The sequence below is a fragment of the Aquarana catesbeiana genome, linkage group LG04 (genome assembly GCF_042186555.1).
Source record: "Aquarana catesbeiana isolate 2022-GZ linkage group LG04, ASM4218655v1, whole genome shotgun sequence".
NCBI lineage: Eukaryota > Metazoa > Chordata > Amphibia > Anura > Ranidae > Aquarana > Aquarana catesbeiana.
The window spans coordinates 145,109,580-145,181,668 of record NC_133327.1 but is presented as its reverse complement, the minus strand read 5'-3'; the positions used below and the strand labels follow the sequence as shown (position 1 = coordinate 145,181,668).

The following is a 72,089-nucleotide window of genomic DNA, read 5'->3' as shown; positions in this document are numbered from 1 at the left end:
TCACACTAGTGCGAATTGAATGCGGGTTTCACCGCATCCAATTCGCATGAAGAGATTGTGGCCGGCTCTCTATGGAGCCGATTCACATATCTCTGTTGTGGCTGCGGAGTCCTGTGTGTATTTGGCCCCATTTCAGGGCTGAATTCATGCAAACATTCGGCCCTGATTCATTCCTAAAACGGAGAATAGGGACGCACCGGACCCCTGCTGTGAACCGCATCCAGCAGCAATGTGAACCCAGCCTGAAACACAGGAAAACACATAATACCAGCATCGAAAGCAATTACATAGTGGTTTTTAATTCTATTCCACTCAGAATGTGCATCAGATTTTTCATTATTATTCAGAGGAAAATTCAACCACATTCAATCAATTCTGCAAAAAGTAAAAGTCAGCATTAAAGGCTAAGTTCACCTTCTTTTTTTCTAAATTCCAGCTCTCCTATGTACCAATATAGCATTATTGTGCATCTTTTGCTCTTTTATGGCTGTTTTAAAACAGTGCTCGACTATTTCTGCCTTACTTCCTGGACAGACTTTAGGACACAGGGAGGAATTGACCAGCTGAGGGTAGATGATGCAGGGTGTGTGGTAATGAGATCAGTTGGTCAACTCCTTCCTGTGTCATGACAAAGTCTGTTCAGGAAGCAAGGCAGAAGTAATCGAGCAGGGCTTTGAAACATCCATAAAAACAGTGAGGTAAACGTGTGTAGAATAAATGGAAAGCTGTTTTATTTTTGCAAAAGAAGTACATTAATGCTATATTGATACACAGGGGGGCTGGAATTTAGAAAAGAAAAAAAAGTGAACTTATCCTTTTAAAAGTCTTTGTAGCTGCTGACTTTTAGTATACAGACACTCACCTGTCTAGGGATCCAGTGTCATCATCACCCAAGCTGGTTCTTCACCGGTCTCATAGTTGCCAACATTGTCAAAAAATGTATAGACGCTTTTTTGTCGGTAGGCGGAGTCTTATTATAATTAGGGGGCAGGGCATTAATTTTAGGTGTGCTGTAGCGGGGAAGAGAACACTGTGGCGCGTCGCAGTGAAAAGTGGGTGTGGTTTAAACTTAATGGTGGGTGTGGCTTGAAAGGGTGTGGCTCAAAGAGGGTGTGATTCAAGTCTGAGATGAATAAGGGATAGAAGAAGAAAGAAATGGGGAGGGAAGGAAAGAGGGATGGAGGTACAGCAGGCCCAGATCCTACACCGCAATAGAAATATGTACACCTCCTTACATCAGGTGTCCCCAGCAGAGTCCCTCCTTACACCAGGTGTCCCCAGTTATCAGTGGCATCACTAGAGTTGGTGTCACCCGGCGTGGAAAAACATGGTGTCACCCTCCCATCCACTATAGTCCTCCCTCAATACAGAGACCCATCCTGCACTATAGATCCCCCTCCCGCAGTGCAGACCCCCTCCCACAGTCTAGACCCCCAATCAGTATAGACCCCCCTCCATCAGTACAGATCCCCCTCAAAATAAACCACCCCCCCTCAGTACAGACCCTCCCTGGACAAACCACCCCGCCCTCACATCAGTACAGACCCCCCCCCAGGACAAACCACCCCCCCTCCTCGAACAGTACAGACTCCCCAGTACAAACCACACCCCCATCAGTACAGAACCCCCAGGACAGCCCACCCCCTCCATCTGTACCGACCCCCGCAGGACAACACCCCCCCTCCATCTGTACCGACCCACCAGGTCAAACCACCCCTCATCAGTACAGACCCCCCAGGAAAAACCACCCCACCATATGTACAGACCCCCTAGGACAACTCACCCCCCCATCAGTACAGACTCCCCCCCCCCCCCCCAGGACAACCCACTCCCCTCCATGTGTACAGATGCCCCTAGGACAACCCACCCCCCAAATGTACAGACCTCCCTGGGACAACCCACCCCCCCTCAGAACAGCTCCCCCCAGGACAACCCACCCCTCTCCAAATGTACAGACCCCCCCTAGGACAACCAACTCCCCATCAGTACAGACCCCCCTAGGACAACCCACCCCCTCTATATTTACAGGGAGGAGGAGGAGGAGGAGGAGGAGTTTAAACTCTTGCCTAATAAACACACACCAGCATGGTAACCCATACCTCCCAACATTTTGAGATGGGAATGAGGGACACCTACTAGCAAATGTATGTAGGCATAGGACACACCCCCTCAAAGGAGAATTAACCAAAAAAAGGTTAAATAAATCCACAAGGGCTTTTTTTTTACCACTACTATTCCTTTATATTGTCTTTTAAAATTTACAAATGTAGCAATTTAGAAATTGGAGGAAAGGTTTAGCACTGGGAAACACTTTTTGAAAGATAAAAAGTGCATATTATATGCAACTATATAGATCAGACCAAAATGAGGGACAAATGAGGGGGAAAGAGGGACAAATCAGGGACAATCCCTCAAAATCAGGGACAGTTGGGAGCTATGGTAGGATGGCAAGGAACTCCCCTGCTCTTCCACCCCTCCCTTCTCCAAGCTAATAACAGGATGCACGTGGCCTCCACTCCACTTTTTTTTTTTTTTTCTATTGAACTTTATTGTGAATCTCTGCAGCTGGAGCTCCACTACAGGAAGTGGAGGACACATGATTCCTGTACATGATTTCTGTATAGAGTGGAGCTCTAGTGACTGCAGTCTGCAGCACATACTGAGCCATTTTGTTGTTACTATTAATTAAACCTGAGATTTGCAGAAAGATATTTTTGGTAGGTTTAGCTTTCTGTTAAAGTACTCTCCTTGTAAAAGCAATTGTTTATTATTTACCAATTAATATTTTTGGTGATGATGGAAGTTCATGTTTATCATACCTCCCAACATTTTGAGATGGGATTGAGGGACACCTACTAACAAATGTATGTAGGCATAGGACGAACCCCTTTATCACACCCCCTTAAAGGAGAATTAACCAAAAAAAAAAGGTTAATTAAATCCACAAGTGCATTTTTTTAACCACTACTATTCCATTTTATTTGCTTTTAAAATGTACAAATGCAGCAATTTAGAAATTGGATGAAAGGTTTAGCACTGGGAAACAATTTTTGAAAGATAAAAAGTGCATTTTATATACAGCTATATAGATCAAACCAAAATGAGGGACAAATGAGGAGGAATGAGGGACAGAGGGACTTTGTTCCAAATCAGAGACAGTCCCTCGAAATCAGGGACAGTTGGGAGCTATGTGTTTATGTTGGAAGAAGAATGCAATCCACATCTCTAAGCACAATCGCATTGTCTTTTTTTGCCCACTTTCATGCCAACAGGGCCAAGATTGAGACACACATGGATCTCCACACAAAAAATGTTTTATGGTTCAATGGTATGTTGGCATTAAACCTCCATCTTCTTGAAAATCATATATGTTCTGGTGCAATTATTATCTACTTAACCCCTTCCCGCCGACGGTACACACATATGCGGCCTCAGCTTTAAGGGGTCATACCGGGATATCCCGGTACCATTCTTCAGAGCTAAAAGCCGCTCTGCTGTTATATCAATGGTGCGAGAGGGGACCTCCCCCGCCACCTTCCACCGCTCTCTCCAGGCCTCCCGTCCCACTGGGAGACTCGATCCATGATCCAGCACTTCCACCGGCTAGAGTAAGATGGGAAGGAAGCCGGAAATGGCTTCCCTCCAGTCTTCTTTCTGTAAACACGGAAGCAATGTCACGTTCCTTCCGGTTTACTCGGCTGCCAATGGCACTGTTTTTAAAAAAAATGACAGTATTCAGAATCACTGTTTTTGGCGATCTGAATACTTTGAAGTGCAAAGGAGGGATTTGGTGTCTTTTAGATCCCCAATCCCACCATAAGGAGTACCTGTCACCACCTATTACTGTCACAAGGGATGTTTACATCCCTTGTGACAGCAATAAAAGTGATATTTTTTTTTATTTTTAAAGTGACAATGTAAAAAAAGAAATGAAATAAATAAGAAAAAATTAAAAATTTTATAGCGCGCCAGTCCCCGTGAGCTCACGCAGCAAAGAAAACGCATACGAAAGTCTCGCCTGCATATGTAAACGATGTTCAAATCACACATGTGAGGTATCGCCGCAATCGTTAGAGTGAGAGCAATAATTCTAGCACTAGACCTCTCTAAATCTGACCTGGTAAATGTTAATTTTTTTCCTATGGAGATTTTTAAGTACCTTAGTTTGTTGCCATGTCACGAGTGTACACAATTTCACAGCATGACATGTTAGGTATCTATTTACTCTGCGGAACATCATCTTTCACAGTTTCCAAAAATTTGGGCTAACTTTACTGTTTAGTTTTATTTTTTAATTCATGAAAGTGTCTTTTTTTCCCAAAAAATTGCGTTTGAAAGATTGCTGCGCAAATACAGTGTGACATAAAATATTGTAACGATCACCATTTTATTCTCTAGGATCTATGCTAAAAAAATATATATGTTTGGGAGTTCTAAGTAATTTTCTAGCAAAAATTACGGATTTTAACTTGTAAGCAACAAAAATCAGAAATAGGCTTAGTCATGAAAGGTAAATAATACAAGGGGTAAGGGAAGGGATGGGGAACAAGAGACACCTGGAAAATGTAATCAATCAAGTGCAAGCTGTAACCATAATACACAGAAAAGAAAGGGGGGGGAAAGTGCCCGGTACTAGTGTCCGGGAAAGGGGTTACTTTAACAGCACTAATTGAATATCAATTATTCAATAATAACCAACTAAAATGCCGTAAATAGATTAAATATATCACTTTATTAAGTATTTTAAAGTCATGAAAGGGTTTACAAATGCCCAGCCGCATTGTACTGAGGACGGGGGGAGCTGTATGCAAAGCGATGTGCTGGTACATCACTGCCTACTTCCAGGATTAGGGCGTGTGCATGTTCACCCCCACCCGTCTCCCGCTGTGATTGTTGACAGAGCCTATCAGCAAGTCCCGACCAATGATTCACACCCAAGACCAGGTGATCAGCTGTGTCCAATCACAGCCTAGAGCTCTGTGTTGGCCGAGGGTGACGTCACAACGCTTCCTTCTTTCCGGAAAGAAGGAAGCATTGTGACGTCACCCACAGCCATCTCGCATCCTTTACACACACTTTAGCATCTGGCACTGGATGAGTGCCTTGTTTGTAAGTTCAATACCTGTTATTTTATTTCATTAAAGTTTACATTGCGGAGAGCACTATGTTGTACCCTTTTCTATCCACATGAATCATATGCTGGGGGAGTTGCCTATGCTGTTTAATGCTCATCCTTTTTCTGCTACCTGACTGATCTGGATCTGCTGTGAACCATCTTTATTTGACCCGTAAGGGAAAGTGCATTTGACCCTCTATAACGAAAGGGTCCCTGCGCTGAGGTGAGAGGCCATCTTTTTACATTGGTGAAGGGATCACACATATCCACTGAGATTCCAGCATGATGTCACATCACTTATGATCGTTTGGATTTATTGTCTTATAGACTTTACATTGTTTTAACTTAGCGATGCACCATGTACAGAGGAAGAACTGGGGGAAGACTCATGTAGTCCAATGTGAGTTAGAGGAATTTCTGCAATATCAGTTGTTGGCTAAGCGTAGTGGACTGAGCTACAGTTTATGTGAGCACCTCCGCTCACTAGATTACTGTACAGGAACTGTTGCAGAGGTATTCCTTCAAGAAGACATCTTGAGGGAAATGGGGCTCCTCAAATTGTAAAGAGGCAAGAACCGCTCAGGTGGCACATGTTCCACTTTGTGTGATTGTGAATTTTGGTGGCTCATCATCGCAGATATGTCTCTCCATTCATGAGCCTGAAATACACAGTTTTTGCCATCTTGGCAGAATAGTTGTGATCTACAATAGATAGAAGAATGCCTGGCATAGTGCCTGTGCAAAGCCAAGAACATCATGTCAAAAATATTTCAAAATGGCATATATTTCAAACAGTAGATGATGGGATCAGTACTGGAGAAGGTGCAGTAGATGAAGGATCTACACTGGACAGGGTGCAGTGGATGATGTGACCGGCACTGGATAGGGTGCAGTGAATGATGCGATCGGCACTGGAGAGGGTGCAGTGGATGATGTCATTGCCACTGGAGAGGGTGCAGTGGATGATGTCATTGCCACTGGAGAGGGTGCAGTGGATGATGGGATCGGCACTGGAGAGGGTGCAGTGGATGATGGGATCGGCACTGGAGAGGGTGCAGGGGGTAGCAATTTCGGCACTGCAGAAACTTCACACAACAATAAATGTCTTTCCATATCCACCGTGTGTATAATTGTTCTTCTACAAAGGTGGCAGTGATAATGTTCCACTGGCCAGCATGAAAGGCTGCACCGCCATAAGATTTTGTCTGTAATAGAAATAACATATTAATAAGCTGCAAATAAAATATAAGCAATTCATACAACTTTCTCAGTGTGCACATTTGTAGACTTAAAGGGTAAGTTCACCTTTACAGAAAAATCTGTAAGGTGAATTTACACAGGATGCCCAACCCCCCCCCGCCCCTAAGTCCCGCTGACCTGGAGTGCTGTGACCACCTGCACTGACACATCTGGTCGCCGCCTCACTTAGAAATCCCTGCGGATTAATCTCTAATCTCCTTGTCAGGAGGTACATTTAGGATCATTCTAATTGGTCAGAACCCGTGTAGCCCGTCCTGTCACTGCAGTTGAACGGGAAAGAAAGATGTGGGAATTTCAAATCCCCGGTATAGCGGCGATACGGGCTGTCAGTGCGGGTGATCGCCGGACTCCAGGTTAGCAGGACTGGGGGGGATGGGGAGGGGGTCCAGTGTAAGTTCACCTTACAGATTTTCTGTAAAGGTGAACTTACACTTTAAACTTTAAAATGTAACTATCCCCTGTAATAAAGAAAAAACTTTCTGCTTAAAAAACATAACAAAAAAAAATAAAAAATTTGATTTATAATTTATTTCCTAAGTGGATTCTTCTACATGTTTTTGATCCAAAAAAAATCACAATAAGTGTAAATTGATTGGTTTGCTTGAAAGTTATAGCGTCTACAAACTATGGGATATGTACTGGAATATTTTTTTTTTTTTTAATTTTTCTGCTACAAATGGCGGAGGTAAACGACTTATAGTGGGACTGTGATAGTGCGATCTGCCACTAACTGCCACTTGGGGGAACTGACTAATTGCCACTGACATCACCAGTGACACTAATGCAATGGTCAGTGCTAAAAATATGACACTGGCTGGGAAGGGGTTAACATCTAGGGCGATGAAGGGTTTAAATATGTTCCTTAACTAGGTGTAATGTGTGCACAGTGTGCTGTTTTATACTAATGATCACTGACCGATCACTCCCTCTGTACAGAGCTATGTGTTGAATTTCAACACAGCGCTCTGGGCTGTGATTGGACACAGCCGATTAGCTGTGTAGTGATTGTACACAGCATTCCAGGTGTGAATCATTGGCCAGGATGCTGTGTACAATCACAGCAGGAGCCGGGTGGGGCCAAACATGCACGCATCCTAAACCTGGGAGTAGGCAGCGACGTACCAGCACATCGCTTTGCCTACAGTGGCCACACGTCCTCAGTCCAATGCAGCTGGCCGGTCGTTAAGTGGATAATATTTGCACCAGAAAATATATGAGTTTCAAGAATGCGATGCATACTAGCCTATTATGCTTTTACTTTGCAGGGGAAGTACTTTCAAGAACTAATTAACAGTATTATGGGAAGGATTACTTCAGATTCAGGGGAAGTCACAAATGGAACATGTTTATCCTGTGGAAGCTCCAAGTCTTTTATACTGCCAACATGCTATGAATGCTTGGTGCCATCTTGCCAGAAGTGCTGCACCTATTATTCAGAATCTTCCCTGGCGTTTCCACTTCTGTTGGGTCCAATTATCATCTATTCTGGCACTGCAAACACAAAGCAGCACATAGAGTAAGTTTCTAGACTGTTGAATGTGTAGGGAGTCAGGATGTAGAGAAATTGGGTCTAGCTAGAGAGTAGCTACTGAACTGTGTCATAGTGACCAGGCAACAAATAGGGGATGACACAGAAGGCTCCAGCCACCTCTCCTGTAGTATACTGTTGGGAGCACTGGCAAGGACAGAGCTCATCCTAGCTCCAATGATACAAGAGATAAAAAAGACATGCTTCACTCCACCCGCATGATTAAGCTCCAGGGGGTAGTGAAACACATTGGGGTCATGGCTTGGCTGGAGCCCAGGCTGAGGCTGTCATTTTACATAGCCACAGGGTCTTGCAGTGATTTGCGGCACATAGGACCTTTTTTGTCTCTTGAACTGTGTCATACTCATCAGCTTCCTACATGCATGACATACATACTTGCCAATAGTCCCAATTTTCCTGGGACAATCCCGATTTTTGTACCCTCATCCGATTAAAATCCCAGGATTTTGCTTTTGTTCCGGGAAATCTGGACTGTTTTTGGGAAAAACGGCAGCGGGCTACAAAAAGATGGCCACCGCCGCGAGGACTGTATCCCCGTGTGTTCAGTGGAGAGGGGAGGGGCAGCCAATCGGCTGCTCTTTTCAGTGTACAAGTAGACAATTCTCTTCTCACACTGAAGCTGATTGGTTGCACGGATGAGAGGCCCCTCCCCTCTCCACTGAGCACACAGGGAAAGCCAGGAACTCATGTAGCTCCCGCCAATCCTCCGCCTGCCCTGTACCTGACGAGAGGAGACGCCAGATGTATCGTGGGGCTCCGCTTCTGGGGACACTGATGTAAGGAGGGGCTCCGCTGCTGGGGACACTGATGTAAGGAGGGGCTCTGCTGCTGGGGACACTGATGTAAGGAGGGGCTCTGCTGGGGACATTGATGTAAGGAGGGGCTCTGCTGATGGGGACACTGGTGTAAAGAGGGGCTCTGCTGGGGACATTGATGTAAGGTGGGGCTCCACTGATGGGGACACTGATGTAAGGAGGGGCTCTGCTGGAAGCACCTTATGTATGGAGGGGCTCTGCTGGGGGCACCAGATGTATGGAGGGGCTCCGCTGGGGGCACCTGATGTAAGGACAGACTCTGGTGGGGGCACCTGATGTAAGGATGGACTCTGCTGGGGGCACCTGATGTAAGGGCGGACTCTGCTGGGGGCACCTGAAGTAAGGACGGTGTCTGCTGGGGGAACCTGATGTAAGGACAGACTCTGCTGGGGGCACCTGATGTAAGGGGCGGACTCTGCTGGGGGCACCCGATGTAAGGAGGGGCACCGGATGGCATCTGGTGGCAGGCGACGTGGCAAGTGACACACTCAGGGCTCCCACTGATTCTGCATTATGGTGAGTTAAATGATTTCATTTTATATAAAAATGTAATAATAGAAATAATGCGCTTCAATCATCCTGCCATCATAACAACCATGGTGCCGTGATCATTGAAGCGCCAACACCAGGTGTTTGGAGTATCTTTGTCTGCTGATTGTTAAACTTTCTGGAATACACATTTCTATTGTGGTGTAGGATCTGGACCTGCTCTTCCTTCCTTCCTTCCTTCCTTCCTTCCTTCCTTCCTTCCTTCCTTCCTTCTTTCCTTCTTTCCTTCTTTCCTTCTTTCCTTCTTTCCTTCTTTCCTTCTTTCCTTCTTTCCTTCCTTCCTTCCTTCCTTCCTTCCTTCCTTCCTTCCTTCCTTCCTTCCTTCCTTCCTTCCTTCCTTTCCTCTCTGACTCTAACCACGCCCATTTAAGTCACATCCAATATTCGGTGTAAACCACGCCCATTTTTTCGTTGTGGCAAGCTTCGCGCAACGCATTTTTATTTCCCTGCTATGCCACACCTACAAATGAATGCCCCGCTCCCTAATTAAAATAAGACTCCACCTACAGGCAATAAAGTGCCCCTATAATTTTTTTTTTACAATGTTGCCAACTATGGACATATAAATATGTTTGTCATGCGATCTGTTCAGTATTTTATTAAGTCAAAGAAGGCTCAGGGAGCAGTATTTGTCTGTGCTATTACTGGGCAGGAATTCAGCAACGTCCCTGAATGTATATGCAAATATCATATTTTTCGGTAAAAGTTTTCTCAGTACATTAGGCCTTAGAGAGACTCAGAATTCAGATATGGAATAAGTTTGACTTTTGCATGAGAAGTCTCTGCATTTATGCTTAGTTACTTGTGTCTCTGGATCTACTGACTGATCTGCCATGCGGTTTTCACATAAGTTTAATTCTGCTTTTTTGATGAAATACACATTCAAAGTATCTGGGTTTGTTAACAGTTCACATTAAATATATTTTAGTCTTGTACATTGTCCTAAAACATGCATATATTTATGCATGAATGTTGCTAAGATCATAAACCATCTCGCAATTTATGTTTAGCAAACTGTAATTAAATTCACACACACCCCTCCAGACATATTAGCTGTGGATAATAACACAAATTATTAATATTTTACAGGATTACATTTATTCATATATCACCATCATGTAATAATTAGAAATACCTTTTTTTTAATCTATTTAAGTCAGGTCATGTGAACATTCGTGAACAGCTGTCAATCAGCTGGAGCCACCCTGCCAGGCATTCCTGCATACCACACTCGGATGAGGGAGTGTTTAATTATATTGAGATAAATGGGGATGTGGGAGAAGAAGCCGTCAGTCACGGCAGACAGGTGGCAACTAGTGATGGGCCCAACACCCCCCCGGTTCGGTTCGCACTAGAACTCACGCCAGTGTTGCCAACCGCCCATTAATTTACTGGCAGCCCATAAATTTAAGCCCATTTTCGAGCTGCCCGTAAAAGGCAGCACTGCCCATGAAAAAGATGGCCGCGAGCCGACCATGCAACTACACATGGGCCATTCCGAAGCCAGCCAAGCTCGGGAATGCTCGTACATGCTCGACCGGGCAGCGCATGCGCAGTAATGTAATGGCACCATTTTTAAATAGAAGCCAGTCCAGTCCACTTGTTTTTGGCAGTGCTGCGGCAGCATCTCATGCACTTGCCACAGCAGAGGAGGAGCCGAGGAGGGGTGAGGTGAGTGACACTGTGTGTGGGGGGGATAGCAAAAAGGGGGCAGAGGAGGACATTACTGGCGGGGTGAAGCCGTGCAGGGGACAGAGATTAACACTGATGAGCTGCCCTGTGTAGAGGTGAAAGGGGTAAAGGAGGAGGACACACTGATGTGGAGAGGTAATATAAAGGTGGACAGAGGAGGAAACTACTGTGAGGAGGACACTATCATGTCTGCAGCCTCTGTCCACCTCCTGTATTATGTTTGCAGGCTCTGTGCACCTCCTGTATCATGTCCGCAGCCTCTGTCCACCTCCTGTATCATATCCGCAGCCTCTGTCCACCTCCTGTATCATGTCCGCAGCCTCTGTCCACCTCCTGTATCATGTCCGCAGCCTCTGTTCACCTCCTGTATCATGTCCGCAGCCTCTGTCCAACTCCCGTATCATGTCCCCAGCCCCGGTCCACCTACTGTATCATGTCCTGAGCCTCTGACCATCTCTTGTCTTTTATCATGCCTGCAGTCTCTAAGGGGGTCCTAGAAAGGAGTCAAGAGTGAGAGCGCTGCCAGGATGGGGGTCATGGGAGGAGACAGACATGTGTGGACTGTGGAGAGGAGACTATAGAATTAAACCAGAGCTGCCAAGCTGGAGCCATCTGACTGATCCCTGCACAGTGCACCTGAGAGGAGGTCAGTGACAGTGCCACCAGGCCAATCTGGGGGGGGGGGGGGGGTAAGGGGGGAGTGAATACAATAATGTAAGGGGGCACTTATATAAAGGTTTCCCCCTATATTCGTAACCCCCCTTACCTTAGTGTATTCACTCTGTGGAAGGTGGTCTCTAGTCACCAGGGCCCCCCCCCCACATCAGAGTTCCCCCTTAGATCATGATCTGCAGCGTTCCCCTTTACATAAGAGTTCCCTTTCACTGTGGGGGGAATCCTGTGCTGGCTGAGTTATAGTAACCTGACCTTCATGTCAATGGAGAAATATGTTTTTTGACTTTTGTTTAATTTAAACACATTGCTAATAGCACTAGCTATGTGTTTATAGTTCAAATATTGATATTTGCACTGTTTAGCACTGAAAACTGTCATTTTAGGTACTTTTTTGCGGTGGCAGTAAAAAATTTAGCTCTGACAGTAAATGTCATGATTTTTGGCAGTAAAAAAAAAAAATTGGTGCTTTTTGTAAATTTTGGCATCCTGCCAGTAAATTTCACTTCAGGGGGTTGGCAACACTGACTCCTGAACAAGTAAAAAGTTCAAAACCGAGCCGCAAACTCTATTAAAGTCTATGGAACCCGAACTTGAAAAATCAAAAGTTACATTTTGAAGGCTTATTTGCAAGTTGTTGGCCATAAAAAGGGTATGGGGGCCCGGGTACTGCTCATGTATCAATGCAAAAAAAATTTTTTTTTCAAAAGATTGTTTTTACAGAAGCAGTGATTTTAACCACTTTACAACCGGCCCATAGTCGAATGACAGCAGCAGGGCGGTTACTCTGGGATCATGTACTATGACGTCCTCCCAAAATTCCCCTCTCGCGCGCACCTGAACACATCCGTGACCGCCGGGTCCTCTGCATCACGGATCCCGGTAAATGGCCGCTAATCGCGGCCGTTTACCATGTGATCGCTCCGTCAAATGACGGAGCGATCACATGTAAACAAACCGGCGTCATCTCATGACGCCGGTTCCTCTCCTCCCCTCCTGTGTACCGATCGGTACACTGTGAGTGGAGAGGGGGAAGGATCGGATGGCAGCAGCGCTGTGGGCTGGATCTGTAGTGCCCACAGCGCTGCTCAGTGACATCCAGCCATCCAGCCATCCATGCTCAGCCATCCCTAATGCTCTGCAATGCCCTGTACTAATCTGCAATGCCCCTCAATACTCTTCAATACCCCACAATACTGTGCAATACTCTGCAATACCCCACAACACTGTGCAATACTCTGCAATACCCCACAACACTGTGCAATACTCTGCAATACCCCACAACACTGTGCAATACTCTGCAATGCCCCACAATACTGTGCAATACTCTGCAATACCCCACAATACTGTGCAATACTGTGCAATACCCCACAATACTGTGCAATACCCCACAACACTGCAATACTCTGCAATGCCCCGCAATACTGTGCAATACTCTGCAATACCCCACAACACTGTGCAATACTCTGCAATACCCCACAACACTGTGCAATACTCTGAAATACTCTGCAATACCCTGCCATACTCTGTGATACCCAGCCATACTCTGCAATACTCGGTGATACCTAGCCATACTCTGCCATACCTAGCCATGCTCGGCCATACCCTGCCATGCTCGGCCATACCCTGCCATGCTCAGCCATACTCGGCTGTACTCGGCCTCTGTCTGTGGCCAGGCTGTGGAAGTCTCACACATGTGATATCGCCGTACTCAGGAGTAGGAGAATCTATTTTGGGATGTCATTTTTGGTATGTACATGCTATGTGTTAGAAATATTGTATAAATGGACAACTTTGTGTTTAAAAAAAAAAAAAAAATGCGTTTTAACCACTTCCTGCCCGCCGGCTGTCATACGACGTTCTTGACTTTGTGCGGGGATATCTGAATGATGGGTGCAGCTACAGGCATCATTCAGATATCAACTTTTTTAGCCGGCGATTCCCTACACCATAACAATGATCATAGCGGCTGTTCTACTGCTTGATCGTTCTTACGGGAGGCGAGAGGGGACGTCTCCCCCTCCCGCCACCCTCCGGTGCTTCTACCGACTCACCGCTACGATCGAACCCAGGATCTTTTTTTTTAATTTTTTTTATTTCAGGCTTCCCAGCCTAGAGGTGAGATGTGAGGTCTTATTGACTCCATATCTCACTGCAAAGAGCACCTGTCATGCCATATTCCTATTACAAGGGATGTTTACATTTCTTGTAATAGGAATAAAAGAGGTGAAAATTTTTTTTCACTAAGCAGAAGAACACATCGTGTACACTCCTCCAATGATCAGACTTGTCCTGACACACGCCCCCTGCACAGCCATTCACTGGGAAGCCCAATGTGCTGCTGGTTCATTTTCCCCAGCTCTCATGCAGCTGAGAACGGAGGGAATGTGATCACTTATAAAAACGGGAAAAAAGGTATTTATAATGTTTTTTTGATATCCATACAAAAATGTTTTGCCTTTCATTTAAACTGAATTGGTTGTTTTACAATGTGATCAATTACAATCACTTTAATGATACTTTAGTCTCCATTGCCACAACCACATTTAAATGTTAGCACCCTTTAAATAACAATAGTCTTTAATGTCATAGCTGCAAGACACATTTAGGCTTTCAGATTTTGAGAGCTGAATTCTGATTAGATCTGATGGGGGCTGAAGCTAATGCAGACTGTTCATCTGTATTGCTATTGATATTAGGCCAAATACTGTAGTAGTTGGGGAGGAGATAACATTCTGAAGAGTAAATTGTTTTTAGTTATAGCAAAACATGTTGTAGTAAATGAAATTCAGTTCAACTTTCCTCATGAGTAAAAACAGAATCATAAATGATAAAGAACAATATATATTATTCTATCAATGCCATGTGTATAAAGTGGTCATGGCCTCTGCTCAAATGCTCCTACCTAAGTAAAAAGATTTTACAAAGGTAATACTAAAAAAGAGTGCTGATTATACTAATGTTCCTATTTCTCAAATATGGTATATTGTTAAAGGCTATAAGCATACAGTATTTAAGCACCACACCCATCAATAATAATCAATATGCTTCAATGAAAATGAATGAATTGTTTCAACAATAAATGAAAACACAAAATCATTAAAAAGCTCAATTTGTTTGTTTTCAACAAATTAAAAATTATATTTTAAACTTCTCTCTAATGATGGCTTCTAGAAGTTCCTTCTCAAATAAGCAAGGTCTCTACAGCCATTACATGCAAAAGCAGAGCATCCCGTGCTTTTGTTCAACCCATGCTCTTCCTCCTCCCAGGTATACTCAATGTAAGTAAATTGAGTGGTGTGGTCCAAACCTTGCATACATTGTTTAGAGCAGTATGAGGCAGGATTCACACCTATACGAATTAGATGAGGCTTTCCCCGCATCCAATTCGCATAGCAGGAAAATGTGACTGGCTCCCTATGGAGCCGGTTCACATATCTCCGTTGCGGCTGCAGAGGGCACTGCACAGAAACGCTGTATGTCTTTGGCTCCGTTTCAGGGCCGAATTCAGGCATAAATTTGGCCCTGATTCATCCCTGAAACGGGGAACAGGGACGCACAGCGCTCCTGTGCGATCCGCAGCTGGTTCCATGGCAAACATAAACATACCATATTTATCTGCGTATAACACGCACCTTCATTTTAAAAGGGAAGTTTCAGGAAAAAAAATATTTTTTAATTAAACCACTTTGAAGCAAAATAATGGTCAGTGCCCATCTGCAGCCTCAATGCAGCCTGATTGGTGCCCATCTGCATCGGACATTGTTGAGACTGTTCCAGGCCTCCCTTCAGCCACTTGTAAAGTGGTCTGGAGGAATGTTTCTTCAAAGAGACTCACCAACAGGTACAAAGATCTGGCATGGATGGCAATCCAAGGGGGGTTGCCACTCAGGACATTCATGCATGCCAGAAACCTGTGCAGATACAGGCACTGCCCCTTTTGCATCATCCAGGCGGAAACTGCTCTGCATGTTTTCTGGGAGTGCCCCTTTGCATAGGACCTGTTGAGGGCCTTGGAACCTGAACTGAAAGACTTTGTGCCAGACTGCCATCACACACTTTGGTGTGTTGAACGGACTCTTCTGTGGAACTCATTCACAGGAGGACATTGATGGTGCCTGGCGGGTGCTGTGTTGCTTTAAGGACGCTTTGTGGTGCACCAGAAAGCACCTCATCCGATGCTCTAATCAACTTGTGGATAGTTTTTGGCTTCCACAAGTCAGGCTTCACTCCATGTAGCCCCAGCTCCCTAATAAACTTGAAGGTGTCCAAGTAGTACCAAGGGGTGTCCCAGTTGTAGGGGATGGAGCTGTCCCATTTGTCCCATCCAAGGGTCCTCCAAAGAGGCAGGAGGAAAAAACGGGACATGGAGTTACCACCAGAGTCCACAGTTCTGTCAACCAATGTCCTGCGGATGCAGTTACAAGCAAAGCACACCCTCAGTAGGGTAGAGATGTCGGGCACGCCCTTACCGCCCTTGAGGGGTTCCTTGAACATAACCGCCGCTTCACTCTGTCCATTTTGGAGCTCCAGATGAAGTGAAACACTGCCCTGGGGGGGCCAGGCCTGGGCGAGGTACTGAACCAGACCCCAAGAATTTTGATGAAGTCTGTCTTGACGCTGAAAGGAATGGGTGCAGAAGAAGGCAGGAACCACTTTCCGAAGAGCATGACTTTTGACTTCCCGCAGTTGACCTTTGCCCCTGAAGCTTGGCCGAAGTCCTCACAGGTCTGGGCGAGTGTGTCGATGGAGTGCCGATCAGCACAGAACACCGTCACGTCGTCCATGTAGAGTGAGCACTTGACCTCCCGTCTGTCTGGTCCATGTGCGGTGACCCTCTGATCTGGAAGTGTTGGATACCTGCAGCAGTCAGAGATCTGCACCATAGTGAAGTTGTAGGACACAAGCCACTATTCACACTCTTCAGCTGCTGTAATCACCTTAGTGTGTGTTCCCCACCAATCACAATATAAAACCAAATGTACTGTTACACAGCTGAGAATTTTGAATAAACTTTTTGCTGTTACCTTCACCACTGTGTCTCTTGTTTTATTTTCACAAACATCCGACAAATAAATTAATAAATAAGTATGTCATACATAAATGTCCATATTATACCTACAATACAGTCCCATATACACTATATTACCAAAAGTATTGGGACACCTGCCTTTAAAAGCACATGAACTATAATGGCCTCCCAGTCTTAGTCTGTAGGGTTCAATATTGAGTTGGCCCACCCTTTGCAGCTATAACATCTTCAACTCTTCTGGGAAGGCTGTCCACAAGGTTTAGAAGTTGTCTATGGGAATGTTTGACCATTCTTCCAAAAGCGCATTTGTGAGGTCAGGTACTGATGTGGATGAGAAGGTCTGGCTCTCAGTCTCCGCTCTAATTCATCCCAAAGGTGTTCTATCGGGTTGAGGTCAGGACTTTATGCAGGGCAGTCAAGTTCCTCCACCCCAAACTAGCTCATCCATGTCTTTATGGACCTTTCTTTGTTCACTGGTCCAAATAATTTTGGTGGAGGGGAGATTATGGTGTGGGATTGTTTTTCAGAGGTTGGGCTTGGCCCCTTATTTCCAGTGAAGGGAACTCTTAAGGCGTCAGCATACCAAGACAATTTCATGCTTCCAATTTTGTGGTAACAGTTTGGGGATGGCCCCTTCCTGGTCCAACATGACTGCGCACTAGTGCACAAAGCAAGTTCCATAAAGACATGGATGAGCGAGTTTGGGGTGGAGGAACTTGACTGGCGTGCACTCACTGAGTCGTCACCTCAACCCGATAGAACACCTTTGGGATAAATTAGAGCAGAGACTGCGAGCCAGGCCTTCTCATCCAACATCAGTGCCTGACCTCACAAATACACAAATGGTCAAACATTCCCATAGACAACGCCCAAACCTTGTGGACAGCCTTCCTGGAAGAGTTGAAGCTGTTATAGTTGCAAAGGGTGGGCCACCTCAATAATAAATCCTACAGACTAAGACTGGGATGCCATTAAAGCTCATAAGGTTTGTTTTCCCTGCTAAGGACATTTTAAGTCAGTTCCATATATTTATTTTGTCTCTGAAGCGAGTCAGTAAGGGGTATATATTTAGACTATAATAATCAGTCAGTTTGGGGTATATGTAAATGCCTAAGTATTTAAAGGAAGTCAATATAGGGATAGGGCAAGGAAGCTATGCACTCAACCCAGGTCCCTCGTCCAGAAGCATCAATGTGGATTTAGACCAATTAATGGTAAGGCCTGAATAGTGGCCAAAATCAGCGATGAGAGACATTGTATGAGACAATGAGTTGTCCACATACTCCAAAAAAGAGGAGCATGTTGTCGGCGTAGAGCATTATTTTCTCATGCAGGTCACCATACCGAAACCCCTTGATTTGTGGACAATCCCGCACCTGGGCAGCGAGAGGCTCAATGGCCAGTGCAAAGAGCAGGAGAGACGGGGGGCAGCCCTGCCTAGTCCCCCTTCCCAGTGCAAAGACAGGAGTCTGACATACGTATGGCGGCCTGTGGAGAACTATACAGTAACCGTGTCCACGCGATAAATCTAGGACCAATCTAAGCCAAATTTGGACAATACAGCCCAGAGATAACGCCAGCTGACACTGTCGAATGCCTTATTGGCGTCAAGAGACAACAATGCGCTATGGCCTGTATCATCCGCTGGGGTCTGCATGTTCAAAAAAAGTCTTCTAAGGTTAGTCGCAGTGGATTTTCGTGGCATGAAGTCCCCTGCTAATTGACTGACAACTTATTTGATCATTTAGCAGCTAAGACTGAGATTTGTACTAAATGTACCTAGACTTTTTGTTCAACAGCTTGGACTGTTACCATTAGTGGAAAATAACAACTGTACTGTTAGTATTAGCAGGTAAAATAATTATGTTACAGGGGGACTCAGAAAGTCAAATGCCAAGCCCCAACTGTATATATTCTGTATTGTATTTGCAAGACAGGGTTTGGTACCTCAGCATAGCTGTAGTTCCTGTTTCTGTCCACAAGATGTCAGTTTTTGTACTTGTAATATTTCTACCAGAAGCATACTAAATCACACAAAAATGTAAGTCTGCTCGCTAGTGTTAAGCTACAGTTATTGTAAACAATAACTGGATGAAATTTGATTTGCTATAGCACAGTTTATTGACAATGCATTTTTTCTTTTCCACCTTTTTTTAATCTATTTTTGTATTACAGGGCTGCTGATCTCCTGCAGCCTCCTTACAGCAACTCCTTGTGTACATGCACCACCTCCTGGGGTGGTTAAACATTCTTGCTGTGGACAGGCTTCCCAACAGGGACAAGCATTATCACCTCATAACAGACGTTCCTGAACAAGGACCATAATGGCAGGAATACTAATATTTTCTTTTAATTAAGATTTAAAATATTTAAATTAAAATGTGCGTAAACACTAACAATGAACTCATTTTTTGCCCCCTTTGATCTGTAAAAAATGCCATTTCAAGAGTTCTATTATATCTGTTTAATAAATGCAAACAATAGGATTTTTGTACTCAACATAAAAGCATTTTTTTTTGAGTCTATTGAAGGACTCGGTGAGTCTTTCATCTTTGGGTTATACTTCCAACTTTGGAAGGATTAGACAAACAAATAAACTGTAGGCCAGCCAATGATAATAACTTCTACTATCAGCATGCATTAGATTTGTGGCAAAGCAGTAATAAGAGCATGATCATAAACACAAAAGGGTGGGACCCGTGTGCCTCAATGGGCTGTAAGAGATAGATTTTACAGCAAATACAAAACCCCATTTTCTTACTTGTTCACTGAAGGACAGCGGAAGCCCTTCATCTTCAGGACGTCCAGCACGCGATTACTACTATGCCCAAGAAAACAACAGAGAAGTAGATACTGCCTGCAGCTCAATGTGCCGACTGCAGGAACTTAGATCCAAAGCTTGCATCAGATGTGACTGAAACATCCACCTTGTACAATGTAGAGAACTTGTGAGTAGACCAGGTGGCATAAAGCCCAAGAGGCAATTCCAAATTTAGTAGAGTGTTCCTTGACAGGAAAGAGTTGAACCTGAGCCTTGAGACTGTAGGCTCAAATGATGGGCTGCCTGAATCACCTAGAGATGGTCGAACAAGAAACCACTCTATCCAAAGAAAGACCATTGAGGATAACAAAAAGGGAAAGAAGAAGTGGCTGTGAGATAGACTCTCACAGTCCAAACCACATTCAGACAATGGAAAGAATTTTTCTTTTGCCAATTTGCTCCTTAAGACAGAAAATTCTAAAGATCTGGCGGACATCATGGAGCATCTACCAGGAGTCATACCAGGTCAGTGTACCTTCCTGGACCAGTCCATTAAAATATGGATTAGCAGAAGGGCCTCTATCTCAATTTTGCAAAAAAGATGAAGAAGACGTTTCTGGGAAGGATAAGCATAGAACAGGGTGTACTGATCCTACAGAGCCACCAGATCATCCACTGGTTCCTCTTGAGGATCCATGTACCTGGAGTCAAATCTGTCAAGTTTGTAGTCGAACATGGAGACCAGGGAGTCCACATTCGGCATTCTTTCCATGCAACATGGGTCCTGGAACACTTCTAGGTATATGGACTATTCTCCATGAGTTCAGATACTGCCAACTGAAGAAGTCTGTAGGAAAGATGATTCGCACTCCGGTTGTTACTCTTAAAAAAATCTTAATTTTATTGAAAAAGCCATAGTGCACAAATGCAGATAAAAACAGTTAAGTTAAACTGAAGTCTGCCTGCCTGTTTACATCTGGAATGTTTACAGTGACCAAGGCAGAAGTGTGAGGTTTTGCCTAGGACAGGATCCAATATACCTCATGCTATGGCTAGATTTCTGCTTCCTCCCTGTAGGTTGATGTACACCACTGCCATGGTGTTGTTTGACTGGATCTGGATCAGAGGACCTTCCAGCAGGAGGGACCAATGCTTCAAAGACAGCCAGAGCGTCCAATGTTTGGTAGCAAAACAATTAGCAAAGGATCCGAGGGTGAGGCAGGGCCTCACGTAATCATGAAAATCAAACAGATGCTACCAGATGAAGGTCGGGTGGCTGGAGTAGGCAGGTAGAAGGAATGGACCGAAGATCACATTTCCACTTGGCTCTTTGCAAGGAGGAACAGATGTGAGAAGATGCTTCCTTGACATTGTATGGCAGGCAAGAGAGCTTGGAGAGTGTGTGTGACACTCTGCCATGCAAATAATGCCAGCGCTCAGTCCCACAGCAATAACCTTTGCTGCAGTGAAAAGTGAGGAATTTAAAGGTGCCTACTGACCAATGTAAATAAGATAGCTCCCAATTCTCAGCCTGACTGGCCTCTTTCAGAGACAGGGCAAGCGCTGAGGCAATGCCAAGGGCTGTACCTGGAAAGTGCTCTTCAGTTAACTTGTTACCAGAACTGAGCCTGGAAAGTGCCCTATACTGAACCTAGTGTCCAAAGGTCACGTCCAAGCTATCCCCGCAATGTGCAGTCCAGTGGGGTTTGAACACAGTGGTCATCCAGGCTGAGGAGAGCTGCACAGGATGCGATTTAAGAGAATAGCTCTAGCAGTATTATAGAGAAGAGTCTTGAATGATTAAAGTGGTTGTAAAGTCTCTTTTTTTTTCAATAAAAATAACATACATATTATACTTACCTCCTCTGTGCAGTGGTTTTGCTCAGAGCAGCCCAGATCCTCCTCTTTTCAGGTCCCTCTTCTGTAAAACCTGGCCCCTCTCTCCTGACCAGTGCCCCCACAGCAAGCAACTTGCTATGGGGGCACCCGAGCCGAGTCACAGCTTCCTGTGTCCATTCAGACACGGAGCTGTGGCCTGACCCAGCCCCCTCTCTCTCCTGATTGGCTGACTGACTTTGATTGACAGCAGCGGAAGCCAATGGCATCGGTGCTGTGTCTCAGGCAACCAGGAGGGAGAATCTGGGATGGCCAAGACACTTGTGGACATCGCTGGACAGAGATGAGGCTTAGGTAAGTATTGGGGGGGGGGGGCTAAGGGGGGCTGCTGCGCACAGAAGGATTTTTATCTTAAATTATAGAATGCATTAAAATAAAAAACCTTCTCACTTTACAATTCGTTTAATTTGAATGAAGAAAAAAATGGTGCTAGAAAAATTAGGTTAGTCCTTTGCATAACAGAGCAGCATGTTAGTAGTAAAATGGGCTATCCTGAGCTGGCCTAGTTTTTGTTTGCCAGTGTCCAGTTCTTTCGGCAGCAGTATAACCAGAACCTGAAAGACTTCTGTGTCTCTCAATGAACGAGAAGAAAAATACCTGTTAATCCTGCCAGAAATCCAGTAAACTTGTATAGTGCTGTGCTTTCTGCCTCTTCTGCACTGTTATCAGTCCTGCCAATTTCCTGTGTGGACTACATAATACGCTATGGTATTGAGATGAGAAGAAGAATAGGTGCCCTGTAGTCCTAACATACTTTCTGTTCTGGGAAGATAACACTGTTATTCCATAAATACAGTTTGGTGAGCAAGCAAACATTGTCACCCTAGCACAGAAAATTTGATTTTGGCAAGATCACCAGATAAAAATAAGGGGGAAACGCCTAAAAAAAGAACACTAATGCAATTGTTATATATAGGGTTTGGTAATCAGCAATGTTTTAATTGTTGGTTTATGAGATTTTTAGCAATTGGGTTTACTTATATAAATAACAGCTATTCATTGCTGTTTTATAGCAATGTCTATATTTTCCCTAAAGAATGAATTAAGTGTACAATAGACAAAAAAGTTTAAAGGGGGATTATTACTCACTTCAACAAGTCAGGAAATAGTGTGCTAAGATTTACTACAGTCTATTCATAGAACATTTTGACACTTCGGTAGTAAAAACACTAACCAATTTAAAGGCAAACTATAATGAGTTTGGGTCACTTTTGATTTTAAGTTTATACATTTTTAACAAGACGGCCATCGACTACTACTAAACATAACCCTAAAATTGGGTCAAAACTGGCGAAAATGTTACACTACCACAATCTGATTGATATATGGCAGGAACTCAACCCTTCCAGGAAGGACTACACGTTCTTTTCCAATGTTCACCGAACCTATTCTAGAATCGATCACTTTTTTACCAATACTGAAACGGTGCCCCTCTTCAGGGCAAGTAAGGTAGTAGACGTGACATGGTCGGACCACTCTTTGATCTGGACATCGTGTGACTCTTTACAAATACACAGGAGTCCTACCTCTGGGAGACTGAATGAATCGCTCTTGAGTAATCCATCAGTCTGTTTTGACATAGAACAACACATTAAAGAATACTTTACATTAAATAAACCAGAAGACACCTCACCAGTGATTAACCGGGCGGCCCACAAAGCCACGATTTGGGGTTACCTGATTCAAGAAAAACTCAAACGCTCTTATCCACGAAAAAGAAAAAGAGTTGTCTGACTTACTGACCCAACATAAACAAAATCCAAACTTAGATCTTAGAGACGAAATAGATTCCATCCAGCTGGAATTGAATCTATGTTTGACAAGGAGAGCGGTAATTAAACAGGCCAAGACCTCTAAAACCCCAGGCCCTCTCTCTGCAGCATATTATAAGAAATTTGCCACTCAGTTAGTCCCCCATCTTCTACAGTTCTTTATGGCAATAAGAGACGGTGCAACCCTTGAAGCAGACTCTAACAAAGCTAACATATGTTTGATACCGAAACCGGACAAGGATCATACTGACGTAGCCAATTATCGCCCAATATCCTTGATCAATAACGACCTAAAACTCCTGACCAAAATATACGCGAATAGATTCAATACATTTTTAACACAATACATCCACATTGACCAGGTTGGATTTGTTCAGGGTAGACAGGCCGCAGATCAGATTAGAAGGGCCATAGACCTGGTCTCCGTGATACGTTCAAACTGGGACGGTGGGGACAATCGACGGGGCATGCTATTTTCACTGGACATTCATAAGGCCTTTGACTCCATATCCTGGTCTTTTCTGTTCCACATATTGCGGAAATGGAACTGTGGACTGAATTTTCTTAATCTAATGACTGCTTTATACTCCAACCCATCGGCTAATATTATTGAGTTTGGTCGTACATCGGACCCTTTGCAAATCTGGAGAGGAACCAGACAGGGTTGTCCTCTGTCACCGCTCCTCTTTGTGATAGCTATTGAGACATTGGCAATAGCTATCCGATCCAATCCCAATATTCACGGTATCGAAAGTGGCGTCAAAATGCACAAATGTGGCCTATTTGCCGATGATATGTTACTATTGATATCGCATCCTATCACGACCTTACCCAATTTATTTGCCTAATGCCCTGTACATACGACCGGTTTTGCCATCGGAATAAACTCCGAAGGTTTCTGCGATGGAATTCCGCTCAAGCGGTCTTGCTTACACACGGTCACACCAAAGTCCGACCGTCCAGAACGAGGTGACGTACAACACGTACGACGGAACTAGAAAAAGGAAGTGCAATGGCCAGTAGCCAATAGCTTCCGTCTCGTACTTGCTTCAGAGCATGCGTTGTTTTTGGTACGTCGGAACAGCATACAGACAAGCGGGTTTCCCGATAGTAATTAGTTCCGTCTGAAAATTTAGAACATGTTCACTATCTAAGTCCGTCAGAATTTGACAGAAAAAGTCCGATGAAGCATACACACGGTCGGAAAATAGGATGATAAGCTCCCATCGGACTTTTTCTGACTGACATTCCGTTCGTGTGTATGCTGCATTAATGTATGACTTTAGAACTTTTTCTGATCTGAGGGTAAACCAATCGAAATCGGAGGCTCTAAATATAAACATCCCGGAAACAGTTTTAGACTCTATACAACCATTCTTTTCATTCAAATGGTGTACTCAGGTGCTCCTGTATCTTTGAGTCAAACTGACCTCTGACATTGCTACATTGTATGGGACAAACTACACTCCTCTTTATGACTCCACAGAGCATGACCTGAAAACCTGGCAAACACATGATATTTCCTGGATGGGTAGAATAGCGGCTGTTAAAATGATGGTTCTCCCTCAAATACTTTACTATTTTAGATCCCTTCCAATTCCTTCTATTTTCTTCTGGAAGTTACAAACCCTGATCTACAAATTTATATGGAACAAAGAGGGATTTTTAATGAATGATATAGACCTGACTGGGTCCACTTGGAGTCACAGGCCAGCCCCACCATCCCCCTAGATCTCATTATGTGGCTCCCTGCAAAAGAACGGCGGGTGGTGCTGAGCCCAACTTTGTCCCACTTCCTGCGTTTGTGGGACACAGCATGTAAGCAGTACCCCTTAAAATCACCCCACTCGCCAGTGGCTCCACTATTCAACAATCCTCATTTCATCCCGGGCCAGCAGATTGCCCAATTCACCTGGTGGGTCAACAAGGGGCTATACAGAATCACTCATTTTATAGATCATAAGGGGGTAAGAAAGCCCAATTACTTTAAGGAAACCTTAGAAATCCCCCCCACAGAGACATTTCATCTCTACCAAATAATACACTTCTTACACACCTTAAAGAGAGAGGTGGTAGATATCACTACAAGGACCATCTTTGATAACAGATGTGTGAAAGGGCTGGAAGCACGGGGAGAGATCATGGAATTATACATGTTCAATCAGGGTACCAAACCCTCCTACCAAACGGCATGGGAGGCGGACCTAGGGGAGATAATTGAGGAGGAGGTGTGGACGAAATGGTCGACCATGATGCACAAAGGAATACTCAACACCTCATTGGTGGAGGCAAATTATAAAGTGTTATCGTGCTGGTACCTTGTTCCGACAAAGCTAGCAAAAATATACCCTGGTACCTCTTCCCTGTGCTTTCAGGGATGCGGACAGGAGGGAGATATGTACCATGTCTGGTGGTCCTGCCCGAAGGTTCTGGATTAGAATGTTTAACCTAATCTACTCCATGACCGGACAAAATATAACTAGAAGGGCTAAAATGGGGTTGTTCAGTGATCTTCTAGGGGAGATCCCCAGATATCTGCGCACTCTCATATCTTTCATCCTTCTAGCAGCCAAAATAACCATTGCACATGCATGGAAATCGCCTGTAATCAATATTGCCCTGGGGAAACACAAGATCTCATGATCAATGAAAAACTGACTAGTATCCATCGGGATAGGCAAACTAGGTTTGAAAAGGTGTGGAACCCCTGGATCGCTTATCTCCAGGCTCCTTGAGAGCGTGACAGGTTTGTGGGGGGAGACCCGGAGTGAAGAGACCCACCCAACTCTACTCTTTCCTGATTCTTCCCCCACCCTTTTTTTTTTCTTTCTTTTCTTTCCTTCTTTTTCCTTTTTTCTTTAAATTTTCCTGTTACCAGCTCTGTAATGCCGTGTTGCAAAATTTTGGTAGGATGCCAATAGGAGACAGTAATATCTCCCCAAATACGCTATATCCTTGATTGCTATAGTTCAGTGATGTTTACTGAGTTAGGAACACTGATTTTATATCCTTGTTGTGATTATTTTATGACGACTATTTGAACGTGAATGTCTGTATGTTGATTAATCTTGTAATAAAAACCATTGAAACAAAACAAAAAAAAAAAAAAAAAGATTACCGTAGACAAATATGAAAGATGTTAAGAGCCTCTTGGCTATACATAGTTGCAAATGTGTGTTGAAGGTCATAAACACAACTTTCCTTACATGCAAGATGATCAGCTTTCATACTATTTTGCAGCCAGTGTTTTGAGAAACTGAGAAGACAGTTCATAAACAAGTGACTGCCTCACAGTGCTACCAATATTCAGACTCTCATAGTGCAGACATCAGGGAGCACTGGGATCCCAGGCTAGGCTGGGGCAAGCCAAACTGCAAAACACACTGGTCCCTTATCCTAAGACATTCAACCTACAATCAGAATAATTATCACATTTATGTGATGCCTACCAGTAAATTGTTTACAATTTTTTAGGCAGGTTGAAAAAAATGCTGTAAAGAAAGAAGTTTGTCAAAAATATAAATTTAATAGTTTATTTTTATCAATATACAAAATGCAAAGTGAGCAACGGGAGAAAAAATCCAAATCAAATCAACATTTAGTGTGACTACCCTTTGGCTTCAAACCAGCATCAATTCTTACATTTGCACACTCGCACAAAGTCTGGGATTTTGTAGAATCAGGCTGGGTTCACACTGGTCCGACAAACGCTCCGACATTGGGAGCTCATGTCGCATGACGTGTGAAATTTAATGTTTCCCTATGGGAGCCGTCCTAACTGGTCCGACACAAGTCGTTCCGACTTTAGAAATGCTCCCTGTACTACTTTGGTCCGACTTTGATCCTACTTCAGCCTATTGACTATCATTGAAGTCGGATCAAAGTCGGATTGCCGTCTCGCATGATCCGACTTCGGCACGCGACTTGTGCTCAGATCATCTTGAGGGGAACTCCGCGCCAAATTTTAGATAAAAATCCGGCATGGGTTCCCCCTCCAAGAGCATACCAGGCCCTTGGGTCTGGTATGGAACTTGAGAGGAACCCCCTACGCCGAAAAAGCGGCGTGGGGGGTCCCCCCAATCCATACCAGACCCTTATCCGAGCACGCAGCCCGGCCGGACAGGAATGGGGGTGGGGACGAGCGAGCGCCCCCCCCCCTCCTGAACCGTACCAGGCCGCATGCCCTCAACATGGGGGGTTGTTGCCTTGGGGGAGGGGGGCGCGCTGCGGCCCCCCCACCCCAAAGCACCTTGTCCCCATGTTGATGAGGACAAGGGCCTCTTCCCGACAACCCTGGCCGTTGGTTGTCGGGGTCTGCGGGCGGGGGGCTTATCGGAATCCGGGAGCCCCCTTTAATAAGGGAGCCCCCAGATCCCGGCCCCCCACCCTATGTGAATGAGTATGGGGTACAGCGTACCCCTACCCATTCACCTAGGAAAAAAGTGTCAATTTAAAAAAAAACACTACACAGATTTTTAAAGCATTTTATTAGACAGCTCCGGGGGTCTTCTTCCGACTTCGGGGGTCTCTCCGGTTCTTCTCCACGCTCTGCGGATCTTCTGCCGGGCTCCTCCGCTCTCTTCTGCTCTTTTGCCGCTCTTTTGCTAAAGCGGAGGAGCCTGGTCTTCAATCTTCTGCCTTCTGCCTTCTGCCCTCTTCTCCTGATGTTGACACGACGCTCTCTGGGGCTAGAATGCTCTCTGTGCGCTCTGCTCTGACTTATATAGGCGGTGACCCCGCCCCCTTATGCCGTCACAGTCCCTGGGCATGCTGGGACTGTGACGTTTTAGGGGGCGTGGTCAGTGATGACCACGCCCCCTAAAACGTCACAGTCCCAGCATGCCCAGGGACTGTGACGGCATAAGGGGGCGGGGTCACCGCCTATATAAGTCAGAGCAGAGCGCACAGAGAGCATTCTAGCCCCAGAGAGCGTCGTGTCAACATCAGAAGAAGAGGGCAGAAGGCAGAAGATTGAAGACCAGGCTCCTCCGCTTTAGCAAAAGAGCGGCAAAAGAGCAGAAGAGAGCGGAGGAGCCCGGCAGAAGATCCGCAGAGCGTGGAGAAGAACCGGTGTGCACAGAGCTAACTACAGCTTTCCCTGAAGCAAAGTTTAATATGCTAGATTTCCTAAAAACAAGACTGCAAATAAAAATTATATAATTTTTTTTTTCGTTCTGACCATACCAAAGAAAGAAAATATATACCAAGCCACTATGAGATACCTTATTAAAATATTTCAAAAATGTATTACTGAACAGAAAGGGCATAAATATTCGTAAATCATGTAAGTATATCTGAAAATCCTTCTGTATCATTTTTACATGAGTTAAAAAGTACCTGTCACCAGCCTATCTTAATACCCGAGTACCTGTCACCAGCCCATCAGAATACCCGAGTACCTGTCACCAGCCCATCAGAATACCCGAGTACCTGTCACCAGCCCATCTTAATACCCGAGTACCTGTCACCAGCCCATCTTAATACCCGAGTACCTGTCACCAGCCCATCTTAATACCCGAGTACCTGTCACCAGCCCATCTTAATACCCGAGTACCTGTCACCAGCCCATCTTAATACCCGAGTACCTGTCACCAGCCCATCAGACTACCCGAGTACCTGTCACCAGCCCATCAGAATACCCGAGTACCTGTCACCAGCCCATCTTAATACCCGAGTACCTGTCACCAGCCCATCTGAGTACCCGAGTACATAGGTGTGAATTATTTAGACGTGCAAGGCTTAATTCACACTTGATGCAGCGCAAATTAACAGCGAATTCGCTGCAAATTTGCATCACATCTAAAAATCGCAAACCTGTTCATGCAAACTAATTGCAGAATGTATGTTAAAGCAGAGTTCCACCCAAAAGTGGAACTTCCGTTTTAAGTACTCCTCGCCCCCTGACATGGCAAAATAAGCATGTCATTTTTTTGGGCGGGGGCTGGGTACCTGGTTTGGAGTGGGACTTGCTGTCCCACTTCCTCCTTCCTAGGTGGCCCCTCCCTCCCGGCAATGTTCTGGGACACGTGACAGGTCCCCGAACATTGCCTGGCCATTGACGGAGCGCAGCGAGGCTCGCCCGGTTGTGAAGCCGTAAACTCTCACAGCCAGGTGCCCAAACTCACAATGTCGGCGCCGTGAAGAGGAGGAGGAGAGAACAGAGGCTTCGGGCAGCCGCATCGCTTTACCGTGGGACAGGTGAGTGTCTGTTTATTAAAAGTCAGCAGCTATACTTTATGTAGCTGCTGACTTTTAATAAACTCAAAGACCAGTGGAACGCCGCTGTAAGTTAATGACACCCCCACAATCCGTTTGCAAAACACAGCATGCTTTGCAGAATCAGATCGCATGGGTGGGAAGACCCATGCGATCTGATTCTGGTGCGGACCAAAAAAGGGTCCTGCACGAGTTTGGTCCAAATGCGATGCAAATTCAGCCAGTGTGTATGGCGAAATTTGCATCGCACAGACATGTGATCTGCACAGCAATGCGGTGCGAATCACTTGCAATATCTGGCATTGCACTAGAGTGAACCAGCCCTGAAACTTAGAGTCTACAAACTATGGCATATAGTATGTATATATATATATATATATATATATATATATATTTGAAATGTATTAACCCCCTGATATACTGACTGCCAAAAAATGCCAGAACTGTAAAACCAACTCCAAAATTAACAATTTTTGGAAGGTAACCACTCCAAGGTATTAGAAGCAGTAAGAAGCACTGTAAGTTTTTTTTTGAAAGTTGTAATTGTAAATTGCAAGTGGTTAGCACTTCTGCCTGGCAGCATTAGGATTGTCAGTTTGAATCCCAGCCATGTCACTGCCTGCATGGAGTTTGCATGTTCTCCCTTTGTCAGAGTGGGTTTCCTCCCACACTCCAAAGACATGCTGGTAGGTTAATTGGCTCCTGTCTAAACTGGCCCTAGTATGTATACATGCAAGTTATGCCGTGTACACACGGGCAGACTTTTCGGCATCAAAAGGTCCGACAGTCTTTCCAACGGACTTTCGAACTAACGGACTTGCCTACACACAATCACACCAAAGAACGACGGATTTGTACGCGATGACGTACGACCGGACTAAAATAAGGAAGTTGATAGCCAGTAGCCAATAGCTGCCCTAGCGTCGGTTTTCGTCCGTCGAACTAGCATACAGACGAGCGGATTTTTCGACCGGACTTGAGTCCGTCGGAAAGATTTGAAACATGTTCCAAATCTAAAGTCCGTCTGATTTTCGACCAAAAAAGTCCGCTGCAGGTCCGATGGAACCCACACACGGTCAGATTGTCCGACTGATTCATCCCGTCGGACCAGTCCGGTCGAAAAGTCCGCCCGTGTGTACACGGCATTAGGGATCTTAGACTAATCTTCAGAGTACGGACTGGCGTGAATGTATAATATGCATGTAAAGCGCTCACAACACAGCATAGGCATGATTATATCCCAAAACATATTCTTCTGTGCCTCCAAGGTATATGGATACAATGTGAGAATTTTTTGCCACGAGAAGCATAGAGGGACCCAAAATCCAAGGAGCACATTCAGGCTTTTAAAATGCATAAATAATGCAATAATTCCTGACTACCTATCACACACCTTGAGGTCCTGAAGGGCCAGCATGAGAAAACATGCACAAAATGGCCATATTTTGCAAAGTAAATCCTCCAATGTATTTAATTAGAGGCATAGTAAAGCCACTAGGTGGCAGTGTAGGGGTTAAGTGTGTTCTGGGGAGTGTTTCTAACTGGGGGGGGGAGGGGCTGTGTGGCCCGTCACTGATCTCTGCTCCCGATCACAGGGAGCAGAGAACAGTGACACTGTCACTAGGCAGAACGGGTAGATGCTTGTTTACATTAGCATCTCCCCGTTCTTCCTCTCCGTGACGATCGTGGATATCCCCACGGACATCAAGTCCGCGGGACCCGCGATGCGACTCACGGAGCTTGCCGCGGGGTGCGCGCCCACAGGCTGCCTCTCAAAGGGCAACATACAGGTACGTGATTCTGCCTGTACAAGCCTTTCTGCCGCAGTATATCTGCGTGAGGCGGTCAGCAAGCGGTTAATGCACAATAAAAAAAATTGTGTAGAATAATACTTGGCTATGTGTTTTACTTCAAATGACAGTTTGGGGTAGGCAGTTACATTATAAGATAAGAAATAAGATAATTCTAGTGCACAGTAGAAGCATATTTAGAATTAGACCCCAAAACCCATTATTTTACTGCACTCAAGAATATGAATACAATGTGCAAGACCTTTTCATGCCTAAAACTCACCAATGGGCCCACAATTGAAGTAGCACCTTAAAGTGGTTGCAAAACGTTTTTTTTTTTTTTTTTTCATAAAAACAACAAAACATGCCTATACTTACCTGCTCTAGACAACAGTTTATTAATACACACAGTGCACCTCAGCCCCGCCGCCACTTCCTCCTAACAGCGTTTGCTTGACAGCAGCAGGAGCCAACAGCTCCTGCTGCGGTCTCTGAGCCTGTGAGAGATGAGGGGGAGAACCAGCACTGAGCAGCGCCGATCCTCTTCTTCTGAGGTCTCCCGCCAGCGCTCCAGTCCCCTCTTCATCGAGAAAACTGCTTTCCCTGGTGGCACCCATGCGTGCTCGCTCCCTAGTCCCGCTGCTGTGTTTATTGACACAGACAGCGGGTTTGCCCCGCATCACCAGATTTAATTGACAGCAGCGGAAGCAAATTGCTCCCGCTGCTATAAATCTGTCCAATGAGGAGAGGGACAGCGGCGGGAGCCACTGCGCTCATGCATATCACTGAATCGGACGGGCTCAGGTAAGGAAAAGGGAGCAGAGAAGGTTTTTCATCTCCATGTATATAATGCATGAAGGTGAAAAACCTCAAGGCTTTAAGGTTTTTAAGAGGCATGCATCTATGGTGATGTTAACATTGGTGTAAAAGCATTTTTTTAACCTGGTCTAGTGATGATGCGACTGGTATGGTAGTGATCAGGAAAGCTGCTTACACTGGTCTGGTGACACTGGGACTCAAGTGATGGCTATCAGTAACATTGTTGCTGGCTATACTAGTTTGGGCCACTGGCACTGGTGTGGCAGTGATCAGAAACATGGTTTGCTTATATTGGTCTGGATCATCAACACTATTACTGGCGTACACTGGTCTGGTGACACTGACTTGTGTGGTAGTGATCATGAGCACTGTTGCTGGCTGCGCTGGTCTGGCAACACTGGTGTTGTTGTAAAACAGGGACACAACGGCTGGCTGGTATTATGAAACTGTACTGGTGTGGAATCATTGGCCCGGTACCCTGCTCTGTGATCGATTTAGCTGGTGAGAGAATGTTTATTTATAGCCTCAGCAGTGACGAGTCTGTCCATTTAAGTACAATGGTTGGGCAGCAAGTGGTTACAGATGAATTTTACCTTACAAGAATGGACTCTTAGTAATGAACAGTAAAGCACAGTTAACACCAGACTCAAGAGTTTAAATACAATAACACTCAGAGAACTACAGTGTATATGTAGTATCGGTGCAACCCCAATTTAAACTGAATTGCTTTTATAGGTTTTCTTCTTCCATGTTATTAAACATAACAACCCCCCCCCCCCTCCTTTTTTGGAGAACCAGAACACTTGCAATTCCATTAGCAGACCTCACTAAAATCTCATCATATTAAGTACGGCTAAGAAATGGCACCATCTGCATCATGTGCATGAATTGTGACTTTAGACAAAATATAGCTTCAGTCTCAGTCTTTGATTCTACACATTACTTAATAAAATATGAGAACAACATCTACAGGTTAGGTAATTTTATTTACATAGCATACATAAATTAAGAACATATCTTGCTCAGAAATTCAGCATCCACCGTTTACCATCTAGACTCAAAATCCATGAACAATGTTGTGATTTTACAAAATTAATCAATATCATCATCATCAAAAAGGTCCCCGAAATCTGAAAAACATGAGCACAGCGTTAGTACAAGCATTATGCACAACAGCCACTGTTTACATTATTTTTACATATTCTGAAAATGTATATATCACTGAATTTTATAGTCAAACCAGCTACACTAACACAATTTGATTGTATTTTCATATGGTATGACATAAGATAGCAGCAGTCTTATAAAAATTGAAAACAAAAAATGCAGCCCTTTTTTTGTTCAATGCTATATTTTTTCCCCTCACCTTAACGCCATCAGTCCACTTTTTATCTAACTTTATTATAGTACATGAATGCATTATCATATGGGGCTTTCACAGATGATTTGTTTGCCTGCTGCACTAATTTGGGCAGTAAAGGGTTAATGGACAAGTTCACCTTTGTTACATGTTCCCACTCCTGCAGCCTTTTCCCAACCCCTCCCACCCTCATTGTGACAATGGAACAGGGATCTTCTCCCCACACCCGCTGTCACAATTTAAAAGGAACAAGTTCTGTGAATAAATGAACGTCAAGGACCGACCACCTTTGCGGCTGACAACTTGTAGTTTTCAATGAACTACCATGGCGCTAGTGAGCACTATAGGTAGTTCATCTAGTCTTCCTGTCATTGTGTAACTGCCTGCTCATTCAAGGTACGAGCAGATAGATACACTGACAGTCTGCTGGAGTCTGAGGTTGCACCTGTGATCTGTTGATCGTGGGTGCAATGCTTTAAAAGCTCCCAAAAAATACAATTTTGGAAGGTGAACTTATTCCTTTAATTAGTGGCTGAAGTGCTTCAGGAGAATATATAAAGAGAGCAGTGTACCCCAACCAGCTTTTCTTGGGAAAGACTGGTGGTATCCAATCTAAACATATTGGTATAGGCAGGAGGTGACGTCTCCATTAAAGGGGCATTGCTGTAGAGTGTGTACCGTCATCAGAATTTCTCTTTCCTGTGGTGTATAAGCTAGTTGTCAGTGGCCAGGGCCTAGCCTGTTAGGGTTAAGTTGATTAGTACTTCTCTTCCTTGCTCTGCTCCTATTGTACCTGTCATTAGAGACACACATGCTAGCACTGCATTAGAAACACAGCTCAGAAGCAACATGCAGATGGCAATATGCGAGTGTCTTGTTTATTGTTATACATGTCATTTTATTCTTTGTGCTTATTTTTGCACAAAGGATTTGTGTAACAGCACTGCATGAATTGTAGTGTTTGATTTGTGCTGCTTTTGGAGGATTTAAGCTACCCCACATATCTTTTTAAAGGAGAAATATAGCCAAAGCTTGTTTGGCTGCACCCCTATGACCCATTTTAAGCAGCTGGCGCCACAGAGCCGTTCCCGGCTTGAAAAAGATCGCAAGCATATGGTCATGATCCGCCCACGTGCCTGGAATGGCACTTGGCTCAGCAAGCCACTGAGAGCCTGAGCCAGCCGCTACCACCCCCCTCCACAGGCCAGCGCTCCAGTGAGTGCGGGGAAGGGGGAGTAGAGCAGAGAGCTTGTGAGAACCAAGCGATCGGCAGTGTTTGATCGCACGGTTCTCAGTTTTAGAGCCGGCGGGGGACAAGTGCAGAATTGGACCGATGCTGCATACAGCTAGGTAAGTAGGATAAAAAAAAAAAAAAAACACACACACACACGCTCTCCTATTTGCACTTGAGTCATTATTGTCAAACAGATATTTGTCAGCCTAAGCCACGGTTCACATTGGAGCGACTTGTCATACAATTTGACAGGTCAAATTGCACAAGTCCCAGCCTATTGCCAGCAATGGCACTGTTCAAATCAGTGCGACACTAGCTTTGTGGTGCCGCATCGATTTGCAAGAGCAGTACATGTGCAATTTCGGGTGCGACATAAATAGACATCTGTGCATGAAGCCGCACAGATATCTTCAAAGTCACACTAAGATACGGCTTCGAAATCATGCGATTTCAGGTGAAGTCACAGTCAATGTGAGCTGAAGCTTATTCTCTATATGTGGACCAGTTGCAAAGCCTGTACACTGGATGTTAAGTGTTCTTGCACAGCAAGGCTGCCAGCAGAATCTTCAGCATCTGACACTTCTGTTACTGTATCCTCCACAGCAATCCGTGGTTCCAACTGCTGGCCACTATCACTAATGTGTCCCTAAGACTCACTGGTGACATAGCAGCCAGCGGGTGGAACCACAGCTTGTGGTGGGAAGTCCAAGCATTCAACAGGTACAGAAGATTCTGCTGGCAACTTTGCTCTGCAAGACCACTAACATCCAAGGAACAGGCTGTACAAGTATAAATAGTATATTTTGAATGGTGTTTATATATATTTTTTTAATCAATGACAGTCTCTCTATTAAAAGAACAGAACAATGAGATGTACATGATGACGTTAGCACAGTAGCATGAAGCTATAATTGACTGTGTATGACCCAGAAGACACAAATTATGCTCTCAAGTGGAGCCTCTTTGATCACCTGTCTGCAGATCTCATGTAAATAATCCTTGTTGACTTCAACAGTGACTGAGCTACCGAAAAATCATTGTGCTGTTTAGACAAAACCTATTTGAATGAGAACGATAAAAGTTCTGCTAATAAAAGGAAAATATAAATCTAGCATCTGCCAGACTACTTGTCAACATCAGTGTATGAGGGGCACTAACCAATGACAACCAGTCACTAATTTCCTTCCTTTATCTTGGCAGCAGTGACATGCATAAACACACAGATCTCTGCTATAATATAATTTTATTTTGGGATCACATTGGTTATTCTGATTCCACGCAGTATTTTGAGTTATTAGCCAGAAATCACTAAAGTCAACCGATAAACAATATATGTTCTCCAAGCCTTGTTGAAGAATATTACTATCACTCACTGTTGAAGTAGTCTAGATGCACAGCTTTCTCATTGGCTGCCAGGTCCATTAGGAGTCCTGTACTTCCCCCAGCCTGTAAAACAAATAACAAAATATATGTTGATTTTCTTTCTATAAAAAAAAATAAAAAAAAAAAAATCCCTGAAATTGAAAAAAGTTATCATAATGATACAAAGCAGGAGAGCAACAAAAGCAGAAGCTGTACTTAGTTCTTCCCATGGGGAAGGTGTATTTTTGAGAAGCATATTTGAGGCTTAGGCAAGGTTTGCGACCCTTCATGGTTGTTTGTATCTAATATGTAACAATAGGTGTTCAGGCAATGAGAGGTTCAGTTATTCAAACGGAACTTCACTCAAAAGGGGAAGTTTTGCTTTTCTTTCCTTTTGTGCATACACCTCCATGCATACAGTGCCCACACCTTGAATCCATGACCCACTTTCCATAGGTCATACTATGCATTGGAAATAATTCAGAGGTCTCCACTAGATCAGATGTACCTTTTACTTCAGTGGACACACCACAGTCACAAATGAGTGTATGCCCCTTTAAAAGGTCTGGGTTTTGCTTGCTGTTATAAACTCAAACATATGCCAAAAAAACCGCCATAGTATAGTACAAGGGTCTCCAAACAAAAGGTCAGTTTACTGTCCTTTAAACTTTAGGGGGGGGGGGGGTTTGGACTGTGGCCATGGGGAGTAGAAAATGTCCTAGTGCCACTGGAAGTAAACAGTGTGCTTTCCTTGGTAATAGGGGGAGGAATTGTGCCCCATCATTAGTGTCAGCGGGAGGAATAGTGCTCCGTTGTCTGTGTCAATGGCAGAAACTATGCCCCACTGTTGCTGATGGTGGGAGAAATAATGCCCCAAGAGCAGGATAAAAGCAAGCAAAGGGTCGCATCCAGCTTCCAGGCTGCAGTTTGGAGACCACTGGTGTAGTGTATTACTGGTGGAGTTGCGGTAACTCAATTTTTAAGGCCCCGTTCACACCTATGCGAATTAGATGCTGCTTACACTGCATCCAATTTGCAGGACATTTTAAAATACATTCATTTGAATGCATCTGGTTCACATTTGTGCGTTGCATTCGCACTGCGCATTGCCCAAAAAACATGTGCATTTTCTAGGCATTGCGGTGCGAATTACAAGCACATTATCTTTTATGGGAACGCATCTGATTCGCAGATGTATTCCATTCTGAACACGAATTCTCTCCTCACTACACCTCCCCCCCTCTCCCTGCTCACTGATCTGCAGCTACAACGGAGAGGAACCGCTGAACAGCTGTTTTTTCTCTTCGCACCGCACATGTGTGAACCCAGCCTAATACATGTTATGCAATGTGGATTTTTATCATGTTTGAGTGCAATTCTATAAAGGAGAAGTACAGACAAAGCGCGTTTGGCCATGCTTCTCCTGTGGATCACTTGAGTGCAGTTCATTCTTCTGCACTCCTGTGACCCATTTTCAGCCGAAAGCTCCCAGCTGACATCACAGAGCCGGTCCAGGCTGGGGAAAGATCACAAAACATATGGGCAAGATACACCCAGAAGCCTGGACCGGCACCTGGCTCAGTCTCTCAGCGATACGGCGAGAGCCTAAGCCACTGCCTCCTGCACTGCCCAGGACTTCAGTGAGCCCAGGGAGGGGGTGCAGAGCAGACAGCTGTGACCGACGGTCAGGGCTCTCTGCTCAGAGCAAACGGGAGAACTGAGCGATCAGCAATCTCATTGCTCAGTTCACAGTCTTAGAGCTGGTGGGGACCAATGCTGCACCCACCTAGGTAAGTATGATTAAAAAAAAAAAAAAAAAAAAACTGTTTATGTCCATTAACCACTTCAATACCAGGCACTTAGACACCTTCCCGCCCAGGCCAATTTTCAGCTTTCAGCGCTGTCGCAATTTGAATGACAATTGCGCGGTCATGCTACACTGTACTCAAACAATTTATCATTTTGTTCCCACAAATAGAGATTTCTTTTGGTGGTATTTGATCACCTCTGCGGTTTTTATTTTTTGCGCAACAAATAAAAAAAGACCGAAAATTTTGAAAAAAAACAAGTTTTTCTTTGTTTCTGTTAAAAATTTTTGTAAATAAGTACGTTTTCTTCTTCAATGATGGGCACTGATATGGCTGCATTGATGGGCACCGATGAGGTGGCATCAATGAGGTGGCACTGATGGACACTGATGATGGGCACTCATAGGCGGCACTACCGATGGACACTGATGGGTGGCACTGATGCCCCTAAGGGTGGCATTGCTGGGCATCACTGCAAAATAATGGTGCCAATCAGTGCCCATTTGTGGGCACTGACTGGGCACATGTGGATGGCCATGGGGTACATACCTGGCCATCCACATGTTTCCCCCTTCCCTGGTGGTCCTAGTGGCGATCCCTGGTGGTCCAGTGTGGTTATCTGAGGGGGGGCTGCGCTGATAAACAATCAGCGCAGACCCCCCCTGTCAGGAGAGCCGCCGATCGGCTCTCCTCTACTCACGTCTGTCAGACGCGAGTGAGGAAAAGCCGATCAATGGCTCTTCCTACTGACACCGTGATCCGCCAGAGGCTCTTTACCAAGATCGGTGGAACGGTGTGTCAGACTGACACACCGCTCCACCGATGGGCGCACGGCGGCATGTTATCCTGCTGGACGTCATATGACGCCCAATCAGGATAACTGAACCACCGCCCGGCCGTCATCTGCTATGGGCCGGGCGGGAAGTGGTTAAAGTGATTAAAAAAAAAAGAAAAAAAAAAAAAAGAAAAAGTTTGCAAATAACAAAACATGTTATACTTACCTACTCTATGCAATGGTTTAGCACAGAGCAGTCCTGATTTTTTTTTTTCTTCTGGGATTCCCCGATAGCACTCTGGCCTGCTCCTCATTTCTGTGAGCCACCATAGGAGGCCACTTCCTATTATGGCACACCTGTGGACTTGCTCCCAAGCTGCAATGTCTACGTCTATAGACACAGACAGTGCGGTTCGGCTATGCCCCCACTCCCTCGTCATACAATTTGATTGACAGAAATGTGAGCCAATGGCTTCTGCTGCTATCAATCTGCCCAGTGAGGAGTGAGAGAGCACAGAGAGAGCCACTGCACTCATGCACTGTGCTGAATCGAGACCAGGTTCATGCAAGTATAAGGAGGGGCTGGGGGGGGGGGGGGGGAGATCCAAGACACAGAAGCTTTTTTTTTTTTACGCTCGTGCAGAATTTTTCTTCTGATTTTCTCATAGTGTGTACACTTTACACAGGAGGTCTGGTACTAGAATTACTGCCCACAATCTGACGTTCATGGTGATACCTCACGTGTGGGGTGTTTGCGCATGTGCAGGACGAATGTGTGTGTTCACCTTTGTGTGCAAGCATGGGGGGACAGGGACGCTTAAAAAAAATTTTTTTTTTCATTATTTTTACACTGTGGCTTTAATTTTTTTTTTTTTTTATTACTTTTATTGTTATCACAGGAAATAGAAAATTGAGTACTGTCCGTGATACTTTTTTTATTTGCACTAACATACAATTTTTCAGGACAAGCTTTAGCTGATAGCAATAGGCAGTGACAGGTACCCTTTTGGAGAGATTGGGGTCTATTAGACCCCAGATGTCTCCTCTGCCCTTAACCACCTTGCCTACTGAGCACTTTCACCCCCTTCCTGCCCAGGCCAATTTTCAGCTTTCAGCACTGTCACACTTTGAATGACAATTGCGCGGTCATGCAACACTGTACCCAAACAAAATTTTTATCATTTATTTGAAAAAGATATAGCTTTCTTTTGGCGGTATTTGAAAATGAAAAGTTTTTCTGTAATAACATTTTTTTAAACAGTTTCACTGATGTGCGCTGATGAGGCTGCGCCAATGGTCACCGACAGGCAGTGCCCTGATGATCAGTGTCCCATGTGTGGATTGTCACTTACCGGCTCTCCGCTCCTCAGGCGCTGTCAGCGTAAAGCGAGGAATGTCGATAACCAGCAAATCCTGTTTACACTGCAATGAGCTTTGATTGGACACAGGTGATCACATGGTAAAGGGGAGGGGGGGAGATGTCCCCTCCCACTGCAATCCAGTGGCTAATTAGCTGCTAGGACTGCTTTTACAAGACAGCCGACCGCCGGTTCTAATAAACTGGTACCAGGAAGATAACTGCGGGCATCTTCCCCGTATAACCACTGGAGCTGAAGTGGTTAAAATTAATTTTAGTGCATTTTGTTCTGGAAATTACAGATTTGATAAACAAAAGGTAAAATATATTGCAGTACAACAAATGCAATGACTGCAACTACAAAGGGTCAGCATAAAGTTCATATATAGGTGTGTGTGTACTCCACGTATCAGATCAGTATACCGTGGAGGAGTGCAAGCTCACATTTCCATTATTTCTAAAAAGGCAAACTAAGGCCATTTCACACTAATCCATTTTGCTCCCGCTTCTGCATTAAAAAAAGTGAAAAGAAAACCGTGTGACCATGTAATTCTACGGAACTCTTCAAACTGATCCATTGCAGGTCCACTGCGTTTAGTAAAATCCTGCTTGCTACATTTTTGGTGCGGTAAAATAAAACACACCTCCCCATTGAAATGCATCTAAAATGTACCCACAGTTACTTTTTTTGCGTCACAGTTTTTTTTTTTTTTTAACAAGCATAAAATGCACCGACAGGCAGTGTTTCCAACCGCCTGTGTTTTTACAGGCAGCCCATAAAAACCGGGCAATTGTTTCATGCCGTAAGCTGAAAAGCCTGCCAGTACTAGTTAAAAAAAAAATGCTTTCAGCCTGTGATGCTCTTGGCTCGGAATTGTGCATGTGCAGTTGCGAACCGGAGGCGGCTGAGAGTCTCCGGAGATCATTACGACTCTGAGTGCTGCTGCTACTTGTACCCTCCTCCGGCACGTCTTATTTCATCACAGGAGATGCCGGGGGAGGGAGGAGTGGACCATAAAATGTAGTGATGTCTTAATAGGAGGGGAGGGCAGCAGAGGGGAGAATGGACTCTCTGTAGCAAGCTCCTGTCTGATGCGGTTGTTTGTGTGTATGAGAACTGATCTGCTTAAGGGAGGACCTTTTCTGAGATCTCCCCCAATCTCTATTACACCTCCCTAGAGTCCCTACCCATTACCTGCTACCAGTTTAGTACACAGGCACAGCCTCCTCTCCTGCATTACCAACTCATGTGTCTGTGGCACTACAAGTCCAAGCATGCCAGTAGAGGGGAGGAAGCAGCAATATGATAGATCAGACTGAATTGTAGATGAAAAGTGCTGGTGTGTATTTGTAAAGTGTGCCTGTATAGTTTATTATCATGTGTGCCCACACTGCCACTCATCAGAAGTCAAACAGACAAGTTCACTTTCAACGTGTGCTGTGTTGCTGACTGCCCATAAATGTCCATACACTGGAGAAAAAAAATGACAGAAAAAAATTCATTCACTTGTTGCCATTTGGAGGCAGCTGAATGGTTAACGGTCGAGCTTGTCCTCAGATCTGGCAGCAGTATAAATGTACATCTGTGCGGTGACACCACGGCTTTTATTCACACTTCCCACTGCCTGATACAAGACTGAGCAAAGCAGTTCACCATCCAGCTGCCTCCACAACTGCGCATGCAGTTCAGAGCCGGCAACAAGTGGATTTTTTTTAAACATTTTCCCACCAGCCATCTGCCAAACCGAGGTAAAAAGGTGTGTGAGGTGACAATCATATAAGGGCAACTCTGCACAATCTGATGCATAGGGAGAAAGCTGGAGAAAGTGTCTGCAGAAGCCTGATATTGCACCCCTGATCCACTAATCTACTGATCACAGGTGTAATGCTCTGCAGGCTCCTGTGTAAACGAAATAATTGCACTTTTTGTTTTCTGCAAAAATATGTGCATTGTTATTTTTTCCTTAACCACTTGCCGACCGGGCCATAGCCGAAAGACATCAATAAAAAAAGTGTCCTTCGCGCTCGTCGGACGGTAAAAATAAAAAGATGTGTGAAAAAATCTCAAAGACAGTGAATGGTGAATGTGTAAAAATCACATGTAAAAATAGTTATATTGCAGCAAAATGAGGGTGTTCACACCAACACTTGATAGAGTAAATAATGTATTGGAATTTCGTGCAATATTCTAGTGGGTGGAAGAAATATAGGTATGCCACTACCACCATTATCAATTGTTTACTTACTTCTATGCCATTTTTATTATTTCTAGATACATATTGTATTCACCTTGATGCACTTTATCTATACCATCACCATTAGGTGCTAGTGGCAGCAGAAAAACTGTAGTGTAGAGACAATTGGTCCTTGCAGTGAAGGCTATATATGCCATTATTACCATCTACAATTATTAATTCACTTTTAACACACACTTCATCATTAAAAAATATATTTTGTGTTCACTTTGATGCACTTTATCTTACCTATATTTCTTCCACCCACTAGAATATTGTGCGAAATTCCAATACATAATTTACTCATAGCCGAAAGACGACTACAGAGCGGTCGCCTTATTCTGGGTGGGTGTCCGTGGGAAGGCCTCTCAGAATGTCGCTCTCGCGCGCCCCCTTGGGCGCGCTCCCACAAACATCCATGACCGCCAGGTCCGGAAGACCCAGCGCAGGATTGCGGTAAATGGGCGCTTGTGACGGAGTAAACAAACCGGCGTCATGTCATGACTAGGGCTAGGAGATTTAAAAAAAAAAAAAAAAAAAATCTGTGATTTTCTTTAACCACCTCAATACCGGGCCTATTCTGGCACTTCTCTCCTACATGTAACAACCATCATTTTTTTGCTAGAAAATTACTCAGAACCCCCAAACATTATATATGCTTTTTTATCAGACACCCTAGGGAATAAAATGGCGCTCATTGCAACTTTTTATCTCGCACAGTATTTGCGCAAACATTTTTCAAATGCTTTTTTTTGGAAAAAAAAAACGGTTTAATGAATTAAAAAATAACAAAACAGTAAAGTTAGCCCAATTTTTTTGTATAATGTGAAAGATGATGTTACGCCGAGTAAATAGATACTTAACATGTCACGCTTTAAAATTGCGCACAATCATGGAATGGTGCCAAACTTAACTTAAAAATCTCTATAGGCGACGCTTTAAAATTTTTTACAGGTTACCAGTTTAGCGTTATAGAGGAGGTGTAGTGCTAGAATTGTTGCTTTCACTCTAGCGCATGCGGCGATACCTCACATGTGTGGTTTGAGCGGCGTTTACATATGTGGGTGGGACTTGTGTGCGTTCGCTTCTGAGCGCGAGCTACCGGGGACAGGGGCGTTTTAAATTTTTTTTTTATTTTACACTTTTTTTTTTTAATTACTTTTATTCCTATTACAAGGAATGTAAACATCCCTTGCAATAGGTATCTATGTGACAGGTCCTCTTTATGGAGAGATGCGGGGTCAATAAGACCCCACATCTCTCCTCCAGGCTGGAAAGCATGAGATCGAGAAATTTTTTTTTACTGATCTCATGCTGACAGCCGTGATCGTGGCTTTGGTTATTTCCAGGTACCCGGGCGTGACGTCATAACATCGCGCCCGGGCCTCCGACGGTCATAGAGATGACTGGTGACCATCTGGTCACCAGAAATCTCTATCGTCCTCATCCAGCGCCGGCCGATTCATTCTCCGGGCTCCCGATGGCACGGGAGAGCCCAGAGAAGCACCAGATGGCGGCGGGGGGGGGGGGGGCGTCCCCTCCCGCCGCCTATAAGAACGATCAAGCGGCGGAACTGCCGCTATGATCATTCTTATCGTGCACAGGATAGCCGTCTGAAAATAATGATATCTGAATGATGTCTGTAGCTACAGGCATCATTCAGATATCCCCCCCCCCCCCAAAGTCCAGGACGTTTATATACAGTGGCCGGTTTTGAAGTGGTTAAAAAAAAAAAAAAACCCGATTCACGATTCAAATTTATTTATTTTTTTAGACACTGCGCCGGTCCTGAGGAGCTGCGGGCAGGAGTTTTTAGGCGAGACTGCGGCTTCGGCCTAGTCGGCAGCGTCTAGCCTCGCGGACTAGGCCGAAGCCGCGGCCTCGCCTAAAAACTCCTGCCCGCAGCTCCTCAGGACCGGCGCGGTGAAAAATAAAAAAAATATGAAAAAAAAAACAATTTGCTTAAATTTTGAATCGATTTGACCTCTCAACTCGATTCAAGATTTAAATCGATTTTTTTTCCCCAGCCCTAGTCATGACGCTGGTTCCTCCCTCCCCTCTCTGTACTGATCTGTACAGTGCGAGGGGAGAGGGGGAGGGATCGTTTTTAACAGCGCTGTGGGCTGGATCTGTAGTGCCCACAGCACTGCTCTGTGCCCATACTGTGCAATACTCTGCCAATACGCTGCAATAAATTTTAACAGAAACAAGGATTTTTTTTTTTACCGAATTTTCAGTCTTTTTTGATTTATAGCGCAAAAAATAAAAAACCCAGCGGTGATTAAATATCTAAACTGATCAGAATCCCAAAACTATACCTCTCACACGTGTACAGATAGAGATAGCGGCGCTAATATAAATTGTGTAAAATAATGGGTCAGAGCAGCATAATGCCTATAACCCTCTACTTATAAATAAAAATAATAATAGTGTCATGAAAAATATTATTTTTATCATGAAAAGAAATTTCAAGAAATGAATGAATAAGTTCAACAGTTGTTTTTCAATCTTCTTGTGTGAAAAATCTTCTACTCTTCCACCACACCACCGTGATAGTGACACCACTCCCTCTGAAGAGCGCACTCACCAGATTGTATAGCCTCCCACTCTCGTGTTCGGCAAAACAGCAATTGAACCACACCTGGGTTGCATGTGATGAACCGTGAATCCAATCAAGCCAGCTCCATATGTGAAAAAATGAATAAAGTGCTCCACATAGTATATAAGGATTGATGAACCATCCGTGTAGACAATCCCATTTGAAGAAGTCTTTTTGACGAAACATGTCTTGGGCATGGTTACACGGCATTCCAACGCACTGACATTAGATGCCGCTGTCTGAGGAGGACTACACCGATCGGATGGCTGGGCCTTAGAAGGTTGGGTGAGAGATACACCAGTTTACACTTCAGGTCCGCTGTGACCACGGTGCACCGTTGGATCACTGATCCTGTTGCTTGCTGTGCTTGCTGTGGATTTTTTTTAAAGGCTTTTATGTTTCAGTTTAAAAGTGAGTGTAACCATTGAAGTGTGTTTGAAGTGATTTTAATAAATCTGTCAAAATGGTATCACGCTATGTGGAGCACTTTATTCATTTTTTCACATATGGAGCTGGCTTGATTGGATTCACGTTTTTTTTTTTTTTGGGGGGGGGGTGCCTTTTTACAGGCACCCAGCTCCCCCATCCCCCCAGGGCTCCGCAGCACTGCAAGGAAGTTCACCTCTCTCCCATCTTCTGGGACATGACACAGATCCCAGAAGATTGCCCGGCCAATCACAGCGCGAGTGTCCGATTATTAAAAGTCAGTGGCTTTTTGTAGCTGCGGACTTTTAAATGGGTGGAAGTCCGCTTTAAATACCACTAAAAGAAAGCTCTATTTGTACGGAAAAAAAAATTCCTATGGGTACAGTGTAGCATGAGCGACAATTGTCAAAGTGTGACAGTGCTGAAAGCTGGCCTGGGCAGGAAGGGGTATAAGTACCCTGTAGGCAAGTGGTTAAATATCGAATGTCTTGACTTATAAGGAGAGTTTCTATCATAATTCAGGTCCTCTGTCAGTACATTTTCCAGGTCTTGTCAGCAAAAAAAGTAATTGGGGGTTGGTAACCCTCTTGCCAGGGATGAGGTGTATACAGACTATAGGACACCTCCCCCTCATGTTCACATAGATGAAGAGTGAGTAGCGGGTGAACGTCCTTCTCCAATACACAGGGCACACCTGATAGGGGAAGAGAACAGGCCCAGTATGGAATGTATCAGAGCGCTCCGCCTCACCTCATCCAGGTCCACGTACGGCCCGGCTCCCTCCGGGAACATCTCATCTACGGCAGGCTTCATCTTTCTGCGGACACCACTAGCCAAGACGCCACAACAGGCACTTCCGGGGAACCTCTGCCACACTTCCGGCAGAAAGGTGGGCGGGTCTCTGGATCACTTCCGGCAGGCTATTAAACTTTGTAATATGATAATGATGTGGGGGTTGGGGAGCGTTTTATTTTTCTATTTTATTTTAGAGCAAACCTTTCCTGAGAGGATATTAATGGCTGACAGTACTGACCTCCTTCTATAAGTAGCACTTCTCCTGTGTGATTGTGTCCTCGGTATTTCCTGTGGTGATGACAGGGAGGTAGTTTGCAAAGTCAGCAGCAGTCATTATTTTTCTAGATATTCAGATAGGACTGAAGTAGAACTAATGCCTTGTTTACACTAACGTTGTTCTCTGAAGAGTAATCTTGGTTTGAATCAGTCTTCAGAGAGTGTTGTATATCACCTCTGCATTGCCTGCTTTAACCCCTCAAGCCCTGCACTAATGTGCTGCAACTGAATCATTAGAGTTAGTCTAGGTTCACACCTGACTGAATGCCGCTTTGAAATCGCGAGACTTCGCGTGAAATCGCAGGATTTTAAAGCCGCATGTCAGTGCAATATCTGGTGTGACTTGGCTGACATCTGTGAGGATTCATGCACCGATGTCTATGCAAGTCACACCAGACTTTTTCAAATCGGTGCCAATCGGCATCACACCGATTTGAACAGTTCCATTGCCGACAATAGAGTGCGACTTGTCATGTGATTTGACCTGTCAAATGACATAGCTCCCAACTGTCCCTGATTTCGAGGGACTGCCCCTGATTTGGAACAAAGTCCCTCTGTCCCTCTTTCCTCCTCATTTGTCCCTCATTTTGGTCTCATCTATATAGTTGTATATAAAATGCACTAATTATCTTTCAAAAAAGTGTTTCCCAGCACTAAATCTTTCATCCAATTTCTAAATTGCTGCACTTGTGAACTTTAAAAGTCAATATAAAGGAATAGTAGTGGTAAAAAAAGCCCTTGTGGATTTAATTAACCTTTTTTTTTGGTTAATTCTCCTTTAAGGGGGTGTGACAGGGGGCATGTCCTATGTCTACATACATTTGCTACTAGATGTCCCTCATTCCCATCTCAAAATGTTGGGAGGTGTGGAAATTGCATGACAAGTCACATCGGTATGAACAGGGGATAAGTGGTGTTCAGGGGACAGTACTGGCAGCTAACATGATCATGGCAATAATCATTACTGCAGTGCAAAGGCAGCAGCAACATACTGTATGTACTCCCCCCCCCCCCCATGCCTTTGCAGCATGGGGGGGGGGGTAATACAATCAGCTCTGCGGCACATTTTTACTGCCCCAACACAAGTGTAAACAAACCTTAATGGGTTATTTTTAGTTTTGAAAAGAGTGGAGAGGGATTCATGCCCCTGTCAGGTTTTTATTGGTGCCTGTGTTAGGGAGATTCACCCTCTATTTGTCCTGAATACCATTTTCAAATACATTTTGGGTTGTCACCAGAACAGGAATAGAGGGGGGATTCCTCCAATGAGGACACTAGTTCTAGTGACACCCTGGGATTCTCATTCTTTGGAAGGATTTTCTCTCACTTCCTGTTTTGGGAATGGTACAGGAAGTGAAGGAAAATCGCCAAATGGGACATAGATGGCGAAATTAAAGAAAAAACTACAGGAGTTATATCCCTCCCTTATTCTGTCCAAGTGAAAAAAATAAAAGTTGTTGGCTTTAGTCCTACTATAAAGCACCTGCTCATCCACACAACAAATCCAGTGTTGTTCCGCTGCGATCCACTGTTCAAGTGTCACCATCTTGGTCCTCTTTTGGGTGCAGGCAGCCCACTCCGGTAAGGCACGGGACCAAACCCCCAGCCTTTCCCCTGGCCGCTTTGTATGCTTATCCTGTAGCCTCCTGGAAGATGTGATGTAAGTATCCAGGATGCTGCAGGAGCAGGTATTCGTCATTGTGGCCTAGGCAGGAATAGCAGCAGGGGGCAGGGTTAAAAATGAAAATGGTAAAAATCAACAAAAAAAAAAATCCTGCAGTTCTGCTTGGAGAAGGGCGGGTTTTAAAATGGAACTAAAGCCGGCCATAGACAGTTTGAATCTCACCTGGTTCAACAGGAACCAGGCAAGATTCAAATCATGTATGGACAGGCTGAATGTACCGATCGATTAACTTGGGTAAAACCAGCCTGTCGGATTTTACATGAGATTATTACTATCACAGCCACTAGTAATGATCACATTTTAAATCTGACAGGCTGGTTGTACCCAGGTTGATCGATTGGTACAATCAGCCTGCCCATACATGATTCAAATCTTGCCTGGTTCCTGTTGAACCAGCTGAGATTTGACTCATGTATGGGCAGGCTGAATGTGCCAATCAATCAACTTGGATACAACCAGCCTGTCGGATTTTACATGCAATAATTACTAGCGGCTGTTATAGCTGCTAGCAATAATCACTGTGTTTTCCCTGAGGGGACGACTTCCCCCACCAGGAGAACACAATAGCTCAGTGGGAGGGATTCCCACTGATCTGATCACAAATCGCTCTGTCCATGACCAGCCTAATTCTTCTTAGGGAGTTAAAGTGGAACTAAACCCTCTTATCGTTTACAGCCAAGGAAGCTGCCATCTTAGCCTCTGTTTGATCTGGAACTGCCATGGTGCTGCACATGTGATCAGTTATGATGCCAGCCATTTGATGTTTTGACAGTTTGGTTGAGAAAAAAGCAAATGTGATCGTTACATTCCCAGCATTCCTGGACTGTGACTGTTTTTTGAAACTATTAAATCGATGGCTTTAGTTCTGTTTTAAAGTGGGATTTTAGCTTAAATTTTTTTTTTTTTTTTAAATGGGCAAACAGGCAGGATTTGTAAGGCAGATACAAAGTTAATGACACCCCCAGATTAGTTTGCATATGGCAGTGCAAACTGTCATTTTGGACAGAAATCAGAATCTATGTGATCCAATTCTGGTGCGGACCAATAAAAGGGTCCTGTACAGGGGCGTTGCTAGGTCTACAAAAGATCAGCGCAGTAAAGAAAGTCATACACTTGGGTGGGCATACACATGTATATACAGCAATATAGGTGTGTGTGTGTGTGTGTGTGTGTGTGTGTGTATGTATCCCAGAGAGCCCCCCACTTACATCAGGGTCCCCAGAGAACCCCCTTACATCAGGGTCCCTAGAGAACCCCCCCCTTACATCAGGGTCCATTGAGAGGCTCCCCCTTGCATCAGGGTCCCCAGAGAGCCCCCCACTTACATCAGGCTTCCCAGAGAGCCCCCTTACATTAGGGTCCCCAGAGAGCCTCCCCCTTAAACCAGAGTCCCCAGAGAGCCTCCCCCTTAAATCAGGGTCCCCAGAGAGCCTTTCCCTTAAAATCAGGGTCCCCAGAGAGCCTCCCCCTTGCATCAAGGTCCCCAGAGAGCCTCCCCCTTGCATCAAGGTCCCCAGAGAGCCTCCCCCTTACATCAGGGTCCCCAGAGAGCCCCCCACTTAAATCAGGGTCCCCAGAGAGCCCCCCACTTAAATCAGGGTCCCCAGAGAGCCCCCCACTTAAATCAGGGTCCCCAGAGAGCCTCCCCTCCCCTTGGGGACCCCTGCAGAGACTCGGGGCTATAGCCCCAAAAGCCAACTCCTAGCGATGCCACTGTTCCTGTACCATTTTGGTCCGAATGCAATGTGAATTCAGCCATACAAGCTGTATGGCTGAATTCGCATGACACAGACATTGTATGTGATTTACACAGAAGTGCGGTGTGAATCACATGCAATGTCTGACATCACAGCAGTGGGAACCGGCCCTTAATCCAGGCTCTGGACTAAAAGAAAATCAAGTTGCATATCTTTTTTCCAGCTATCGTTGTTTCGGTGATGTCACATGTTTTCTGCACCCTCTTCTACCTACAGGAGTGAGTGGATTCTTTATGCTGCAGAGAGTGGCGCAGTGTAGTGACATTCCATGCCTCTCTGCAGCATTCTCCTGTAAGTCCAGAGCTGGGGGCAGAGCCTTGATGCACTGGATTCACAAAAAAATGGTTAAATGACATTTGGTGGAGTATTTAGAAAAAGTATGCAGAGTTATTTACCCTGCAAAATGGCATGTACAATCGTTCTGGGCAAATGCTGAAAAAATTGCTATTTTCTCTCCAGGTCAGATGTTATTCTTTCATAAGAATAGTGCAGATCAGGAAAATACTGCATTACGGCAACCAGATGGAGCTGACGCTCATAGTAAATGAGTGTTTATTTCCTATGATCGTAAGCTCCATCTGGAGAAAGATCCAAGAATCTGGAAAGCTGCGCTCCAAGAAACATCCAACTTTATTGTAACTTACAAAAGCACTCCAAAACAGTAGACTGATACTGTGCTTTTATAAGTTACAATAAAGTTGGATGTTTCTTGGGGTGCAGCTGTCCAGATTCTTTGATGTTTTTCTACATTCAGCTAGATGAGCTGAGCGAGCACCCAGGTAGATGAGGTGTAGAGGACTGTGACGGCAAGCTCACCTGGAGCAGCATATTATTCACTATATCAGCTTCACCTAGTGGCCACAATACAGTATTTTTCTGTTTCACTCTATCATGTATAAATGAAAAACCTTCAACCTGGAGAGAAAATAACCTAATAACATTTGTTTTTGCACTCATTTGTACAGAATAATTATACATTCCGTTTCACACGGCAAATAGCTCTGCAAATTACAGTATTTATAAATATACCCTTTGGTGTGTAGATGCCAAGTGGCACATCTCTGCTGTGTACCATTCTGTCCTTATTTTATCATGCACAACATTATTAAACTGTCCTGCTGGTTGCACTTCCTTTTCTAGTTTTAGCTGTTATTTATTTACATATTTGTTCATGGTGTGCCTACTTAATTGTGACAGTATATTTAACGAAGTCTGACTTATTTCCTGTCATATAGTTCCTCTATCGATATGTGTCTTGCCTTCCTGTGTTAGTCTACTATGGTAATTGTAGAATACCTTGTCTCTCATAGTGCATACAGTCAGATTTTCAAGCCATGGTGTTAAAAATCTCTCTTTTTAGTTTATTACAGTTGAAGTTTTATAGTATGTGGGAGGAGCTACTGGTCAAGAACAGAGCTAAGTTTACTACTTTAGTTAGTCCAGAGACACCAGTGGATAACACAATGGACTGGCTCTGTCTGTCTCCCCACAGAAGCATAATTCACCATGTCCGTGACTACTACTGGTGAGTACATAATGACTAATAATGTCTTGTATATGATGTTCTGCCTCCATTCTACCTGCACTCTTTTTTATTGAACATTTTACCATTCCCCTATATCAGTGGTCTCCAAAATGTGGCCCGGGGGCCAGATGTGATCCTTTGCTTGCTTTAATCCTGCCCTTGGGGAACTATTTTCATCCAACGATACCAACGATGGGGCATAATTCCCCCAAACTGATAATTCCTCTCAATGACACCAACAATGGGGCCCAATGACATCAATGATGGGGCACAATTTCTCCCACTGACACCAACAATGGGGTGCTATTCCTCTCACTGACACCAACGATGGGGCATTGTTTATTCCCACTGACGTCAGGATATTTTCTACTCCCAATGGCCACAGTCCGGCCCCCCCCTTAAGTCTCAAGGACAGTAAACTGGCCTTTTGATTGGAGAGTTTGGAGACCCCTGCCCTATAGGATGAAACTATTTGGCAAAACATACATGTATGGGGTTTGTGAAAGTTCTCAATTATCCAGGTCATGGTATAGCAAATAGTTGTTATTTACGTTCAACAGGACTTGTTCTGTAATGTTAAAGGTGTTTATCCAAGCTAGTTCTTCAGTTCTAATGGTAAATCAACCACCATGGAAAGGCAGATATTATTGTCCAAGACCAGGATGGTTCCACAATTTTCATACTTCCAAACCTGTTCATGGACAATAAAATCTGCCTTTCCATGGTGGTTCGATTAACCACTTGCTGCTAGACCACATTACATTTACTGCAGGCGGGCAGCAGCTCCAGGTAAGCGACATATTGGTACATTGCTCAGCACATGTGCACTGGCGCGCCCTATGGGACATGCAGCGGAGCAATCCTGTGACCAGACACAGTGAGTCGCGGTGCTCGGTACCGGCCGGAGTATTATGTGATCGCTATGACAGCTATCACATGGTACCTGTACCATGTGATTAGCTGTAGCCAATCACAGCATCGCAATAGTAAGCAAGCTGTCATGAATGAAAGCCATTTGTCACAGTTAAAACTATTGCTAATAACAGTGATCATCACTGGTATAAGCAATAACAGTTTACAAAAAAAATCCATGATCATCCCCCAGAGTAGTACAGAATCACTATGATGACGAGAGTAAAAAAAAAATCTTAAAAAAGAAAACTAGTGTTTAAAAAATTGAATTAAAAAATATATCTATTTTTAAGTTGTTTACTACAGGTTCAGAGTGCCTTTATCTGATTTAACTGTAATCACATATGTATTGATAAGACAGGCTCACTGATCCATGGATGTATATGCTAAGTTTGTATCTTCTCAATAAAATGTTTATGCAAAAAAAAATATATATATTTTTTTCTTTTCCTTACTGTCACCAGTCAGTATCCCTGATCACCACCACACTAGTCATATGATGTACCGGTAACGGTATGTAAAAAAAATATATATATATATATATATATATATATATATATATGAAAAAAAAAATTCAAAAATTGTGACAACAAATGACAACTTTAAAAAATTTACCAAGCCTCTTAAACACATCAGACTGTCTACTTTTCAATAATGGGTCATTTGGGGGGTATTTGTACTGATCTGACATTTTAGGCCTCAAGAAATGAGAGAAGCTGTCAGTACATCAGAATTGATTAATTTTTATACATATACCATATTTTGTAGACTAATAATATACACTGATTTGGGTTATTTTACCAAATACATTTATTTATTTATTTTTTAATTCAGTGGTGATTAAATAACACCAAAAGAAAGCTCTATTTGTGTGGACATTTTTTTGGGGGTACAGTGTCGCAGGACTGTACAATTGTGTCGGTCAAGGCTCTGAAAAGATCCCAACCATATGGTCGGGATACAGCCAGCTGTCTGGACTGGCAGCTGGCTCAGCCTCTCAGCATGTTGCTGAGACCCTAAGCCAGCGCTCCAGCTGGAGGGGCAGAGCATAAAGGTGGTGACTAACAGTCATCGGCCCTCTCTGCAGCCTGAAGACCAAGAGCTGAGTGATCAGCCGTGTTTGATTTCTTAGCTCTTGGTCTTAGGCTAGGTTCACACATGTCCATCTGCGGTTTGCAGTCTGGAGTCCGGTGCAAATTTGTTCACCATCTCACTTAAATTTGCAATTAAAACAGACCCAAAATCGCACAGGACCCTTTTCAGAAACAGACCGCAGCTCCCCCAGACATGTGTGAACCGGCTCTATTGAAATGGTTAAAAATGCATCCGATTCGCATATATGTGAACTGAGCCTTAGAGCAGGTGAGGGACAGATGCAACATCAGATCTATGCTGCATCCATCTAGGTGAGTAAAAATGTATTTTCCTTACTTAAACCCATACTTCTCTTTTAAAGTAGTGCAGTGCTGAATAGAAAAAGAATGCCTTGGTCATGAAGGGGGTAAAACGTCTTGAAGGTCCAGTGGTTAAGGTGTCTGTGCTATCTATGTGGATATAAATGCTGGGGTATGTCCCTGACAATCATTAGAACCAAAGAACTGGCTTGAATAAGCTTCAAAATGTTTTCAACATTACAGAACAAGTACAGTTGAATGTGACTACTACTAGCTACGTGTATGTTTTTTTTTTTTTTCGGGACAAGCTTGTTATTGAGTATCTAATTCATTTCATATCTCAATGTGCTGAAGGTTAGTGAATGAGGCCAATGTATAGAAAAATATCTTTAACCAGTGTGATGTCTGTGAATATTTTTGAAACCATCATCCATTTAAAGGGTTGTATCATGATCCAGTGATATTTCAGTACTAGGTGGAGTCCACAGACTGAATCGCCCTCTGATTCTATATCTTTTGGGGACTGCAGTGGTAAGAAACCAAAGGCATAATGCCCATGCTCGGAGGCTCACACCTTCTGCTATAACAAGGAAGGTTTTCACTACTTGTAGTTTAAATGACATAAAATGACATATCCACAAGTAGAGCGAAACCTCCTTGTCATGGCTGTAACAAAGTGAAAGGAAGAGACCTCACCACCAGAGTCTTCAAGGAACATAGGAAAGGGTTTTGTGAATTCACTCACCAACATCTTCAAAAAAACTAAAGTAAAGTTTTGGGTGGACTGTTTGATCACATTTTGTTATCACACCAAAATCTCAGTGATCAGTAAATGTAACAATCACAGTTATAAAAATATTTTATTTTTCAAGCCAAATGCCAGTAACATGCATGTTAGGGAGAATACCTGGTGGCCACGGTAAGCATAAAATATAAAACTGATACAAAATAAGTGTAATAGAAAGTGGTATTCCATCACTTTATTGCTTATAAATACAGTGCGGCAGATTTGTCATTTTTACAGAAAAATTACTTTTTCAGGGTCTCTTCCTTGGTGAAGAGGAGGGATGACAGAAGCTGACACCGGCATATAAAGCATAACATTTTCAAGACAGTTATTGGAGGACAGACTGGTGCACCATGAGTGACCAAACTGATTGGATCTTGCATGTGGGCACAGCCAGACATCTCTGGGCTCAAATCTTCAGGGTTATAGTACTTGTGTATATACAGCTATACTAGAGATGAGCAGGGGAGCTGTACGCAGCCTCCTAATGATCGGTATGATCGTATCCCAGAGTTTCTTCAATAGGGTAGTGAGCAAAGAAAGTACGAGCCAGGTCATTGATGTTTTCATAGGCGCCCATTGAACGGAAATGGTTTACATACTGCCAGAAATCTGAGGTAGAGAAGGGCCAGTAGGGGTGTGCAGGGGCATCCAAATATCGATCTGGAAAGAATATTATATAGCATTAAGATTTGTTTAAGTAAGTTTGCTCTGTTTTATTAAGATTAATAGGCACAAATGATCATCTCTAGAGAAGAATAAAATATGAGGAATAAGTATGCATTGATAAGATTAGATACATGACCCTTGATTCATTTTTTTACTTCACAATGAAAAAGAGAGTAAGGTTTTTAGCCTAACCTGGTGCTTCAGGAACAAAAAAGGTGGAAAAGAAAAGAAACTGGTTGGGGGGATACCCTGCTTCTAGATATAAAGCTTAAATAGAACTAATACCAAGTTTTATTTTTTTCACCTTGGATGGAATAAGAGATGATTATAACCTGTCAGTTTTTTTTTTTTTTTTTGCATCTGTGTCAAGGTGGATTTGATTTAAAGCGGAGTTCCACCTAAAATGGAACTTCCGCTTTAAGTGAAGGTGACCCCCTGACATGCCACATTTGACATGTCTTTTTTTTTTTGGGGGGGGGGCGGATAACCTCTTTTTAGAGACATCCAGCTCCCACTTCCTCCCCGGGGCTCCGCGGCACCGGAAGGAAGTTCACCTCTCCCCCCTTCCTCCCTGCAGTCTTCTGGGACACATCACAGGTCCCAGAAGATTGCCCGGCCATTCGCAGTGCGCAGCGCAGCTCACACAATTGTAGTGCGTGCCTGGCTATGAAGCCACAGCCGGGCGCCCACAATCAGAATTCCGGCGCTGCGGAGAGGAGGGGGAGAGGAGCGGTGCTTCGTTCGCCCGCATTCGCTGGACCATGGGACAGGTGAGTGCCGATTATTAAAAGCCAGCAGCTACACTTTTTGTAGCTGCTGACTTTTATATGGGTGGAACTCCGCTTTAAATCAATTCTATTTAAATCACTAGTAAAAAGGCTTGATTGAAATTAACTTCATTTATATCGTAATTTTTAAAGAGCAACTGTCATCTCTGTCCCGCAGCGGCTCCTCCTCTGATCCACTGTTGACTCACGACAGTCCCATTCACTTTAATGAGACGGCTGGTGATGCAGCAGTGACACAACAAGATGAGGGACGTGGCGGCAGCAGGTGAGTGGATGCCCGCTAATGGGCGCTGCCATGATGGATCTGAAATGACAGGTGCTCTTTAAATGTAAGGACTTATTCTTGCTAGTAGTTAGAATTCTTAATATTTGCAAACAAAATGAGGGTTTCCTATTTAGAATAATAAGCCGTCAGGTTAGCAAATATTCCCAAACTGGGTCTCTTTTATGGCCTGCTGCCATTTTGCTCCTCAAGGGAGGAATAAAGCACTTCAAGCCATGTACAGAAAGATCACGAGATTTATAAGCTGCTTAGAAGGTTTCACTTTCATTTTTACTGCTTGCCCTACACTTAGAGACTGGTACAGATGCATTTCTCTTCAAACAATCATACCGTTTGTAGTGTACATGGATGTGCAAAACAATGGGATAAAGGAATATTCCTGAACTTTTATTTCATGGTTACTGTGAAATTGTGTAAATGCATCAATGCGGTGCATGTTATCTCAGCTTGCAGAGCTTGGATTCATTGAATGAGTTTACCAAAAAATGTAAATATTGAAGAATATACAACCTCATGCTACATAACTAAGCTCCATTTCATGCTGAATAAACTAAATTATTAATGTATGTTAAATTGAAAAATATCTTTAGATAGATTTTTACTCCAAAAACATTTTATTAAAATAAATTTGATAAAAATCAAAAAAATCGGATTTAAATAAAAAACAAATCCAATTTAAGTTTTTTTCTTAAAAAATCATCAATTTTTATCCACCCTGATCTGTGTGAAGATCCCATTTTGTTGTCCCATTGCCACAACAGGATGTGATAAGCATTCCCTCCAAAATGAAAGATATGATTGGTTTTACCTAAGACTAATGCCCCGTACACACGGTCGGACTTTGTTCGGACATTCCGACAACAAAATCCTAGGATTTTTTTCGACGGATGTTGGCTCAAACTTGTCTTGCATACACATGGTCACACAAAGTTGTCGGAAAATCCGATCGTTCTAAACGCAGTGACGTAAAACACGTACATCGGGACTATAAACGGGGCAGTAGCCAATAGCTTTCATCTCTTTATTTATTCTGAGCATGCATGGCACTTTGTCCGTCGGATTTGTGTATACACGATCGGAAATTCCGACAACGGATTTTGTTGTCGGAAAATTTTATATCCTGCTCTCAAACTTTGTGTGTCGGAAAATCCGATGGAAAATGTCCGATGGAGTCCACACACGGTCGGAATTTCCGACAACACGCTCCGATCGGACATTTTCCATCGGAAAATCTGACTGTGTGTACGGGGCATTAGGCTGGTCATACACAGTTCCTATTGAGTCTAAATTCAAGCCTTTGGTAGCCCTATCAGCAGTACTACAAATTGATTAAAAATCAAAGGCGCCATGTGGAAAATATTGGAAAGTGCAGTCACTGTTTGGGTATTCAGACTACCACGGGTGCTGTGGCTGTATGAATACAGTAGATGATGGGGAGATTCCTCCATCCACCCTGTTGCGTGTACATGCGGAAATCGAAAGAGAAAACTAAATGTGTATGGCTAGCCTTAGTTCCTTTCTGGAATTTCCTGCTCTGTGTATTGTGTATGCCATATGCTTTAAAGTGACCTTCTCAATATAGGGTCACTTTGTATGTTAAAGTATACTTGTAATAGGCGATATCCTCTGACCTTATTTTTAATATTCTGCCTCTTTCTGCCTCTTTGCTCACCAGTCACTTATGGTTTCTCCCAACGGCTGGTACATCCTGTAGTGACATATAAGCCATTGGCAGAAACCACTGTGTGCAATGCAGGAAACAGGTAATCAACCCATCCAGATGGTTAAATACTTGCAGCAGGCAGCAAGAAGCAAAAAGGCGGCATAGCAACAAAAAGACCACTGGAAAGGTAATTATATTGCCTCTTCTATTACAGGTATGTTTTAACATATAAAGGGATCCTGATAAGGGAATGTGTAATGGTTTTGTAAATATTATGTGTGTTTCTTATCATAAAGACTAAAATATCAATGTAAACAAAAATTTTTCTTTTGTCAGGTAAATATAAAATATTCCTCAATAGCCTCATTCCTAATCAGACGGCTGCATCTAAGGTAAATCTTAGAGGCTTGTTCACACATATTGTGGTGACTGACATTTTTCTGCACTGGATCAAAACTAATGGCATAAGGGCATATAGAAAACAATTTTTCACACCACAGTGTTGACATAATACACAGTGCAGTTCAGGAAAAATGCAGGCATGCTTCATTTTTCTGCAGTGTCTTGCATGGCAGCACAGGTCACCAAGCCACAGCTTAATGTACTGCACTGCTGGGCAGAGACTTAATAGGATCACACACTATGGGGGTTATTTACGAAAGGAAAATCCACTTTGCACTGCAAGTGCACTTGGAAGTAAAGCCGCTGTAGATCCGAGGGGGGCATGCAAGGAAAATAAAAAACAGCATTTTAGCTTGTACATGATTGGATGATAAAATCTGCAGAGCTTCCACTCATTTCAGATCTACACAGACTACACTTCCAAGTGCACTTTCAGTGCAATTTAATGTGCACTTGCAGTGCAAAATGGATTTGCCTTTCGTAAATAACCCCCTATATCCACATCCAGTAAAGTTAAAAAGATGTAAGCAGAGTCCACTGGCTGCACGCTAAAGCAGATTAGACTGATGCTGCATCCAGCTAGGTATGTATGATGCTACAAAAAAATGGATTCCCATACTTCTCTTTTAAATGTTTATTTGTTAACCTGATACCATTTGTGTACTACAGATATAAAACATCATATTAAAACATATAAACTATAACATTAATGTTATGTACAATAACGTTGACTCCAAACCATTAAAAATTACCTTTAGCACAAGCATCGGGAAAAGCAAACATTGCAGTACATTAACAGCTAAATATGTTGTATAATTGCTTGCTTATGATTTGCGAAGTGCAGATGTCCTTTTACCTGCACTCATGGGCGTAGCATAAGGGGTTGCAGGGGTCACAATAGCAACCCTGCCCTAGCTCCAGGGGGCCCCTGCAGCCTCCCTGTCATTTTATCATATCCTCCACAAAATCAAGCTCTGATCTCCCCTAGGGCCTCACAGCCAAGCTCTAGTACTGGGCTTCTACATTGCCTTCCACAGTCCACACCCCTCTGTTCCCATTGCCTAGGGAGAATCTGTGAGCCATTTCCTTAATGGAGAGGAGCACAAGGTGAGAACAACCCGGGATGGGGAAGTGTCTGTGCTGTGTGCTGGCAACATGGAACGGTAAACAAGCTCAGCGAGGCAAGAGAAGGAGAGTGCCGTCCTGTAGCCACGATGGGACCGATGTCACTGGTGAGGTATGACACCGCTCAGTGTCTCCTAGTCACCAGCTGGGATTCTCTGTACTCCCCCATCTGGGGATGTCTACTTACCCCACTTCCCTGACAGCTGTGGAAAAGACACACACCTCAGGGAGGTGACCTTCCCTCAACACCAGCCAACACTGACAGAGAAACCTTCAGAAATTGTTAACACTTCCTCGGGGGGGCCCTGAAGGGCTGCAGGCTCCAGATTTTGTGTCACATGGCTTTGCCCCTCCAGATCTATGTTCCCCTCCCCCCAAAGCCCCCTGACCACCCCCTCCACCCTGCATGCTATGCCGGACTGCTGAGCTCCTTTCCCATTTCAGCACTCTATACTGTTCCTCCTCCGCAGGGCTGAAATCACATTCCTTTACAACACAGCCAGTTAGCCATGATCTGCACAAGGTGGATCTGCCTACTGCAACTACACTGCCTTTCCGACCAGAGAATTTCACAGGTCAGAAGGGCAACATAAAAGCCAGATACACCCTGGGAAGACTGACAGACTGTTTGTAAAGGAATGTGATTTCAGCCCTGTGTAGTGTGGAGGGGGAGCTGTCTACATTGCTGGGATGGGAAAGGAGCTCTGCCATGTGACCTGCCAGGGATCCCTGTCCTCTGATTCTCCAGCGGTGATCCCTGTCCTCTGATTCTCCTGCAGTAATCCCTGTCCTCTGATGTAAAGAGTAACTCTGGGAACTCAAAACTCTTAAGCCACTTTGAGTATCTTGGCATGCGGTGGATGTATCTGCACGCACATTGGAAGTAGTGGGGGGCCCATGTCAACTTTTGCATCAGGGCCCACAAGCTTCAAGCTACGCCACTGCCTGCACTTGTACCACCCTCTAGTACTATCAGCAGTCATTGGTATTGTAAGCGTTTAGGACATAAGGTTTAAATCATGAATGTGTTACGTGACTACCTGTATTTGAACAAATGTAGATGACAGGTTAAAGTGACCCTGTCAGCACAAGGGCACTTGTATATAACATATACCTGTAAAATAGAAGACTCTATATGCTTACAGTACCTTTCTCATGTTCTGTTTTTGAAAGGCCGTCACTTCACTTCTCGCTATACGAAAATATTCATACACTTCCGGGTGTGTGAATAAACTGCTTCTCCACTGCTTTCTGTGTTTTTTACAGCTGGCTCCTACATCACTCTAGGATATCAGTGCCACAGCTTAATGATTATATGCTCTTCTATACTTTGTTAAACATACTTTATACATGCTTTGTACAACCCAAGCATGTATGCCTGCAGCAATGCCCCTGGCTGGCGGGGCTCTTGCCATAGTGGGCAAGTGCTCTCCCTTATCATCGTGACATCTTCTACTGGTCTGTTTCTGGTTCTGGAAACAGGTACATGAATTTGGGGCAAGAACTGACATTTTTTGTGTGGAGTCCAGAAAAATATTCCCAAGGAGCATGTTCCTGGAAATGACTGCAAGGTAAATGGGCGCTGCGGCAACTACCAGTTGTGGACCGGAAAACAGCACAAATTAGAAAATCTGTTGCCAGCACAGCAAGGATCTACAAAATAACATCCAAACGGTTTATTAAAAAGACCCCATCACAGCATAAAATAGCCATGTTATGGAACCACACAGGACCCTTCCTCAGTCATGAGAGTAGGATGGTTATATGCCTAAGAAAGGGGTCTTGCGTGGCTCCAAAACTTTGCTACATTATGGTGTGATGTGATCTTGCTAATACACTGTTTGGACATTATTTTGGAGATCCATGGTGTGCTGGCGACATATTTCTAATTAGTTTTGTGGCAGCGCAATGAGGCCAGAGTGTCCATATGGATAATTCGTCCACAGAGTAGCACAGTTCTGAATAGGGGGCAACTGCAGAGGAGTTTTTTGGCTGGGTGGGCGGAGCCTGATGGGGTTTTAGACACACTAGTTTCCCACCAAGTCCCCTCCCCTTGTGATTGACAGCAGGCAGATTCCTTGGCCAATAGACAACCTGCTATTGGCTATAGAATCCGCCCACTACCTGCCATCAATCGGAAGGTGAGAGTAGACCTGACGGGAGACCAGTCCCTCACCTTCTCCATTGCGCTCCACCTGCTGTCAGCAACACCGGTTGCCAGGAAGCTGTCAGCTGTGAAGCCGACAGCGTCCTTGACAATTAGTGACAGGAGGGATTGCACCAGCAGACATGCTGCCCTATTACACTGCATACAGAGACAGGCACTCTCCCTGTCTCTGTATGCCAACTTTTTTTTAGAGTTTGTCTTAATTACCTCCAGTTATGTATGAACTGGAGGTAACATTTTTGAATTTGGTGCAGACATAGTGCCACCTTGCAAAAGTGGTGCTGGGGAGAACTACCTGAATATGTTATCACAGTAAAGAACAGAGAGAAGCACACCGCTCCAGGCAAACTCAGGTGCAGGATGGATCACAGGTGCAGACCTCGGCTCACCACCGTGGAAGACGAACAAGACAAGGAATGGGTTGTGAACAAGCAAGCTATCGCTTGTGAAACGTCTACCATTGCCTGTATCTGTCTGACCCTTTTTTGACAATAAAGATGGCATCGAGATAATTTGGAGTTCCAGTGTGCGACCAATTCTTTGTCTTGTTTACCTGAATATGTTGCATGCTTCGGAAAAGCAACTGAAACTGGTGGCAGGATGTTTTAAAGGGCTATATCTAATGTTTTATGAAATCCTCCTACAGAAATTATTTTGCAGTGAAAGCCTACCTGCTAGGCAATTTTCACTAACGAACCTTTACTTTTGCTTTAGGTGAATAATGAATGTAATGTTTATATAGAAGTATTAGTTGCAGAGAAAGTAAACAAAGTGTAGAAACAGTCTTTACCATCCTCCTCGTGGATAGGTCTGGCATCTGCAAATAAACATGGAAATGTTATGTGAGAGAGGCATGCATTGGACAATGGAGACTTTCATAGCACAAAGTCTGAGTAGAATTCTAATGTCAGCAGGAATTCCTAACAGCACAGTACTGTGTCCTACATAATAGGGTCCTGTGTTCACCGACTGCGTGGCACTTCCCTTCCACCTGAGAGAAGACCTGTCAGTGAAGAGGATGGGAATCACTAACACCATGCTTTGAGTGAATACACAGGATGTGTGTTGGCACCAGAGACATACAGCTACAGACCAGAACTCTCCGTATGTTTTATTTAGGGCTTTCTACATTGCTAATTAGACAAAAATAATTTAAGATTTTGCAGCTGAGATGAGTAGAGAAGGTAAAAGGTCTACAGCACTCCATTTGTTAAAGGTAAACATACTGTATATACCAAGTTTTTTCAAACTTTACAGCCAATGCCACTTGGTTGGCGTATTCCTATAGAAACAATTGAATCCTTATGATCGCAATGGGAACTTTAAAACTGGGACCCCAGTATAAAAAAGAGAATTGCATGCTGGACATAGGCTACTTGTGTAATGGGGCAGCACAGCGGTTAAGTGCCCAGCACTTTTGCCTTGCAGGACTGGGGTGCACAGTTCAGATTTCACTACATGCATGTAGTTTGCATGTTCTCCCTGTGCTTGTGTGAGCATTCTCCCACATTCTAAAAGACAGATTAATTGGCCCCTGTCAAATTTAGCCCTAGTAAGTGTGTGCATTTACAGTATCTATGAGGTACACCTTAGATTGTAAGCTCCTTGAGGGCAGAGACTGATGCAAATGTATGTTTCGTAAAATAAGTAAAGCTGTTAATGTAATATAAATGCCTGTGATAAATTAATTTAAAAAATATATAGTTGTCATTAATAGTACAAACTGGTAATTTATTTTAGCACTGTACAAAATGTAATGAATAAAGGTATGTTGTAATTTAAACCTGTAGAAATTAGTGCTGACATTTTTTTCTATAATTAAAAAAGCTATTAAATCAAGATGCTGGATATATGGTAATCCTACAACTGTAGGTACATTTAAACATGCTTGGTATAAACATAGGTCTAAAAAAGACTTGATGGACATCTTCTATGTTGGCATTACATACAGGAGAGGAGTGTTTAAAAAAAACAGTATAAAGTTAGCCACCTTTTATTCACTGGGAATCTTAAAGTGATTGTAAAGGCTCATTTTTTTATTTTTTTCAAATAACAAACATGTTATACAGTACTTGCCTCCTCTGTGCAGTTGGTTTTGCACAGAGCAGCCCAGATCATCCTCTTCTCGGGTCCCTCTTCGCTGCTCCTGGCCCCTCCCTCCTTTAAATACCCCTCAGCCAGCAGCTTGCTACAGGGGGCACCCAAGTTGAGTCAGAGCTCCGTATATCCATTCAGACACGGATCCCCAACCTGGCCCCTCCCCCTCTCTCCCCTGATTGGCTGACTGACATTGATTGACAGCAGTGGGAGCCAATGGCGCCGCTTCTCTTTCTCAACCAATCAGGAAAGTGTCCTGGATGGCTGAGGGGATCATGGACATCGCTGGAGAGAGAAGGGGCCCAGGTAGTCAATTAGGGGGGTGCTGCTACACACAGAAGGTTTTTTATCTTAATGCATAGAATGCATTAAGATAAAAAAACCTTCTGCCTTTACAACTCCTTTAAGAGTAGCAGTATTTAAGTCAGCACTGCACATTACCATACCCAGGTACATATTATTGCATGATGTTAACACTGTTGTGCACTAATGCCCCTATATGTTGTATATACACAACAAGAACATAATCACATTGGTGAACCATGTTGGACCAAGGACTACAGCTGTCATTAGGGCAGGTTGATATATTGCCTGGTAGTTTATTCATATGGATGTCAAAGCAGATACGAAAAGACAGCACCCCAGATTAATGGCCTCTAGCAATGATGGAGTGAAAACCCAACATGCAATGTTTGTGCAAGAGGTTTATCCAAGCATATGGTCATGTCCAAGAGAATATGGCCACCTTAATGTCACATTATCAATTAACTGATAGCAACAGCAGATATGATATAGGTTAAATAGGAAGCTTCTATTTTGTTAAAGCTGGATACACACCATACAATTTTCTGTAGATTTTTCCTCCAGATTTACCAAAACCATATAATATGAGGTAAAACGTAAAGAGTTTCAATTTGCATGCAATCTGGCAGGCCCTTGCACTACATGGTTTTGGTAAATCTAAAGGAAATCAGACAACAATAGTTGTATAGTGTGTATGGGGTCTTAGAGATGTCCATAAAATCCTGATGCCACTCTTAGACCCATACACACTATTAGATTTTCTGCAGATTTTTGTCTTCAGATTTACCAAAACCATGTAGTGCAAGGGCCTGCCTGATTGCATACAAATTGAAACTCTTAAAGCGTAACTCCACTTATGTTGAGAAAAAAACATCCTGGGTGATCTATGTACATTGCAAGGATTTTAACAACCTTTGTTGTAGATTGCTACCTTTTGTTATTCTGAAGAAATCCATGTGTGTTTGTCTGTGCCTCTGTACTGAGTGGGTCTAATGGGAGTGGTTTCATAATTAACTGTCAGGTGTGCAGCTGCAGGGCACTAATGAGGGAATCTACTGGATCCCTTTAGACGCGCTCCTATTGAAAGTACCTCTCCAAAAATGACATTTTGGGATGCCTGAAATCTGACTTGTATCTTAGGCAGACTTCTGGGAAAATCAGTGAGCCAATCACACAAGCAGGAAATGATGTTTCTGGGGGTGGTCAGTACACACTCTGTGTAGAGAACACCTCCGGATAGCCATATTGCAATGTATTCTCAGTAAATTACATTGGCTGCAGATTGAAAAGGAAAGGTAATTTTTAATAACATTCAATTACAATATGATTAGTGTTGCAATTATATGTGCTATAGTATTTTTTTTTTATGTGGTATTTTTTCCCCTGTGAAAGTTGAGTGACCCTTTAAGGTTTGACCTCATATTATATGGTTTTGATAAATCTGAAGACAAAAAACTGCAGAAAATCTAATAGTGTGTATGGGGTCTTAGTGGCAGGTTGCAGACAGTTTATGGTTATCCCTACAGAGCTTCTGGCAATGGAAGGGGTCTTTGTTGAGTTGGGAAATCTCCATGCGACCTTGCCGATCCTTCCTTCTTATCAATGAGTAGAAGGAATGAAAGTGTAAACAGTGTGTTGCTTCAGTTTATTGGGTGAGTCCATTAAGATATAGCAGCAGACCCCCAACTACCACGTTTAGGTAGACATTCGCCCATCTATTGCTAGTTCAACATTGTTTAAAGCTGACTTGGCTTTTCTTTATGTTAAATTCTCTGTGTTACCCCCCCCCCCCCCGTACCATTTTGCTGGGGTTCTTGGGCAAGAAACGTGTAACACATCATGTTGTTTGACTTTCAGTCAGATACAGACTTTATCTTTGTGACTTTGGCAATAAATTTCAAAAGGTGGCTATAAAATGATAAACATAGTTACAGGCATGCAGCTGCTGAATTAATTCACTTTTGTTTTATCCTTTTTTATTGGGAAAGATTAAATTAACTACAGCATAAAGTAGCTGCTGAGCTTTACTGATATGGGAAAACACATGAAGTACAAGTTAGATGAACATTGAAAACTCAGAAAAGAGATTTTAGAGTGATTAAAACACGCTACAGTATTTTGTTTTCTAGTTCATACGTTTTCTACAGTGATAAACTCAAGGTCAGATTCAGGAATGTAGCCTTCTAAAAGTCATTCAAAGCTATTTAAAGAAATAAAGAAATGTTCATCGCATAATTCATGAGTTCATTTTTTTGGTTAGCTGCCAGTTTGACCTACGCATGTAAAAACATTCTCATTTTTAGAGAGGTTTATATACTTTTTTTTTTTGTACAGCATGTATAGTGTCTCATAATAAGTAAGCACTGGGTAATTATCTTCATAAAAAATTACAGCAGGCTAAAATAATTCAACGAATTTGATTTTAGTAAATAAAATCATGTATCATTTAAAAGCAGTGTGGGTCTAGCAGGGTACTCCATTAAAATATAAATAGGTAGGTATAGGGATTGATTTACAAGGATTTAAATAACATTACATTATGTTTCAGATCATGGTCCAAGTCTATTTAAATAATGCCCCTTAAAAAAATGGCAAAGTACAATATGAAAGACCCTACAGCAACTAATCAGAAATTAAACCAAGCTGCTGAAAACTGATCGGCTGCTGTGGTTTGCTGTAAATCACAGCTGATTGTTCTGAGTTAGTTTTCTAACCATTATTGTAGGCACCAAATATGTGATAAGATTGTATACAAAGTCAGTATATAGAAAGACTTACCAAGGATAGCACCCAGAAGGATACAGGAGAAATATAAACCAATAAAAAGTAGCTTCATCTTTATATATAGTGCTGTAAATGAGAATAATCAGATTTGTACAAAAATGTTACTATAGCAGCTTATAGAAGTATGTTTAGATGCACCTTTATCACTGTATAATTCTGCAGTAAGTATGAATGTTATTTATAGTTACCATATACATTTTACATGCACTAAACATATTCAAAGCACTGTATAACTTCTATGCAATCCATTATGTGTTGCATATTAAACAGTATAAAAGTAGTACAGGTACACAACATAATAAAGCATACAACATAAAAACTTTCCACGGCTATGTATTTCAATGTGGTGCTCTGTTACCTGCTCTATATGCTGATGCTTGCTGAAGTCCTGCTAAGTCTTCCTGCACAGGTTACCTGCTGCTTCTATTGCCAGCCTGGCTGCTCCTCTTACAGCTGTTCCCAGCCCCCCTTGTATAAAGGGGCTGACTGAGGAAAGCACAGCCGGCTACATTTTTTTTTTTCTGATTAGAAATATAACCTCAATTATACAAGTCCCTGGTTATGGAAATATTGCTAGTGACCAGTGAGTGAGTTATGGATTAGGTGAAAACTTAACCAATGGTTTAACAAAAGTCCACATAAAAGGAGACCTCAGTTGTATTTATGTATGTGTGTGTGTGTATATATATATATAAAGTCCTTAACACCAGAGAGTTGAAACTGATAGGACTCCATCAGGTCTCTATATAAATTTAACCTTGAGCTACTGATCTGTGTAGCCAGCAGGTCTTTTTTTTTTTTTTTCAAATGAGAGGTAAATATATAGTGATTAAGGTGGTCAAGGCTCAACTCCAGCATTTTTGTGCCCGCTTGCGTTCTTCTTTTGCTAGACTATGTCAGCACCTCCCCAACTCCTCATTCCCATAGTTCCTCTTTGTTTACATTCACAGCACTACATCCCTACCCAGATTTGGTGCTGCAGAAGCAGTGTTATCAGCACACTATAGGAAGTTAGGAGCTGGCTACATTTCTGGCAGAATCGCACAGTATACCTCCCTGACCGACTGTTAATTTTCCGATTTGTTCTCTTACCCTGCTAAATTAATGCTATGCATAATTAAGTGTCAAGACCAAAAGATATTGGTCAGGGTAAATGATTACACCTGATCTTACCGGTTCCTACCTGATTCTTCCCTTATGGGATACAGCAATTTTCTTGCTGTTGTTGTAAGGTTTTTTTTTGAGAGATTTTTCAAAGAAATAGAAAACATTGCATATGTACTGTAGTTAGGAGAAGGCCTAAACATACCCAGAGTAACATACTCAACACGACGTATTCTAAGATATTCAAGTTCGTTTTTGCATCTCCTGACAGTATCACTACACTGGAATTTACATTTATGATATGAACTTGAATGCGAAAATTTAAAGAGAGAAAGAAGATACAGAAAGATAAGGGGTAGAGGGTGGAGATGGATGAAGAGAAGAATCCTGGGAAGTATATTCATTTTAATCACATTGGTTATACCTAGCCAGCTGCGTACCAATGTTGTTGATCACTGTGTATCTGGTTTAACCACTTGCCGCAAAATCACATACCTGTACGTCATTTTGCTCAAGTGGTCTAGGAGAGACAGTCTGTAAGCAAGTGTTGTGCTGGAGCTGAAGTGTGGAGTTGCATATACCGGATGTATATATAATTGGTCCCATATATTTTCCTGCAATCAGTTTGGGCTTCTCATGAATATCCCATCCTCGTCCAAGTTAAATTCCCTCAATAAAAAAACAAAGTTCAAAGACTGTTTTTCTGCCTGAGGGTGAATGAGCTGTGTGCCTGGCTGGGCAGGGTGACGAACGGACCACAACACACAGCAGCCCTTACGGGGGGGGGGGGGGGGTACTGCTACATATATATATACACAACCATCACCGATTGACACAAGTCACCGCAAGACAATTGGCTTGCTTAAATTGTGCTTCAGCAGACTACTATCATAGTTGCCAACAGCTCTGATTTTACCGGGACAGTCCCGCTTGCTAGTTGCTTGCCTCTGGATATTTGTGCCCCCCCTTAGCTTATTGTGCAGGCACCGGATTACTGTTACAGTGCATGTGTCAGCACATTTCTGCCCTTCTTCCATCTACACCTGCCTGCATGCAGCGAAAGTCAAGGCACGCACAATACAGTTGCTGGGGAGAGGGGCAAGGAATCTTTCCCTGCCAGAATGAGGTATGAGCTGCATCCAAAGAAGAGCTCAGCGGCATGCTGCTACCTAGTTGAGAGTAGAAGAATCCTGTGTGGTCATAGCCACCTGAAGAGGTCTGATATTAAAATATATTTGGAAAACTTCCTTTTGATGTCATGTGAACATTTATATGTAAATGGTAGTGTAGTGACGTCCTATGGATTATTGCATATATCATAGCTCCCAACTGGGACTGTCCCTGATTTGGAGCAATGTCCCTCTGTCCCTCATTCCTCCCATGTCCCTCATTTTGGTCTGATCTATAAAGTTGTATATAAAATGCACTTTTTATCCATCAAAAAGTGTTTCCCAGTGATAAACCTTTCATCTGATTTGTAAATTCCAAAAGCCAATATAAATGAATAGTAGTGGTAAAAAAAAGTACTTGTGAGTTTAACCAATCTTGTTTTTTGTACAATTCTCCTTTAAGGGGGCGTGGCAAGGGTGTGTGTTCTATGCCTGCATACTTTTGCTGATAGGTGTCCCTCATTCCCATCTCAAAAAGTTGGGAGCTATGCATATATCCATAATTAATATTGTCACTCGGTTTCTATTGGAGATGTCATAATTTCATTGCAGCTGGAGGAATGGGCTGTATATGTCTGCCTGCTCTCAGTCTCTTGCCCCCTCTCCTGCTGCTGCACTGAGACATAGTGAGCTGTATGTGTGAAATCTCCCACTTCCCCCGCTCCCTATTGGCAGCAACTGTGAACTTGTGAGAAGACTTGATGATGCTGCAGGGAGGAGGATCATGGAACATGTAGTCCCCAAGGAGCACAGTACAATGCACATGGATATGGCTGTGGACTTCACTATCCAGACTGCCATGCACACAGCCAAGAACAGCTATTAGTGCTCCTGCCCATCCTCTCCCCCTGGATGACACAACAGTGCATGGGACACTGGGATATTTAGTTCTTAAGGAGCGCTGCACAGTACATTGGATGGAGCTGTGGACTTCAATATCCAGGATTCCCTGCACACAGGGGAGGAGGAACTTTTTTCGGGCAGTTCTGGAGAGATCAGGGTCTTTTGCGGGAGGAAGCCGAGCTGTACAGACTAATTCCAGAGCTTCTACAGTGCAAGGACCATAAGGTGCAGAACCAACACAGGGGTGCCTGTGTCTACACCAGAAAGGACACTGACCCATTTCTGGCGACTAAGCTTTGCACCAGTGAGTCTGAGACACAGAGAGCGCTTGCGAGCTGGGACCAGAGCTGGAGGGACCTGTTGTCGTGAGTGTCTACAGTATGGGAGAACCAGCAAGGACCAGAGCCGGGTCCTAGGTACCAGAAAAGCAGACTGTCAAGTGATCTGGACTGGATTCCTGTGTACCAGGAGAGGTGAGCTGAGCCATCTGTGCTAATGCAGTAGAGACTGGGCCTAGTTGAGCAGCCCATCAGCCATCCATTACACACTCTTAAAGGAACAGCTCCACATGCACCACCTTACTGAAGGGCCCCAACGAAAGCTAGCTAATACTGAAATTTGGCCCCAGGTAGTTTATAGCCACCTCCAGGAGTACCCCTTTGTTAGAAACGTATACACCCACTCTCTATTGGGGCTGAGTGCATAGTGTGCACACAAGGACCTTTACTTTTTGGAGGTTAGTTGATGCCGATATGTTTAACCATGTGTTCCATTTTCCATTTTATTAGACAAAACTTAATTGCTGAACTTATTTGTTTTGGTGTCTTTGTATGTATGGATTGCATGGGTTGTTTACCGATATGGGGTTAACATTTCATGTCAATAGCACCTTTAGAAATATATTTACCAAGAAAAATGGTGACGTGTTCAATATATACTTTTTTATAAGATAACAAAATTGTTATACTTACCTGCTCTGTGCAATAAAATTGACAATAGACTATTGGCACACACATTGCGGCTTAGCCCCACCGCCACTCCCTCTTAACAGCTTTTAATTGACAGTAGCAGGAACCAATGGCTCTTGCTGCAGTCTATAAGCCTGTGAGAGGGGAGAGAGAGAATCAGCACTGCTGTGGACAGGCACAGCACTGGATACAGGACTCAGGTAAGTATTTAGGGAGGGGGTGGTAGGAACAACTAGAAGTTTTTTTTTTTTTGTTACCTTAAAGTGATTGTAAAGTTTTGTTTTTTTTCTATAAAAATAACAAACATGTTATACTATGATTTTACACAAAGCAGCCCGGATCTTCCACTTCTCGGGTCCCTCTTCGGCTCTCCTCCTTCCTCCCACTTGTCGATTCACAGTGCCGAGCTCCATTCCCTGCGAGCGTTGCGACGCACGGGGACGGAGTTCGGCGGTAAATTCAAAAGTGAAACACACAGTATAGATACAGCATACTGTAATCTTACAGATTACAGTACTGCATCAAAAAATACATATCTCCTTTGTCCCTAGTGGTCTGCCCAGTGTCCTGCATGCAGTTTTATATATATAAAACTGTTCTTTCTGCCTGGAAACTGGAGATTGTCCATAGCAACCAAAACTGTCTCTTTACATCAAAAGTGGTTTTAGAGCAGCTAGAAAAAAGCGATAATAAATTAGAATCACTTGCAGAATTGAGCGATAGTGATTTGTGGGGAGATCCGTCATCAAACACTAAAAGTAACGAAAGCTAAAATTCTGCAACTGAGCAAATTTCAGTGTTTTTGATTTGATTACATTATTATATAATTTTTATTATTATCATATTATTATTTGTTATAATTATTTATAGTTATTTATTATATTATAATTTTTTATTTCGTTTTTCAAACTTTATCATACCCGGGATGTCTACTAGACTCTTGTTTGGACAGATTTAAGTGAACTATTCCTAAGAATTACAGGCCTACAATATAAAACGCCAAATTTCTGTGCAAAATAATTGTACCGCTTTCAGCACCTAAAATCAGAAATAATCATACCGCCAGGGAGGTTAAGGAGGGAGAGTCCTGGGCGGCTGAGGCACTCGTGGACACCGCTGAACATGTGGATATTTATTTGGGTTTGTTATCATTGTTTATAAAAATCTTTACTAATAGTTCTAAATAAATATACACATGCTCACATTAACAATAATACATATATAGCATAGTCACAGTGCATATGGTCATTTTAGCAGTTTTTCATGTCTTCATACACATCTTGATGATACCTCTAATAGCCACCTAATATCTTAGTGATAATCATAATAGATACATGCAGCAGCATTGCTAGCCCTGGACACCCAGGGAATCTCCTGCTGGGTGCCCTAGGCCCCTGGCACTGCGTTCACCAACACCGCATACTTACCAGTTGTTCAGGATTTCCTTGGACAGTTCCTCTTTTTAGTCAGTTGTCCCATGAGTACTGTGTCCAGGGCTTT

The 72,089-nt window shown here is 43.6% G+C and overlaps 3 protein-coding genes across 4 annotated transcripts in view; 1 reads left to right on the top strand and 2 right to left on the bottom strand.

The window, feature by feature from the left end:
- ADIPOQ (adiponectin, C1Q and collagen domain containing) overlaps positions 1–1,654 on the top strand; it is a 16,363-nt gene extending 14,709 nt beyond the window's left edge. The window contains exon 4 of one of the 2 annotated variants that reach the window (XM_073625841.1): positions 1–1,654. This exon is cut by the window's left edge and continues 781 nt beyond it. The gene's annotated coding sequence lies outside the window, so the exon portion shown is untranslated. The other variant, XM_073625842.1, reaches the window with a different exon arrangement.
- Positions 1,655–32,906: 31,252 nt separating this feature from the next.
- COPS9 (COP9 signalosome subunit 9) lies at positions 32,907–45,999 on the bottom strand. Its single transcript, XM_073625840.1, has 3 exons — positions 45,845–45,999; positions 35,907–35,979; positions 32,907–33,069 (listed from the first exon to the last, which is right to left on the bottom strand). Exons 1-3 carry the CDS (start codon positions 45,905–45,907, stop codon positions 33,032–33,034), a joined length of 174 nt encoding a protein of 57 aa, XP_073481941.1. The 5' UTR covers positions 45,908–45,999; the 3' UTR covers positions 32,907–33,031.
- Positions 46,000–54,402: 8,403 nt separating this feature from the next.
- On the bottom strand, positions 54,403–67,004 carry OTOS (otospiralin). The gene is made up of 4 exons (XM_073625839.1): positions 66,864–67,004; positions 66,500–66,571; positions 62,112–62,138; positions 54,403–54,887 (listed from the first exon to the last, which is right to left on the bottom strand). The coding sequence occupies exons 2-4, from the start codon at positions 66,555–66,557 to the stop codon at positions 54,709–54,711; spliced, it is 264 nt and encodes an 87-aa protein (XP_073481940.1). The 5' UTR covers positions 66,558–66,571; positions 66,864–67,004; the 3' UTR covers positions 54,403–54,708.
- Between the last annotated feature and the right edge of the window lie 5,085 nt (positions 67,005–72,089).

Coding starts and splice junctions, on each gene's coding strand:
- COPS9 (XM_073625840.1), bottom strand. CDS start 45,907: ATGAAGCCTGCCGTAGATGAGATGTTCCCGGAGGGAGCCGGGCCGTAC. Junction 35,980..45,844: donor CGTACGTGGACCTGGATGAG/GTGAGGCGGAGC, acceptor TTTGTTTTACAG/GCTGGGGGAAGTACAGGACT. Junction 33,070..35,906: donor GCATCTAGACTACTTCAACA/GTGAGTGATAGT, acceptor CATGTTTTTCAG/ATTTCGGGGACCTTTTTGAT.
- OTOS (XM_073625839.1), bottom strand. CDS start 66,557: ATGAAGCTACTTTTTATTGGTTTATATTTCTCCTGTATCCTTCTGGGT. Junction 62,139..66,499: donor CCTTCTGGGTGCTATCCTTG/GTAAGTCTTTCT, acceptor GTTTATTTGCAG/ATGCCAGACCTATCCACGAG. Junction 54,888..62,111: donor ACCTATCCACGAGGAGGATG/GTAAAGACTGTT, acceptor TATTCTTTCCAG/ATCGATATTTGGATGCCCCT.